Source organism: Hibiscus syriacus, unplaced genomic scaffold (assembly GCF_006381635.1).
Source record: "Hibiscus syriacus cultivar Baekdansim isolate YM2019G1 unplaced genomic scaffold, ASM638163v2 tig00110831_pilon, whole genome shotgun sequence".
In the NCBI taxonomy this organism is placed as follows: Eukaryota; Viridiplantae; Streptophyta; class Magnoliopsida; order Malvales; family Malvaceae; genus Hibiscus; species Hibiscus syriacus.
In genome coordinates, this window is record NW_024062882.1 from 2,628,484 (window position 1) to 2,700,572 (window position 72,089).

Below are 72,089 nucleotides of genomic sequence, written 5' to 3' on the forward strand. Positions count from 1 at the left end.
TCCAAAAAGGGAAGAATATTTTTCATTCAGGATCCTAGAAGAGGCATGACGAAGTACAAATGGATCCAACACCATCTCCCTATGATGTGCCACCACCTTTTTCATCGAGGTTAGTAAAAATGATAAACAAACTGAGGAAAAGAAAATGCCAGATGTATTTCAGAAGGTGGAAATCAATATACCTCTTCTTGAGGTTATCCGAAAGGTTCCAAGATATGCTCGATTTTTTAAGGATCTTTGTACAACAAAGAGAAATCTTACCGGGAATGAGAAGGTAAATCTAGAATAACATGTCTAAGTTGTATTCCAATAAAAGTTGCCACCGAAACTGAAAGGCCAAGGTATGTTCGCAATACCCAGTAAAATTGGTAAAGTTCAGATAAAGCAAGCCATGTGTGATCTTGATTATGCCATGTAGTTTGATGGTGAGATCGTTAAATTTGATGTGTATAAGAAAATGAAACACCCATACAAAGTGACAAGCATAAATTATGCCAGTATTATTGATCCTTCGGAAAATGAGTTTGAAGAAACTAATTTTTCTATTGATCTATGCAGGGAGTTAGAAGATCATGATGAGGAAATCAAGAAGTTGATAAAAATATTTTCAAATTGTGCCGATTTAAAATTGATTCTTTCTAAGTCTAAAGTTTTCTCTTCTGTTTTGTAGGCACTTGAGATAGAACTGAAACAAACGTCAAAAAACTTAAAGAGTGACTTTTTAGGAGAAAATGCTACTTCACTGGTTATTTCAGATAAGCTTTCAAAGTTAAAAAAGATCCGAATAATACCTTATGAGAATGTCAAATTCTACAAGGATAAAATAAAAGAATTATACAATTGTAGAATTTCTTATAAGGAAATTCTTAGTTGGAAAAAGTGTATGAAGTGGACAAAGTATTTCTCTTAGAACCTGTAGTCTAAACCAGGACGTCTAGCTAACGAAGTTAAACAAAAGCTCTTTATGGGAGGCAACCCATTTTTAATTTTGTTGCATTTATTTAATTTAATTTTATTTTGATTGAACAAGTTTCATTTAATTTTTATTTTTATTTTTAGGAACCAAATGCTTTTAATGAAGCTTAAACGATAAAGGTTCGCGTAAATTATATTTGAACAGTGCAAAAATCGGACCCCAAGAGCAGTAAAAATCACGCAAACAATTGGAAAAATCCATCCCAGCGTCGTATGCACCATTTCATTAAAAAAGGCGCACGTTATCATTCCCATATGAAGGACGGCGCATTTTACCCAATCCCAAATCACTTTTTCCCCTTTTGTGAGACATTTTCTCGCCACTTTTTTCACCTTATCTCTTCCCTTTCTTTTTCTTTGACCGCGAGACCCACTTCTATCCCTATCACTTCCCCTTTTTCAATTTTTAAACTCTCAATTTCCCTTATTTTATTAAAACCAAATTATAACCAAATTAAAACACCCCCACGTATGAAACTAAACACAAAACTAAATTAAAACCCCAACACCCTTTCCTCCTCCCAAAATGAAACCCCCTCGAAAAACCATCAAACCTTGCCTCTTCACACAGTGCTAATCGTCATTGGTTTCATTGCACCACCCCGTTCATGCTTCTATATGCCCGCTGCTATTCAAGATGGTGCGCATAATGAACCAACAGAACAACAACGTGGCTCCTCCGGTAACTGTCTTTGGGGGACGTCGTCGTCTCAATGCGCCAGCTTTTGTCTCCACACTAAACGACTTTGACTCCAATCTACCGCTACCTACTACTCGTCCAATGTAAGACCGAGGCCACGCACCAAACACTCATCCCTCATTGTATCACTCGACATTTACACCCACCGCTTCTCTACGCCCAGAGCCGAGCACTGCTTGACGTTCCTCTCTATCGTACTCCCTGTCTTCGTCATTCCAGTCCATGTTGACTGTAGGAACTTCTTCCTCTCGTCCGTGACCGTCAGCCTTCCCGACGTGTTCCATGACTTCAGTGGCATCCAATAGTACATCGGAGGTAAATTTCGCTCCTATTTTGATTCAACCATTGCTAATGTACCATATGGTTTATGGTTTTACAGAGGATTTCAATGCTGGTTTTCCACCCCTGGATCCATCTCTTGTAACCTCTAGCTCTTGGCATTAATCCAGGCAGTCCGCTTCACCGGCCCATTCCTCTAGCCCGAGTGATTTCCCTACTCTTTGAAGTCCACTGTCTGCCTATGAGAATCCTAAATGCAATCAAAGAAGTCGATCGTATGTGTTCCTTATCGAAGAGACTTAGGAATGTTACTTGCAATTCACTAATGAGGAGTTTGTATGTTTTGAGTCGGTAAGACATCATCTGTTTCATGTAGGTAAATATATTCCAACTCAAACCTTAGAAACCTTGCACTTACGTGAATTTGTCCATGCTTATTTTGCTGCTATTGGTTGGACGTTATATCTGATGATTAATTATGGCACGTTTTATGAACTTGTCTTTGAATTTTAGGCCACTTTTACTTTTTCTCAGAATCGTCTTATTAATGTTAACTCTCCTGATGTCGTTATATTTTGATTATTAGGAAACTATTTTTCAATATCTATTTTTTAGTTTAATCTTGCTATGGGGTTCGTTACGGATTTCACGAATCATGCGTATCTGACTGTTCTGCTTGAGATTATGTAGGATTTTGATGTCGATATGGCTTATGAGACACTTATCGACTTGGCTGGCCATACGTTCAACGCTCGCTCGACTCGATCTCATCTTATGTACGACCCGACCTTACATTACATACATCGTTTCCTCGCCTACAATTACTCCGATCGAAATGACTCTCTTCTTCCTTGAGCCGGGTTGAGCTTTTTTTATGGTGTGTGTCAGCCGACCAGCGGGTGAACTTAGGATTTTGGTTTGCACGGGTTTTTGAGAACGTTATACGCTCCAATTGCTCTTTTATCCTTAGCTTTTATATTACTCATTAATCTTATCGCATTGCTGATTTTGATGTTACCAGGTTTAATCATGTTTTTTCTACATATGCCTTAGATGAGCAATGTTTGGACTCGATGGGCTTACTTGCTAGAACCCCGAGCGACTATACTTTGTTCCACCTGTTGTCCTCACTCCTTACAATGAGCAAGTTTTATTTGTCGTAATGCGCCACAACCGCCACTTGCAACACCTCACCCGGACATGCAAACACAAATGGATGAAGTCCACTACCATCTCCACACCATTGAGACAAACATTACTGAAATTCTTTCACATCTTCATCCCAACGCCTCCCACCATGGTCGTGGTCGACAGTAAATCTGGGGAGTTCTCTATTCCTTCTCTCGTAGTTTAATTTTACGTTTTGGGACAAAACGCCTTAAGTAAGGGGGAGTAGAGTCTATGTCAAATTTTCCTTTGATTATCTCTATCTTTTTATGCTATTATGAGTTGGTTGGATATTCTATAAATTCCATTGAATATCTTTGTCTTGTTGAATGTTTCTTGAATGACATGCTTGTTTGGGAACACATAATTGTTTAAGTTAAGATATTCTTGATAGCGGATTGCATGAATTGTGATCAAGTTGGTATTCTTGTGATATTCCATGATTTTGTTGATTGAAATGTACTTAGCTCAATGCATGAAAACAATTTGGTGAGATTTAAGCATTTACAAGCATATTATTTTTCTCTCATTTTTTGGATTCAGTATGTCGAATTTGACATTGGTATTCTAGAACCTGCATTTTAAATACTATAAAGATTACACATGAACATGATGCTTAAAAATGATTTGGGCACCTTAGGATTAACCACTCCATTTTCCCCACTAAATTGCCTACCCGTATATTTTCCCATATTAACCACTCTTGAGCATACTCTTATTCTTTGTTTTCACCACATTTATAAACCCTGAGCCTTTTTATTTTATCACTCTTTTCTACCCTTTTCAGGGCAAGTTAATAGTTAATCTAATGTATGCTCCATGAACAAAAGAATTTTTGTGGTGTTAGAAAAGAAATCATGTGCAAAAGACAAAGTTCTTCTTTATTTTGAGAAAAAGGAAAAAATACATGAGAAAAAGTGGAAAAACAAAACAACAACAGAAATGCGGAAAAAAAATTCAGTTCGAAAATAAAGTTGTTTAATGGTTTGCCTTTTTATTTTGTTGTGCTTAATGTTTTGATGGAGTTTAACTTGTTATTTTGTTAGTCCATTGCCTTGAATTTTAGCCATATTATTAGCATTTTCCCCACCTTTTCCTAAGCCTTGTTACAACCAATGAAAGACCCTTTGATTTATGTATCTTGTTCTTATTAGTAGTGGATATTTGATTTACTTACAGGCCTATGGTAATATCGTTTCGGTTTTGACGTTGAACGTTTTTATACCCCAAACACATTAAGTTATTTGAGTGAATCCCGGTAAGGTGTTGAGTTATATGGCATTGAGATTGATGAATGAATGGGTATTGCAATTGTATTTACCTTGTTCCAATTTGTGTTGTTCAATGGATTGGTGTCTTGATTTGAATTATTATTGTGGTCTATACCTTGCTTCCTCAAACGTGAGACTTGACAAAGAAAGATAAATGGAGTTTTTGGTTGATTCAATTGAAACATGCTTGAGGACAAACATGAGATAAGTGAGAGGTAATTTGATGAGTGTTCTGAATCGATAATATCTTCTCGTTAATTCTTCGATCTTATGAATTTATTGTTGTTGATTTTGTTGTGTTATGCTTATTTTCATGCAGGGTCTTACTTTCCAGGTTTAGTAGAAAAACGGGTGCATTCTGCATTTTTTTATTATTTGGTCACCGCTAGAGACATGGGCACGACTCTGGGCATGATAGGGTTTGACGTGGCAGTTTCTAGAAGGTCCAGTCAGCAGAAGTTTTCTAGAAGATCTAGTCAGTGCCTTCTGGAAGGTGGACGGGCAGAGATGTCTTGGGATACTTATTTTTAAAGTTTAAAGTTTGAATTTAGAAAACATTTTGAATTATCTTTAGGATTATTTTTATTTTATTTTCTATGCTTATCTCTAGGTTTTTAGAGGATATAAATACCCTCTTAGGGTAAGCCTAAAAAGACAACTCAGAATTTACTCTTCTTTTTCATTCTAATTTTATAAAGTTATTTCTTTTATTTTCTTTTCAAGTTTTTGTTTTCATTTTTATTTTAAGTTTTATTTTTAAACATGCTAAGTATGACTTTTGTCATGCTTAAATAATTTTCTCATAAGCCGAGAGCTGAACCGGTGACTCAATTCCAACGTGAGAATTGAAAAGCACCTTAATAACTTTGGAATATATCTCACAATCTCTGCGCTTATTTTCAAAATCAAAATATTTTTCAAAATCAAAGATTGACTTTAGTCAAGATGTTGTTGCGATTAAATGTGTGGGAAGAATGATAGACTTATTGAAAACATATTTGACTTCCTGGGAACACACTTGGCAAGATTACCTTGCCAAGAGGGAATTGAGATTGGAATTGATAGTTATTCAAACAACAATTCGAGTCGGTCTTCACGAACTTAAACAGTTATTGATCTACGACAATTGATGTTGATCAGATCAATTTCCGAAGCCGGAATCAAAGATTGCCTTGGGTATTTGTCATACAAATAGAGTCTCGATGATTGCCCTTGTGGACAAAGTAACCGACGTGAATCCCGAAGGGAAAATCTAATTCGATGAGCAAAGAAAATTGAGTCAAAACGAGGCTTGAGGTTGTTTTCACCATATTCATTTTCAACCTTCAATTTTTTTTTCTTTATTTTTATTTAAAACTCTTTTTATTATTTAATCCTTTTACCAAACCCCTATTTTTACTACTCATTGCCTAGTTTAAGCAATTCAAATAGAAATTTGGAATTTTCTAAGTCCTTGAGGATCGACCGTTACTTCTCTTTACTACATATTTCCTTTATTTATTAATTGAGAAGATGAAATTTATTTGACATCGAAACGACAGTTATCGGCGTTTCGATAAAGGTTTAGCTTTCCGACCGAGATAGATGAGAGGAGGGGAGAGCAAAGGTCGCTCTTTTCGGCTCAAGGGAGTGGCCTCTTCAGTTACTCGCATCTTGGCCACCGTTCGGAGGAGGAAATGGTCGGCGGTGTGATTGTTGTTTTGGATTTCAGCCGCCAGTGTGAATGAGAGAGTTGAGGGGAGGCTAGAGTATATAGAAAAAGATAAAGGGAGAGAGTGTTTAGTTTTTTTTTAGGTTTACTAAATTTTTTACTTGAAATAGCAAATATTAGCCTAAATATAAGAGTTTTGGCTTAATTTGTGTTTTGATCCTCCAAACTTAGCCGTTTTTTTTCATTTTAGTCACCGTAACCTTAAGGGTAAATTGGCTTTATGCCCCCGTAATTTGGGCACATTTTTACGAGACAGTCCCTCGTTTGCTTTGATTTTTTGATTTATTTCAAATGTGTAAGCATTGTTTATGTTATTTTCCATCTTATTTTAGCCTAAACAAAATAGGAGAAATTACCTATATGACCCTAAAACTTATGTGCATTTTTATAATTAGGTCATTGTCATAATTTCGATCTTGCGTACTTAATTTCCTTTCACTTTCAACATAATCACTATGCTATAATTTGTTGAATTGTTTCATTGTATTAAAATTAGACCCCTGAATTATTTTGTTAGTTTCAATTTAGTCACCTGTTTAAATGTTTTTGTATTAATCTTGATCCCGATATGTTGTTTTTGTTATATTTTATTCTTTAGATTAATTATATTCATGATTAACCTTTTAGCTAATTAGTTTGTTAAAATTTTATTCATGATTATTAGTTTTAATTAAAATTGTATCTTTGATTTTAGCATACTTAGTGTTAAGTATATTTTGTTAGATTCGATCGTAAATATCTTTGGATGTTATTTTGCTAAGAGAGTTCATGTAAACGCACCTTGACTGACAAAGAGTGTGCTTTCAAGAATTATTCATACGAAATAGTATTCTTTTTGTACTTGAATGATTATCTTTTGTTTTGTTTTATTTTATTATTTTTTATATATTAAATATAATTTAAAAAAATAATAATGATTTTTTATATGGTGAATCCATAAAAACGCGCCTTGACTAACAAGGAGTGCCTTTTTGAGGATTGCCAGTACGAAATAATTCCCTTTTTGAATTTTTTTCTAATAGGATCATAATTTAAATGTATATTTGAATTTGCACATTTCAATATTTAGATGACGTATAATCGCTTAGGTACCGATTTTGGGTATTCTAGGGGTGTTCGTCCTTCCCCACGCGTAATCGACCTCCGAACCCTTTTCAAAATGAGTTTCTGGTTAAATGCATATCACTTTTTATCTTTTAAAATCATTTTTTCTTAAAATTATTTTAAATGATATTTTTTAAGTATTCGACCTACCTAAACCAAAGGTCGATAGCGATTCCAAATTTATTTATTTAATGAATCAATCTTTTCTAAAATTTAGTTGGATCGCTCCCCGCCATACCTTTAAAAGACTTAAGGACCGTTCTGACATATCTCATATCCAATTCTATTACATTCCGAGAGCTCAAAATGGTATGGCGGACAACTTGGCGAAAAAAGGTATGTCGAGGGCTGATTTATTCAAATCATGGTGGTGAGGGTTTCTTTGTAAGATTGTTTCGTTGTGGTCTTGGATTTGGGAGTTTGCTGGTTGTGTTTTGGCTTTGGCAGGTAGAGATATTATGAGCGTTGTAATTAGTAGTTTTTATGCATTTCGTGTCTGTTATGTTTCGTTGTTGTTATTTCCATGTTGCCGAGTACTCTTTTCTCCAATTAGGTGTATGGAATTTTCAACGAGGCTCACAACTTTGATTTCTTTTAATAAAAAAAGAATTGCTGAGAAAAAAAATACATAGTCCACACTCGACCTCAAAAATAGAAAGGAAACATTTAAGAGTCTCAAACTATTACTCCTAATTTTCTACAAATTTATATTCAACTTGAATCCTCAAACGTTATAATCAACTTTATTATAATATTCTTAACTAACGAAAAATGCTAAGAATTCGTTTTTCTCAAAGAGCTACATCCATGATATTAGATTGGATAATTTTTCTTCAAGGTAAACCCTAGCCCCCTCCCTTTTTTCTCAACCTAGTTTTTTTTTAATATTTTGTGTCGTCTTCTTCTTTCTCTTTGATCTTTGTTTAGTCGGCAGCGGCACCAATTTTAATGGTTGTTACCGATCGCCGAGGAATATTAGTTCTCTTATTTTTATATTATGTCTTTTTTTTCTTGAGTCTTTTTTAATTTTGAATAAGCATCTCTATCCTTGTGACATGATTTTCTCTGCTCTTGTGGCATGCGATTCCTCTACTCTTGTGACACGATCCTCATATTTTTTTTGTACGTTTTTTCGCATACCTTTGTGGTCAATTTGGTTCTCGCACAAAAACCATCACGATATTTATTTCTGATTGGTTGGTTGGAGGTCACGTATAGTCAGATCCCCTCTTTTGGTAAAATGGTGTTTGTCGATGTAATCAGAATTGTGTAACGAAGCAGCCTGCCAGATTATTTGGTTCTCTCTCCACTCCTTTATCATTTCTTCAAGCATCTCATTCGATAGAGACAAAGAGTTTGTACGAAGGTTATTAGGTTTTGATATTGTCGTCATTCTCAATGGAAGGTTTTAATTTTCCTCGTATTCTTAGGTTTATTATTTACTTTTGTTTGAGTATTTTGGTGACTGTTGTCCCCAAATTTATCTCTTTATTATGATGCGTTGTACTTTTGATTTCTTCGTTGGTCTAGTGGGATGAGACACTAGATTCCTTTAAGCAAGGTTAGGGGTTCGAAACCTGACAATTACGAAGGGAGCAAACTGCGTTGGGAGGGTCGCCCTTGCTTCTACAATACTCGATCCGGAATAGTTAATCAATAGATTGAATATCGAGGTAATAACAAAAAAATTTAATTATTCTTATAATTTTATCTAACTCGACAAGGACTCCTTGTTCATAAAAAAATCTATAACAATAGGGGTCCGCCCATACTTTAATTATTAAAATTGGACAAAGTAAATGCGACAAAATTAACTGTTACTTACGAATTCCTTGTTCATAAAAGAATCCTTTTATTATTCTTTCTTTAAGAGTATCTTCATCGAGTCCTTCATATCTATTCTTATTTTAGGAGGTCTAAATCAATTCCACAAGCATCTTCTTCATGTCTATTCTTACTTTAGGAGTCCCTTAATCAGATCTGCCTATGCCTTTAATTGTTAATAACGGACAAAGTAAATACTAAAAATAGCATCTCTACAAATTATGATGTGACTGAAATTTTTCTTTTTTTAATAAATCATGAAAACCTTCCTTCCTTTCTTTGAATAAATCTAAAACAATAGAGGTCCGCCCATACTTTAATTATTAAAATTAGACAAAGTAAATGCGACAAAATTAACTGTTACTTACGAATTCCTTGTTCATAAAAGAATCATTTTATTATTCTTGCTTTAAGAGTATTGTCTTTGTCGTAACCGTCATTCGAGTGGTTTCGGAATCGGGTTTCGACTTAAATTTATGTGTGATGGAGCTATCACTGATCATTTTAAATTAGGTTGATCGGACACCCTAACTTACCATTAATCTGATCTACGTTTTACCAGAAATTAATTAGATTCGGGAGTTGATTACAGTTAAGGAATGATTAGCACCCTTGTACTGCCCTTTCGGTACCAATTTGACTTCTCGGTTGTCTTAATTGCGAAAATTACAATTGAAATTAAAACTTAAAAATTCGATTCAAATTACTTACCTTTGACCAATTTAAAATTGCCCTAAAAATCAAATTAATGTTAAACAATAAAATAAAATAATAATAAAATAAATTACACGAAAACAAAAATTAAAGAAGGATTAAATTAGAAAGAATTTGAAATTAGGGGTCATATTGATGCTAAATGAAAGCTACAAGGAAAATTAAAAAATTTAGGGTGTCAATTTGAAAAATATAAGAAATATAATCATGGATTAAATTGAATTAATTCAAAATTCAAGTGAAAATTACAACAAGTGACCAAAATGAATTACACATCAAAAATGCAGGGACTGTAGAAATAATTAAACTATTTCATAATTGCACAATGACCCTCCTTATAATAACCATTAAAATCAAAAAAAACTATATATATATTTTCAGAAATTATATATTTTAAAAATAATATATTATATACATTTTTATAAACTATTTTTTATATATATTATATACTATGTAAATACTGTAATAAAAAACTCTTGATGTCCTGTATAAAAATGAGTGTCGACCGTCTTCATTAACTCCCTATTCATGTCTATTCTTATTTTAGGTGGTTTTAATCAGTTCCACAAGCATCTTCTTCATGTGTATTCTTACTTTAGGAGTCTCTTAAGCAGATCTGCCTATGCCTTTAATTATTAATAATGGACAAAATGAATACCAAAAATAATATCTCTACAAATTATGATGTGACTGAAATTTTTTTTTAAATAAATTATTACTTCTTCTATATATATAGAAAGGAAAATTGTTTATCGACTCCATAAGAGTTGTAGAAGTTGATATCCATATATCAATCTTTAGGTTCATTCCATTAATAAGCCATGAAAACCTTCCTTCCCTTCTTTACATTTCTGTCCCTTCTCCTGGTAAGTTGACTTTGCAAACTTGATTAAACAAATGACAGTTTGGTATTAATAATATAATTTCTTTAGTATTTATACATATATATATATTGTTAATTTGTATGGTTAATCATACATGTTTTATATGAACGCAGTTTGCAGACACCATTGTAACAGATAGGAAAGACGGTGGAGAGTATTGGAGAGCTATTTTGAACCGAGACCGAGCACCACTTCTTATGGCCAGAAATCATTCACTAGTGATTTTAAACCGAGATCGAGTACCACATCTTATGGCGGCGATGATGTTGATCTTAAAGGAGTGAAGAAATCAATTACTAGTAAATTTGAACCGAGACCGAGCATCACTTTTATGGTCAAAAATCATTCACTATTGATTTTGAGCCGAGACCAAGCACCACTTCTTATGGTGGCAATGATGTTGATCTTAAAAGGAGTGAAGAAAACATTAACTAGTGAATTTGAACTGAGACCGAGCATCACATCTTATGGTAAGAAATCATTCACTAGTGATTTCAAACCGAGACCAAGCACCACTTCTTATGGAGGCGATGATGTTGATCTTAAAGGAGTGAAGAAAACTTTTCCTAGCAATTTTGAACCGAGACTGAGCACTTCTTATGGCCAAAAATCATTCACCGGTGATTTTGAACCCATACCGAGCATCACTTCTTATGGTAAGAAATCATTCACTAGTGATTTTGAACCGATACCGAGTATCACATCTTATGGTGGCAATGATGTTGTAAGAATACTCTCATATGTGCTTTATAGAAAGCACATGAATGAGATGGTAATATAATTACAATATGATGCTTATGTGTGCTTAGAATGTCTATGCTATTGTAAAAGGTGTGTTTTCCTATGAAATGTTCTATGAATCCTATTATTAGCAGAAATTAAAATGGATTCTCAAATAATTTGGAAAAAAAATATCAAATTTGCTTTATGTAAATGTAAACATCGAACATCTGCCTTCTTCTTAATAGGATACATCCAACATCTCCTGGAGTAGTCATCAATAAATGAGACAAAGTATTTTGCTCCACCTAGGATTGTAATTGGTGCTTGCCATACGTTAGAATGAACCAATTCTAGAACACTTTTGCCTTTAGAATTTGACGTGTTGAATTTCAATTGGTGCTGCTTACTTGTTATGCAATGCTCACACAAAGTAAGTGATACCTTTCTTAAGCCTGGAAGTAGCTTTTGTTCCACAAGGACTTTCATTCCTTGTTCTGACATGTGTCCAACTTTCTGATGCCATAACATTGCAGAATCTAAATTAAATGAGGTAACATAGGCTTCTACTTGTAGCAAAGTCTCTCCCTTTAGCATGTACAAGTTTGCAACTATCTTCTCGCCTTTTAGCACCACAAGCGCTCCACGAAACACCTTCATGATTCATTTCTGTGTTTCAATCTTGCTTGCATTATTATCCAACAATCCGTGGGATAATAAATTTTTCTTTAGGCCTTTCACGTGCCGCACATCTCGAACAACTTTACTTGTTCCATCATACATCTTCAATTTTATGGTCCTACGCCAACGATCTCTAAGGCATGATCATTGCATCTATACGCAGATCCTCCTGAGACAAGTTTATAATGATGAAACCTTCTCTTCTTTAGGTCATGTGATATGTTTCTCCCGAATCAATGAGCCATATATCTGCATATCTCTTTCCACCTTCCATGGTTGTTGATGTTTTTTAGCATATAACATCTCCATCATTTGAAGTGTTTGCGGTATTGCCTTGTGGATTAGAGTTTTATTTAGACTCCAACAATCCTTCTTCAAGTGACCCTTCTTTCCACGGTTGTAACACTTTAAATTCTTCTTGCTCCTCGACTTCGATCTACCATGTTTGTGACTGCTGCTTTCGTCACGTTCTGTTGATCTCCCTCTTATCGTTGTTAACACTTCTGCTTGTTGCAGATTTACTTGTATGTCTTCCTTATTCTTGAGCCAATTTTCTTCTTGTAGAACAGCAGCTGCAATGTCATCAAAGACTAGACTGGTGATATTACTGTTTGTCAAGTTGATGATGAGTTGATCATACGAATCAGGTAGACTTTGAAGTAGAAGTTCAGCATATTCTTGTTCTCCTATTGTACATCTTAGGGATATAAGCTGAGAAAATAAAGTGTTCAGCGTGTTTAAGTGTTGCGTCACTGAAATAGATTCTGGCATCTAGAGAGTGTACAATTTTCTCTTAAGGAAAATTTTATTGTGCAACGATGTGGCCTCGTACAATTTGGTGAAATGATCTCATATCTCCTCAATTGTCTTCTTCTCCTCAATGCTTGACAATACTTCATCTGCTAATGTTAGATGAAAGTTTGCCATAGCATTCTCGTCCATTTCGATCCATTTGTTGTCATCTGTGAAATCTACCGACCTTTCACTTATAGCTGCTAGACAACCGTCTTTCCTCAGGATATCCTTCATCTTCAATTTCCACAATGAGAAATTTCTCCCATTGAATTTTTTAATATCAAATTTCGTTGCCATAATTTCTATTACGGATAGCTCCAACTATTTCACTATCGTGAATAGTTCTCTGGAACCTTCAAAGAATGGGTAATACCTTCTTACTTTCTTATGTTGGAGGATCCACCTTTTGGTGGCAACCACAAAGACAATAGGCAGATATTACACACTCAAATCTGGCTCTGATACCAATTGTTGCGGAAGACGGCTATCGGATAGAGTAAAATCGCAACTGATAATTTGAGAAAATAAAATGAAGATAAAATAGACACAAAATTTACGTGAAAACCCCCTAAATAATATAGGATAAAAACCACGGGCAACGGTAGAAGAATTTTACTATGAGAAAATATGAATTACAACTTCTCTCAATCTACCATGGAGAAAACAATGATAATTCTCTCTTGATAAAAAATGAGAAAACAACTCTCAAGAAACTCTCTAAATTCTCTAGTATTGGAAGAAAGCTAGAATGCTTTGGGATAGTTTTGAAGCTAAATGAGCTAGGGTATTTATAGTTGAAGTTTAAGGACTAATTTGTAAATACCCTAAATTACAATGACTAAAAATGATTTTACCATTTTCCAAAAAATTCAACAAATGCTAGCTAATTTTTGGTGCCATTAATTGTGGCCATGTGCACCGTTCTTGACTTTCAACAGAAAAAGTATTTATTAATGGTTGATTATGGTGTAACAAAACCAACTGAAGGTGTTATGTTGTTGGAGATTCAAAGAATTGAGTCGGAAAGAATGAAAAATAAAATATTTGATGATAAAAATAACATTTTTTCGAGGCATTAATCGTTTCATTTTAAAAATTTATTCTTAACGAGAAGAAACTTCCAAGATATTTAAAATTTCATGAAGGAATGTCACAATCATTGTCAAAATAATACATGTTCATAGAGAGAGAGATAAAAGGTGTGGATAGAAACCTCTATTGAAGATAAAGGTTGCATTATTGAAGATGAAAAGGTTGGCTTAATTGCTAAAGTTAAAATAACAAATCAAATGTTTCCTTTGTAAGATTGTTTCGTTGTGGTCTTGGATTTGGGAGTTTGCTGGTTGTGTTTTGGCTTTGGCAGGTAGAGATATTATGAGCGTTGTAATTAGTAGTTTTTATGCATTTCGTGTCTGTTATGTTTCGTTGTTGTTATTTCCATGTTGTCGAGTACTCTTTTCTCCAATTAGGTGTATGGAATTTTCAACGAGGCTCACAACTTTGATTTCTTTTAATAAAAAAAGAATTGCTGAGAAAAAAAATACATAGTCCACACTCGACTTCAAAAATAGAAAGGAAACATTTAAGGGTCTCAAACTATTACTCCTAATTTTCTACAAATTTATATTCAACTTGAATCCTCAAACGTTATAATCATCTTTATTATAATACTCCTTAACTAACGAAAAATGCTAAGAATTCGTTTTTCTCAAAGAGCTACATCCATGATATTAGATTGGATAATTTTTCTTCTAGGTAAACCCTAGCCCCCTCTCTTTTTTCTCAACCTAATTTTCTTTCAATATTTTTGTGATGTATTCTTCTTTCTCTTTGATCTTTGTTTAGTTGGCAGCGACACCAATTTTAATGGTTGTTGCTGACCGTCGAGGAATATTAATTCTCTTATTTTTATATTATGTCTTTATTTTTTTCTTTAATCTTTTTAATTTTGAATAAGCATCTCTATCCTTGTGACATGATTTTTTTCTGCTCTTGTGGCACGCGATTCCTCTGCTCTTGTGGCACAATCCTCATATATTTTTGTACGTTTTTTCGCATACCTTAGTGGTCATTTTAGTTCTCGCACAAAAACCATCACGATATTTATTTCTGATTGGTTAGTTGGAGGTCACGTACAGTTAGATCCCTCTTTTGGTAAAAGGTTGTTTGCCGATGTAATCAGAATTCTTTAACGAAATAGCCAACCAGATTATTTGGTTTGCTCTCCACTCCTTTATCATTTCTTCAAGCATCTCTTTCGATAGAGACAAGGAGTTTGTACAAAGGTTATTAGGTTTTGATATTGTTGTCATCCTCAATGGAATGTTTTAATTTTTTTCGTATTCTTAGGTTTATTATTTACTTTTGTTTGAGTATTTTGGTGATTATTGTCTCCAAATTTATCTTTTTATTCTAATGCGTTGTACTTTTGATTTCTTCCATTATTAATAAGATCTAGTTGCCATTATTTAAAAAAAAGAGCTACATCCATATATACTCGACATACAAAAAATTAATTATTCTACCAACAATCAGTTGTTCTAGTGGGATGAGACACTAGATCCCTTAAGCAAGGTTAGGGGTTCGAAACTTGGTAATTGCGAATGGAGCAAACTGCGTTGGGAGGATCGCCCTTGCTTCTACAGTACTCGATCTGGATTAATCGATCAATAGATCGAATATCGAGGTTATAACAAAAAAAAATTAATTATTCTTATAATTTTATCTAACTCGACAAGGACTCCTTGTTCATAAAAAAAATCTATAACAATAGGGGTCCGCCCATACTTTAATTATTAAAATTGGACAAAGTAAATGCGACAAAATTAACTGTTATTTACGAGTTCCTTGTTCATAAAAGAATCATTTTATTATTCTTGCTTTAATAGTGTCTTCATCAAGTCCTTCATATCTATTCCTATTTTAGGAGGTCTAAATCAATTCCACAAGCATCTTCTTCATGTCTATTCTTACTTTAGGAGTCTCTTAATCAGATCTGCATATGCCTTTAATTATTAATAATGGACAAAGTAAATACCAAAAATAGCATCTCTACAAATTATGATGTGACTGAAATTTTGTTTTTTTTTTAATAATCATGAAATCCTTCCTTCCTTTGAATAAATCTAAAACAATAGGGGTCCGCCCATACTTTAATTATTAAAATTGGACAAAGTAAATGCGACAAAATTAATTGTTACCTACGAATTCCTTGTTCATAAGAGAATCATTTTATTATTCTTGCTTTAAGAGTATTGTCTTTGTCGTAATCGTCTTTTGGTGGTCTCGGAATCGGGTTTTGACTTAAATTTATATATGATGGAGCTATCACTGATCATTTTAAATTAGGTTGATCGGAAACTCTAACTTACCATTTATCTGATCTACGTTTTACTAGAAATTAATCGGATTCAGGAGTCAATTATAGTCAATGAAGGATTAGCACCCTTGTACTACCGTTTTGGTACCAATTTGACTTCTCAGTTGTCTTAATTGCAAAAATTACAATTGAAATTAAAACATAAAAATTCGATTCAAATTACTAACCTTTGACCAATTTAAAATTACCTTAAAAAAGTCGAATTAATGTTAAACAATAAAATAAAGTTATAAAAATTATTAAATTACACGAAAAAAAATTAAAGAATGATTAAATTGGAAAGAATTTGAAATTAGGGGTCACATTGATGCTAAATGAAAGCTACAAGGAAAAATAAAAAGTTAGGGGTCAATTTGCAAAATATAAGAAATATAATCATGGATTAAATTGAATTAATTCAAAATTCAAGGGTAAAATTACAACAGGTGACCAAAATAAATTACACATAAAAAATGCAGGGAATGCGTAAATAATTAAACAATTTCATAATTGCACAATGACTCTCCCTATAAATAACCCTTAAAACAAAAAAACGAAATTATATAATATATTTTCAAAAATTAAATATTTTCAATAAACCATATATTATATACATTTTTTTTGAAATTATTTTATATATATTATATACTATGTAAATACTGTAATAAAAAACCCTTGATGTCTTGGACAAAAATGAATGTCTAAAATCTTCATCAAGTCCTTCTTCATGTCTATTCTTATTTTAGGTGGTTTTAATCAGTTCCACAAGCATCTTCTTCATGTCTATTCTTACTTTAAGAGTCTCTTAATCAGATATGCCTATGCCTTTAATTATTAATAATGGACAAAGTAAATACCAAAAATAGCATCTCTACAAATTATTATGTGGCTGAATGTTTTTTAAAGAAAAAATATTACTTCTTCTATATATAGAAAGGACAATTGTTTATCGACTCCATAAGAGTTGTAGAAGTTGATGTCTATACATCAATCTTTAGGTTCATTGCATTAATAAATCATGAAAACCTTCCTTCCTTTCTTTGCATTTCTCTCACTTCTCCTGGTAAGCTGACTTTGCAAACTTGATTAAACAAATGACAATTTGGTATTAATAATATAATTTCTTTACTATTTATGCATATATTTGTTAATTTGTATGGTTAATTATACATGTTTTATATGGACGCAGTTTGCAGACACCATTGTAACAGCTAGGAAAGATGGTGGAGAGTATTGGAGAGCTATTTTGAACCGAGACCGAGCACCACTTCTTATGGCTATAAATCATTCACTAGTGATTTTGAACAGAAATCGAGTACCACAGCTTATGGCGACAATGATGTTGATCTTAAAGGAGTGAAGAAATCAATTACTAGTGAATTTGAACCGAGACCGAACATCACGTCTTATGGTTAGAAATCATTCACTATTGATTTTGAGCAGAGACCAAGCACCACTTCTTATGGTGGCAATGATGTTGATCTTAAAGGAGTGAAGAAAACATTAACTAGTGAATTTGAACCTAGACCGAGCATCACATCTTATTGTAAGAAATCATTCACTAGTGATTTGAACCGAGACCAAGCACCACTTCTTATGGAGGCAATGATGTTGATCTTAAAGGAGTGAAGAAAACTTTTCCTAGCGATTTTGAACTGAGACTGAGCACCACTTCTTATGGCCAGAAATCATTCACCGGTGATTTTGAACCCATACCGAACATCACTTCTTATGGTAAGAAATAATTTACTAGTGATTTCAAGCCGATAACTAGTATCACATCTTATGGTGGCAATGATGTTGTAAGAATACTCTCATATGTGCTTTATAGAAAGCAAATGAATGAGATGGTAATATAATTACAATATGATGCTTATGTGTGCTTAGAATGTCTATGCTATTGTAAAAGGTGTGTTTCCCTGTGAAATGTTCTATGAATCCTATTATTAGCAGAAATTAAACTGGATTCTCAAATAATTTGGATAAAAATATCAAATTTGCTTTATGTAAATGTAAGCTTCGAATTTAACATATAATATTTTTATTGAATGTTACAATGCAATATATACTGCATAGTAACATTTATTGTGCAAGTCTTGGGACTCGAGTATCATCTAGTACAACCAAAGTATCATGACAAAGACACTTATTACAAATTCAATAATGCGGGACCAGAATAAAATTGTCTGCCGGGAAGAAATGGCAAACACCGGGCGTTCCGGGCTCGATCCCCAGCACACGGAACGACGCATGGTCGTGTTTCCATTGCGAAGTATCCATATGACAAACGGCCACTGCACCCGATCTCCGTTATCACCACCCAATGATACCTTGAACACTGTGTTTTCAGTCCCTTGGGTATGGCAATACAGTACAACAAAAGGGTAGGCATCGTGTGACAAGCCACCATCCTCGAAGCCAGTATCTCATCCGGTTCTTTTAGTATCGTATAGTTTTGGAAAAGGGTGCTCGACTTCGTATGATGTTCGGTTGCGATGATTTTGATATCGGAGTTCAATCTGATGATACTGTGCGGAATACAGCTATTGGATAGAGAAAAATCACAACTGATAATTTGAGAAAATAAAAACAAATATAAAGAAGACACATATTTTATGTGGAAAACCCCTAAATAATATAGGGTAAAAACCACGGGCAACGGTAGAAGAATTTCACAACTGCTACATATTCTGCCTCTGTTGTAGATGTAGCCACAACTAACTGCAATTTTGAAACTCAACTTACAGCTCCACGAGTAACTTTGAACACATATCCTGTAGTAGATTTGTTTTTATCCAAATCCCACGCATAGTCAGAATCAACATACCCATTGATAAGTAAATTTGATCCTCCGTAACATAATGCAACATTTTAGGTCCCTTTGATGTATCTCATGATCCATTTTATTGTATTCCAATGCTCTTTGTTTTGATTCGCCATGTACCGACTAACCACTCCCACTGCTTGTGCAATGTCTGGTCTTGTGCATATCATAGCGAACATCAAACTTCTCACTGCCAATGCATACGGTACTCGAGACATCTCTATCCTCTCTTCTTCACTGCTAGGACTCATACTGGAGGATAATTTGAAGTTAATAGGAAGAGAGGTATAAATTGGCTTACAATCTTGCATGTTGAATCGTGACAAGATTTTCTTCAAGTAATTCTTTTGTGAAAGCCAAATCTTCCTATTACTTCTGTCTCGGTGAATTTGCATCCCTAGAATATTGTTTGTTGATCTCAAGTCCTTCATTTCAAATTCCCTAGCCAATTGTGCCTTCAATTCTTCAATATGATCATTGTTGGGTCCTACAACTAACATATCATCCACATACAACAGCAATATAGAAAAATCATTATCATCAAACCTCTTCAAATAAGCACAAGGGTCTGCATTAAGTCTGTTGTATCCAAGGAACATAACGAAGGAATCAAATCTCTTATACCAATACCTAGGCTCCTGCTTTAGACTGTACAAAGATTTGTTCAACCTGGAAACCAAGTTCTTCTTTTCTTTTTCTTCAAAACCTTCAGGCTGGAGCATGTAAATCTCTTCTTCAAGATTTCCATGAAGAAAAACTGTTTTAACATCTAGCTGCTCTAGATGTAAGTTCAATGTAGCACACATTGCCAAAACTACTCGAACTGTTGTTACTCGAACCGCAGGAGAAAATATTTTATTGAGATCAATACATTCTTTTTGATCATATCCTTTGACCACCAGTCTTGCACGATACCTTTCAACTTGATCGTCACCATTTCGCTTGATTTTGAAGACACATTTGCTACCAATTGGCTTTCTTCCTTGTGGTAGTGGCACAAGGTCCCATGCATTATTTTTATGAATGGCTTCGATTTCTTCTTGCATCTCCATCATCCACAGTGAAGCATCTGAGTTGTTTATTGCCTTCTGGTATGTTAATGGCTCACCGTCCTCTGTTAAAATACAATATGCAATATTTCCTTCTATAACATAATCTAAGTGCCAATTGGGACGTCTTCTCACACGATCTGATTGACGAGTTGTTGGAGTTTCAGAACTCTCTGGTTCTTGTTCATCATGTACTGGTTCTGCTTTAGAAGAATCTCCTTTTTCAAACTCCTTTTCAACATGTATCTATGTAGTCTCTGACTTTTCAGCACTATCATCGTCTTCTTTTCTTCGTAGTTTATCCTCTACAAAGATAACAACCCTGGTGATGATCACTTTGCGGGCAGTGGGATCCCACAAGCGTAACCCTTTACTCCATTAGCATACCCCAAGAATTTGCATTTCCTGTATTTTGGATCCAACTTTGAAATTTCTTGGGAGTTATACATCACGTACACTATACTTTCAAATACATGGATGTTTGAATAATCAGCAGGTCTACCAGTCCACATCTCCATTGGTGCCTTTAGCTCTATTGCAGTTGATAGAGCTCGATTCACCAAATAACAGGTGGTATTGACTGCTTTTGCCCAAAATGATTTTCTAGGCATGCAGCCCTCAACATTGCTCTTGTTCTTTCTAACAAGGTTATGTTCATCCGCTCTACCACTCCATTTTGTTGAGGATTGTTAGCCACTGTGAACTGTCTTTTGATGCCTTCTTTCCTGAAAAAGTCATCAAATTCTTCACTTGAGTGTTCTCCTCTATTATTTGTTCTGAAACACTTGATCTTATTTTCAGAATCAAGTTCCACCCGCGCTTTAAAGTTTTTGAAATTTGAAAACACGTCTGACTTCTTCTTAATAGGGTACACCCAACATCTCCTAGAGTAGTCATCAATAAATAAGACAAAGTATTTTGCTCCACCTAGGGATGTAACTGGTGCTTGCCATACGTCAGAATAAACCAATTCTAGAACACTTTTGCCTCTAGAATTTGATGTGTTGAATTTTAACCAGTGTTGCTTACTTGTTATACAATGATCGCACAAAGTAAGTGATACATTTGTTAAGCCTGGAAGTAGCTTTTGCTCCACAAGGACTTTCATTCCTTGTTCTGACATGTGTCCAAGTTTCTGATGCCATAGCATTGCAGAATCTGAACTACATGAGGCAATAGAGGCTTCTACTTCTAGAAAAGTCTCTCCCTTCAGCATGTACAAGTTTGCAGCTATCTTTTCCCCTTTCATCACCAGAAGCACTCCATGGAACACCTTCATGATTCATTTCTGTGTTTCAATTTTTTTTGCATTATTATCCAACAATTCATAGGATAATAAATTTTTCTCCAGGCCTTTCACGTGCTACACATCTCGAACAAATTTAATTATTCCATCATACAACTTTAATTTGATGGTTTCCACGCCAACGATCTTTAAGGCATGATCATTGCAACTATACACAGATCCTCCTGAGACAGGTTCATAATGATGGAACCATTCTCTTCTTGAGGTCATGAGATATGTTGCTCCCAAATCAATGAGTCATATATATGCAAATCTTTTTCTTTCTTCCATGTTTATTGACGCTTCACAGCATAGAGCATCTCCATCATCTGAAGTGTTTGTTGTATTGCCTTGTGGATTGGAGATTTTATTTAAACTCCAACAATCTTTCTTCAAGTGACCCTTCTTTCCACAGTTGTAGCACTTTAAATTCTTCTTGCTTCTCGACTTTGATCTACCATGTTTGTGACTGCTACTTTGGTCACGTTCTGATGATCTCCCTCTCATCGTTGTCATTGCTTCTGTTTATTGCAGATTTACTTGTCTGTCTTCCTTGTTCTTGCGTTGATTTTCTTCTTGTAGAACAGCAGCTGTAACGTCATCGAAGACTAGACTGGTGACATTACTATTTGTCAAGTTGATGATGAGCTGATCATACGAATTAGGTAGACTTTGAAGTAGAAGTTCAGCACGTTCTTATTCTTTTATTGTACATCTTAAGGTTGTAAGATAAGAAAATAAAGTGTTCAGTGTGTTTAAGTGCTCCGTCACTGAATTAGATTCTGGCATACGGAGAGTGTACAATTTCCTCTGAAGGAAAATTTTATTGTGTAACGATGTGGCCTCGTACAGTTTGGTGAGATGATCTCATATCTCCTTAGCTATATTTTTCTCCTCGATGCTTGACAATACTTCATCTGCTAATGCTAGATGAAAGTTTGGCATAGTATTCCCGTCCATTTCGATCCATTTGTTGTTATCTGTGAAATCTACCGGCCTTTCACTGATAGCTGCTAGACAACCATCTTTCCTCAGGATGGCATTCATCTTTAATTTCCACAATGAGAAATTTCTCTCATTAAACTTTTCGATATCAAATTTCGTTGCCATAGCTTCTTTTACAGATAGCTCCCAGTATTTCACTATCGTGAATAGTTCTCTAGAACCTTCAAAGAATGGGTAATACATTCTTACTTTCTTATGTTAGAGGATTCACCTCTTAGTGACAACCAAAAAGACAATAAGTAGATATTACACACTCAAATTTGGCTCTTGATACTAATTGTTGCGGAATACAGCTATCGAATAGAGCAAAATCACAATTGATAATTTGAAAAAATAAAAAATGAAGATAAAGAAGACATATTTTATGTGGAAAAACTCTAAATAATATAGAGTAAAAACCACATGAAACGATAGAAGAATTTCACTATGAGAAAATAGGAATTACAACTTCTCTCGATCTAATAAAGAGAAAACAATGACAATTCTCTCTTGATAAAAAGGAGAAAACAATTCTCAAGAAAACTCTCTAAATTCTCTAGTATTGGGAGAAAGCTAGAATGATTTGGGTTGGTTTTAAAGTTAAATGAGTTATGGTATTTATAGTTGAAGCTTAAGGACTAATCTTGTAAATACCCTAAAATACAGAGACTAAATGTGTAATTTTACCATTGCAAAAAAAATCAACAAAATCGGTGTGCATCGAAAGCCATAGAATTTCAGCTTAAATTTGTCAAATTTAGTTCCACCGATTTTGACTTTGAAAGATACTTATCGTGAAATCAAGCATCGATGCTATCGACGTAGCACAGAATTTGATCTCCCCTTTGATTGCCGGAGTTTCACATTCTCGAAGGGTAGCTTCCATTGCTTTGGCTTGGGGAGAGTCTTGTGAGAAAGAGAAGAACCGAAGAAAATTAGGGAGTTCTGTTAATGAGAAAGGAATGGCTTTGGCTTCGTCCCGAGGCAAAAATAGAGGCGATGTCGATGAGTCTTTCTTACGAAAATATATGGACATTGAGTTCCCGACTTCAAGATCTTTCAAGGTGAAAAACACCATCACTAATGGATCCATGTGAGATAATGAATCTACCCTTCCATCCGTATACTGCAATAAGGTTTAATCCTGTAATTAAGTTCTAAACATCAAAAGATCTTATAGCCTACAAATTTTCATGTATCGATTAAGCTCTGATTAGAAAATTAAAATTTGAATTTGGAGAATTTGGTGATATTACCATGACCAGTAGGAGGAGGAGGAAAAGAAAGTTGAAAGATGTATAATTCATGCCCATTTTTGTATAAAAATTTCTTCCACTTTAAGCTATATATAATATATCTTCTCAATTTATAAAGAGGAAATAGTTATAAATATGAGTAAAGTACACAAATGGTCCCTTGCTATAAGATGTTGCTTTGTTGAGTCCTCGACTACAAAAGCTACATAATGGACCGACTATTGACCGTTGTTTTGTTGAGTACCTCCACTATTAAAAGTTATAAAATGTTCACCTAACTATTCATATATTCTAAACTCGTCATTTTCTATTAAAAAATCGATCGTCGTCTGAGTTGGACTTTAACATGCTAATATGATAATCATTAATATTTTGGGATAAGATTTTATCATATCTCAGTCGGTAGGTTAATGTCCAACTCAAATTGTTGTTAATTTTTTAACGAAAAAGAACGAGTTTGAAACATATGAATCTCAGTCGGTAGGTTAATGTCCAACTCAAATTGTTGTTAATTTTTTAACGAAAAAGAACGAGTTTGAAACATATGAAAAGTCGGGTGATTATTTTATAATTTTTAATAATCAGAGACTCAACAAAGCAACGTCTTATACTCGAAAGATTATTTCATAACTTTTAATAGTCGATGGAACCAATAAAATAGTATTATCACTACAGCAAAACAGTTATTTTGCGGCATTTTTTTACCTATAGCGGTGTTTTTAAGCACCGCTAAAAACACATGTGGCGTTATGACAAATGCCGTAAAAAGTTCCGCTGAAAATAGCGCCACTAAAGTTAGTGGCGTTTTTTTTAAAACATCGCAATAGGTGTTGTTATTTAGCGGCGTTTGTCAGAAAAACGCCACAATAGGTGTTGATGTTTAGCAGCGTTTTTCTTACAAACGCTGCAGTAGGTGTTGAGATTTAGCGGTGTTTTACTTACGAATACCGTATTAGGTATTGATATTTTACGGCATTTTCCCCACAAACGTCGTAGTAGGTTTTCAGATTTAGCGACGTTTGTATCGAAAATGACATAATAAGAGTTGAGAATTAGCGGCGTTTCTAGTATAAAAATGCCGCTAAATGTATGGTATATTGCGGCGTTTCTAGTATACAAACGCCACTAAATGTATGGTATATTGCAGCGTTTTTTTTTACAAACACCGCTAAATAACATAGAATTTAACAGTTCTAAAAATAATGCTTGATTACCCCAAATCTATTTTTTCAACCTGTTCCATTATCCAACAAACAAAACAACAATAACATCAAACTCTATATCCATAACAAACAACATCAAATCCAATCTAATAAATAAAAGTTTTCATTAACGTAATATAAGTTCAGTTAAACAAGATTCAGTAACATTAACAGAATGCTCATAACATAAATGAGACTACGATGGTGGATTCTGAGGTTGCGTTTTCTGTATCATTAGCATCATATCATTGAGTCGTTTTTCAAATTCTTCACATCTCTGCTGATATGTTGCTTCTCTCTATGTTGCCGTTGCTTCTCTCTGTGTTATCGTTGCTTTTCTCTGTGCTGCCGTTGCTTATTTCTCTGCTTCTGCTACTGCTCTAGCTGCTTCTGCTGTTGCTCTCTCTGCTTCCCTTACTTCAGTTTCCGCTTTCAAGTTAGCCATTTGTTGATCCATCTCTGCCAACTTTTCTTTTCAATGACTAACTTCGTGGTGGGAAGATCGAGACTATGATGACATGTACTGTGATGAGCTGGATCCAAAATATTTGGTGGGAGTAACGAATGATCCTTGACAGCGCACCCGAACATATCTTTCAGGACCCAAAACGTCATTAATAGCTTGGTTTTCAATGTTATCATCATTGACAAGACCTTGACTAGAAGCAGTAGCATGATGCTCCGCCTTTTTCTCCCTCAATTTTTCCTAATAATAAAGTGAATAATTAATTAAAATAAAAAATGTCATGGTACAAATATAAATAAAGTAAGGTAAATTTAAAACATCTACCCAATAAACGTATCATAATTTCTACAGCGTCAGCAGTCATAGGAGTGTCATCCTTCTTCGTATGTGTCATGTCGAAGAGTTGGATTCGACCATCTTTAGAACCGGATGTATTTTCCTACAATGTACCATAATATAATTATTATGAGTTAGTATGTACATGAAATACAAAAAGCTATTTCAATAATTTATAATACCTCCTCATGAGCTATACAAGCAAAGCTCTTTGATCCAGTCGTGTGCGTAAACTTTTGTTGTTGCCTGCTAGCAAAACCAATATGCTCTCGGTCCTACAATGTCAAACAATCACTTTTAATGATGATTTAAAATTCGTTACAACTATTTTTGAAAAATACATCATACCTGTCCTTTTTTGAACTCCAAAATCTGATTACATCTTCCCATTGGTACCTGAGCATTCCTGGTGGGACTGTTTGCAACTTCTCTTCAAGGCTGAGATCATTCTTGAAGTATTTCTTCTGTAAGGAGCTCTTGTGATCCCTCCATCTCTTCCCTAACGCTTGCTTCACATAATCTTCAGAGACCTCTAAAGAAAATTTCTCCTATATAGCAAATAAGTGTGCACCGTAAGTATAAATTAATATTGAATTTCTATAGAGTATCTATTATAATGACATTATTACCTTAACAAAATCCAACGCTTGATTTTTGTTACTATTAGGCATTTTGCGCCATGACTCGTAATTGATCGGTAACAGATTCGCATTACGTCCAACTATGCCAAAGTAACCTGCTAGAAGACTTGAATCTGGGCCAATAGGTTGACCGACATCATTTCTTGAAACTTTGACACGATGCCCATGAGGAAGTTGGTATAATTCCTTCAAAGTTGTACGTCCTCGAGTCTTTCTCGTTACAACATTTTCAACTATATAATAAATTATTAAATGCCAGATTTGAAAATGAACAAAGTAGTAAATAATGTTTCGAATATTACTTTGAATTTCTACTTCTTCAACAGTTTCAGGAACTTCGGAAGACTCAGGTGCATTTGATTCCTCGTTATTTCTTTCTTCATGATTTTCAGAAGTTCGAACAACCCGCAAATCAATTATTTTTCTCATCGGCATGATATATATAATAAAAAAACACAAAAAATAAAAAAACAAATTAATTAATGAATATATTGAAAGACAACATGTTAAAGGTTATAACATTATAAATAAATAAATAAAGATATAAAATCGTACAAAAGTCTTATGTAATGTCAGTTGTCATAAATATCTTCATCAACGTCCTCCCGAACCCATTGAAATTGTGTTGTATTAGTGATAGTTTCATCTAAGTTTTGTGGTAGTAGAGGTAAACATTATGATCTTGTTTCAATGTCATCTCTACTTCCATCCCCGATGTCTATCAAGTCTCTGGGAGTATTTCGAAGCACAACATACCAACCGTCATCCATTGGATCGTGACAATAAAATACTTGTTTCACTTGAGAAGAAAATACATATGGTTCATCCATCAAACGTTGACCCCTGTGAATTAATCGAGAGAAATTCACCATTGTAAACCCAAATTTATCTCTTTCTATACATCTGTTTACATCAACCCAGTCACACCAAAACAAAACAACCTTTCATTTTCCATAATAATCTAACTCAATAATGTCCGTAAGATTTCCATAATAATCGACCTCTCCCTCATGCGGATTATTGTCCCTTACAGTAGCATAACTTTTAGTTGACGAAGTAACTACGACTCCACAATTTTGTGTCCTCCTTAATCTTTCACGAGATTTCGTGTGGAACCTGAATCCATTAATGAGGAAGGCATTATATCTTTTAACTATTCTATTCGGACCTTGAGAAAGCCATATAACTTCATCACTAACTTCTCTCCCACTCGAAACTTATTACACATGAATGGTGAATTAATTTGCATTGATATCGATATAAAAAGCAAGACATATATAGTTTATAAGTGTTCCATAAGATTTAGTTGCTTACCGTCTGGCCTAACCATTTATGAAAAGTTCCTGTGAATAACTTATGTAGCTCTCGCTGATTTAATCTTCGGGAGCGTGCTCGAGATCTCAATACTTCTTTAAACTCACTATAAAGAATATTATGTCGTTAAAAATTGACAAATATAAAAGATAAAGATATTTCATTAGGATTGGGTCCGAAAGACTTACATGTGAAAGGGATCTATTGAATCGTGATGGAAAAGAACATATCGGTGTGCTTGTACCCAAGACGTGTCATCTAAGTGTGCAATTTCAACTTTCCCTAATGGTTGACCATAACTTCCAAACAAATAATGTTGAGGTAAGTCATCAGTACTTAACACATCATTTCGATTTGGTCTATTCCATCTTGTTTCAACATCTTCCAAATATCTAGAGTAAAATGTCATGCATTCCTCTGCCAAATACCCTTCAGTAATTGATCCTTCCGGATAACGCTTATTACGACAATAAGACTTCAACTTGCCCAAGAACCTATAGGGTACATTCATCGATAGAAAATTGGACCACCAACTCTTACTTCGTAAGGAAGATGAATTAGCAAATGCACCATAATTGTGAAGAATGAAGGCGGAAATATCTTCTCCAAATTGTGTAAAGGCAAGACGATTCGATCTTGTAGTTTATCAAGTTCATCAACCATTAGAACTTTTTCACAGATGGCTTTCATTATATTAGAAAGTTCAATGATACAAGACGTCACCTTACTCGACATGCAACCGCAAACAACTACTGACAGTAAATCGTGCATTAATATGTGATGATCATGTGACTTTAAACCATAAAGTCTTCGATCTTTAACACTGACACATCGAGAAATGTTTGATGCATACCATCTGGGACCTTTATATCCTTCAACACCGTGCAAACAACTTCTTTTTCTTTCTTCGAAAGAGAAAAAATAGAAGGCGGCAAGAAATTTCTTCCATTTGGACTTAATTGCGGATGAAGATCATATCGAATTCCCATGTCCACTAAGTCAAGTCGACTCTTAAGATTATCCTTAGATTTTCTTCCATCATTCAGAATGGTCTCATTAATATTCTCACAAACATTCTTCTAAATATGTATTACATCAAGATTATGTCTTAAAATCTACTTTTTCCAATAAGGCAACTCGAAGAATATACTCCTCTTTTTCCATAAGTCAACCTCATTTGGATCATCCTCTTCATCAGACTCCTCATCAGTTTGTTCGTCAACTTCAACCTCTTCATTGACCTGCTTTGCCTTTTTATTTGATCGTGTACTACTTGGTTGATTCATCTTTCCATAAGTAAAATTGATATTTTTCAACATTCTGAATATTTGAGAACCGGTTGTTTGGTCAGGAGCATTTCAAAACTCTTCATCACCATCAAACAAATTCTTTTGACTTCTAAATCTATGATTATCAGGTAACCACCGACGATGTCCCATATAAGAGAACTTCTTTTCATTAACCAACCACTTCGAACATGTTTATAGAGCACAACAAGGACAAGCGTAACGACCTTTGGTACTCCAACCAGATAAATTTGCATACGCAGGAAAATTATTAATTGTCCATAATAAAGTCGTGTGTAAATTAAAGTTCTCCTTCATCAACACATCGTACGTTTCGACCCCTTCCCATAACTATTTCAACTCTGCAATTAACGGCTGCATGTAAATATCAATATCATTTCCAGGGCCTTCTCGCCGGGGATTATCATGGATAAGATGAAAGATGATTGTTTCAAGCAAATCCAGAGAGGCAAATTGTATGGAACAAGTACAACAGGCCAAGTACTATACGAAGTACTCATGATTTTGAATGGATTAAACCCATCAGTTGCAAGACCGAGCCTGACATTTCGAGGATCTCTCGTCAAACTTGGATTCTTGTTGTCAAATGACTTCCAAACTAAAGAATCCGCAGGATGTCGTAATAATCCATCATCGGCTCTGCCATCATGATGCCACCTCATAGACTCAGCAGTCTTTGACGACATAAACAATCTTTGTAGCCTAGGTATGAGAGGAAAATATCGCAGAATCTTGACCGGTTTCTTTCTTGACCGTGCTTGAGCGTCATCCTCAATAATATTTTCTGCCTCCGTAGTCATCCATCGAGATTTTCCGCATACATGACAAGACTCTTGATTTTTTCGATCACCCCAATACAACATGCAATCATTCGGACAACTATGAATTTTGTCATATCCGATACCCAAATCTTTTATCATTTTCTTCACATCTTTGCATGATTGAGGGATTTTTGCAAAAGAAAACACTTCTCCTAGTAACTTCAACAATTGTGTAAAGGAGTTACCAGTCCACCCTCCCAGACATTTTAAGTGAAAAAGACGAATGCATAAAGAAAGCTTTGAAAACTTTGATCCCTCATAAAGTTGTTCATTCATTTCATTCAGCAACTTGTAAAACTTTGCCGCTTCAACATTTGGCTCTTCATCACATCCAATTCTTCCCATCTCAATGAAATCATTAACATCATTCTGAAAATAATTTTCTGTAACATACGGCTGATGATTGTGCATATTAAATGCATCTCGTAACATCCCTTCCATGTCATCTTCTCTGAAAGTTGGATGGTGAGAAGGAGCAGGATAAGTCGAATAACTCGTGGAAGCAGATCTATCTGATACAAACTATCCATGAAAGATCCATTTTCTATACCCCCGAACAAATCCAAAAACAACTAGATGCTCATACACAACTTCACGAATGTGCCAATTAATGTTCACACAATTCTTACAAGGGCAAGAATCATATTCTCTTGGCTTGCATTCACAAAAGCTATATTTAGAAAGTTTGCGACTCCATTTCTATATTCGACGCTTACCCTTGAGAAATCCATCCAACTCTTATCCATTTCGTTATTTCTAGAGTTTCAATATCAAATGTTAAATGCTAATATGGTACAAAAGTTCGAACCTAAACATAAGCATTAAACTATCAGATTTACTATAGAACTAATCACTTTCACATATGTTAAACCTCCATAAATTTTATGGGTGCAAGTTTATCTATGTTATTTTATAAAAAAAATATAATGGTGCATATATACAACTGCATAGTATAGAACTAATCACTTTCACAGATGTTTCATCGAAATCAAGCATTTAAATCTAAACAAACTCATGTTTCACAATTTGTTCGTGACCAAGTTCATTACCGTTGTTCCATTTAATAAAGGTTCAAAAAATAATAAAAATAAAAAACACAAAAGTAAAACGGAAACAATTCACAATTCTCAAAATTTCCTTTGCAGAATATGATGATAACTACAATTTCAATCAATTAAAGAATTCATAGAAAATGAAACTATTTTTAATAAGCTGAGGAACCTGATCTTGTTGGAGGAAATGAGCAGGTAGTTTAAACTGGTTCTGAATGTCCACGTCGAACAAATGCAACCAAAGCTGAAAATGAAACTATTTTTATTAAGCTAAATGGGGTTGGCGATGGCAAAATAGATGACAAAGACGTACAAAAGTGAGAATGAAAATGACATATGACCGGAAAAATGGAACTCGACTAGTTTCATATAGGATATATTTGCTTGTCATCATCCTTTTTAGGAAGTTTTTACAATGTCCATGACTATTTCCAAACTTTGGTTATGAATTATTATGTATGGTTTAACATTACAATCAACTCTGCTACAATACACCTTGAATTATCATTAATGAAAAACATGAAAGATTAGTTCCTACTTAAAGGGTAACATGCTTAAAAATACCCGACCTACAATAGAAAATATGTTGTATTGTGGTGCTTCTGAAGAATAATTGCATAACTAAAAGTACATCACATAACTCGTGTTCATTCAAGATGAGTTTCAAGTCATCTGCAGAGCAAAAATGCACATCCCTATGTCTAGGCTTAATGCTCTGTCATCTTAGGCCTGCTTAAACCATACGACTGACTCAAGCCTGCATTAGTCCAAATCCAAGTAACTATTGAGGCACAAAGATTTTAGACGCTAAACTTGAATATGTTAAATCCCAAAACTCCTAGCTAGAAGCCAACCGCTCTAGCCTAGTGAACCAAAATCGTACCTGATTTAAACCATCACGACCCATTAATTGACCTATTAACTGGTCAGTTAATCGACCTGTTAACTGACTTATTTGATCAATTCGTCTAAACTAACTCAATTTATTAATCTTATAGATTCAACTGTACTTTATAGAAGTACATAACACCTCAGTACAACTACTTGTATAAGATTACCTTGGTAAAGCATGCATGTATTTATGTCTTTATCCACATGCCATTCATCTTGAAAGGCTTGATAAATACATTCTGTAGCTGGAATGCTAACTGTATGTCGCATTACATTCTGTATGGAGTTGGTTATTAAAGAGGAAGCACTGTTACTAAGCTTTGGCTCATACTGTCAAGCTGTTGAAAGGAGAAAAGGAAGAGCAGGGGGAATGTTAGAATGATGTAGATTCATCACGTGTATGTAAGTGACGCCAGACAGAATAATGATTATCCTGCAGGCTAGCTCCAACAGATGATTCACAAGAGAAAATTCGCCCAAAAAAAACCAGAGAAAAAAGTCTCTAGGGTTTAATAAAATATTATAAAAGTCAACCGTCCTCAAATCAGTCCACAAGCCGGACTGTTATAGCCAAAAATTGTCTTTATTCGAATTTTGCCAAAAATAGCAAAATCCCGAAAATCACTCTAAATTGACATTCAAAATAAAATAAGCAATCTCCAAAAAATCCGGCCTAAATCGAATTTAAATTGACTTCCTAATTGACAATCGAAATATTACCATAAATAGTAAAAAAAATATAAATCTAGTGATTCGGAGGGGAAAATGGCAGAATTTGATGTTGAAAAAAGGCCACATGGAGTGTAGCTCAATGTGGAGAGTGTGCGCGTCGAAAAGAGCTTTCCGGATTGGGGTCTTATGCACGATTCTGACACCTGTAGCCAAGGTTATGGCCAAAAGACTGAAACACACTCAAAACGACCCCAATGAGGAACATGTCACAATCAATTCCCGCCTTTGCGCTGATCTGCCAACTCATGGTATCTCAGCGCCATCAAGGTACAATCTGACAGCTCAACATCATCTGTCTCGGATCCCCCTGCATCAGTCACCCCGGGTTGGAAAGAACTCGCCTCGAGTTCAGAGTAGTGTCATCGGAATCCACAAAACAATGACTCAGGTGCTTCACATTAAAGACATCAGAAGTCTTCAAGTGACTGGGAAGGCGCAACCTGTAAGCATTATCATTGATCTTCTGCACGACCTCACAAGGTCCAATCTTCCGATCCTTAAGCTTATTATACTCACCAACAGGAAAACGATCACGAGTTAATACAGCCCAAACAAAATCACCAACATCAAAAAGTACCTGACGACGATGATTGTCGACCCGAGCCTTGTACTTGGTATTGCTCTCAAGAATGGTCTGTTTCACCTGCTCATGGATACTCCGAAGATACTTTGTCATCTCATCTGCTTTAGGACTGAAACGTCCTATACGCGGAATAGGGGCTAAGTCCAGCACCCCGGATGGGTTCTGACCATAGACAATCTCAAATGGGCTTAAACCTGTGGTTCTGTTTTTTGATCTGTTGTAGGCAAATTCTGCCTGAGGAAATGCCAAATCCCACTGCTTCGGCTTCGTTCCTGCCAAACACCTCAAAAGGTTTCCCAAACTTCGGTTCACCACCTCGGTCTGGCCATCCGTCTGGGGGTGGTAGGCGCTACTGAAATTCAACTGCGTTCCTAGTTTTCCCCACAGGCTCTTCCAGAAATGACTGATGAACTTAGTATCACGATCTGAAGTGATGGATCGAGGAACACCATGTAAACGCACAATCTCCTTGAAATAGAGATGGGCAATCCGGTCAGCATCCATAGTCTTTCTGCAAGCTACAAAATGAGCCATCTTGGAAAACCTGTCAACCACGACAAAGATAGAATCTAAGGCCCTTTGGGTGCAGGGTAAGCCTAATACAAAATCCATGCTGACATCGAACCAAGGAGCTTCGGGAACAGGTAAGGGAGTGTACAAGCCCGCATTGGTGAGAACTCCCTTAGACCGCTGGCACACATAACAACGGTCCACATCATGGGCCACATCACTAGTCAACTTGGGCCAATAAAAGTCAGAAGATATAAGGGCCAAGGTCTTATCTCGGCCAAAATGTCCTTCATTATGGAGTTCACTTATAATTTGCTGCCTCAATGAATAATCTGGAATGTACAACTGTAATCCACGAAACAGATACCCATTATGTAAAACAAAATCATGACGGTGACCCTCAGTTACCTCCTGAAATATCCTTCCAAAGGAAGGATCAGCTGCATACATATTTGTGAATGTCTCAAAGCCTGCAACTTTAGTACTCATGGTGGTGAGAAGTAAGGTACGACGGCTCATGGCATCTGCGACGCGGTTCAAACTCCCTCCTTGGTGCCTCAGCGTAAAAGTGAATTCTTGCAAGTGTAAAGCCCACTTGGCATGACGTCTACTCAGCTTGTGTTGGCCATTGATGTACTTCAAGGCCTCATGATAGGTAAACTGAATAAACTCCTTCTGTACTAGGTAGTGACGCCAATGCTTCAGGGACTGAACTATGGCATAGAACTCCAGATCATAAGTGGAATAATTTTTCTTTGATCCCGATACCTTCTCACTGAAAAAAGCAACCGGACGACCTGCCTGACTCAGAACACCACCAATGCCAACGCCAGATGCATCACAATTTACCTCGAACACTTTGTCAAAATCTGGTAGTGCCAAAACTGGAGCCTCGGTCATCTTCTGCTTGACCAGTTGAAAACTGGTCTCTGCCTCCTCAGACCACTGGAAATCACGCCCCTTGAGGCACTCTGTGATAGGGGCGATCAGAGTACTGAAATTTCTAATGAATCGGCGGTAAAAAGACGCCAAGCCATGGAAACTTCTGATATCATGTAAGGTCTTCGGTCTGGGCCACTCCAAGACTGCATCTATCTTTGACTGATCTGCATGAACACCATCAGTATACACAACAAAACCAAGAAAAGTCACAGAAGTAGTGAAGAAAGAACACTTCTTTTGATTGACAAACAAGTAATCCGTTTTCAGCATCTCAAAAACAGCACGGAGGTTATCGAAGTGTGAAGCCCATGTCGGACTATAAACGAGGATATCATCGAAGTAAACTACAACAAATTTCCCCATAAAAGTCCGTAAGACCTAATGCATAAATCTCATGAATGTACTGGAGCATTGGATAGCCCAAAAGGCATGACCATCCACTCATACAATCCTTGTGGCGTTTTAAACGCCGTCTTCCACTCATCTCCAGGTCTTATTCTGATTTGGTGGTAACCGCTCTTAAGGTCAATTTTTTAGAAGACCTTAGAACCAGATAGTTGATCCAACATATCATCTAAGCGGGGAATTGGAAACCGGTACTTCACTGTAATTCTGTTGATCGCTCGGCTGTCAACACACATACGCCAAGAACCATCTTTCTTTGGTACTAGTAGAGCAGGGACTGCACATGGGCTCATACTCTCTCGGATATAGCCCCTCTTCAACAACTCTTCCACCTGTCGCTGCAACTCTTCAGCCTCCTTGGGACTGAGGCGATATGTTGGTCGATTTGGCAAACTTGACCCATGAACAAGGTCAATTTGATGTTGAATATCCCTCATAGGTGGTAGCCTAGGAGGAAGATCCTCTGGCATCAAGTTAGAGAATTCTGCTAGCAGCCGCTGCACCTCTACTGGTAAATCTACATCCACATCTACTGCATTGTTCTCGCAAGGTAGTAAGGCATAGACCACGTCACCATGCTCAATCTCATCTAAAAACCTGGACGTAGAAAGCAGATTAGTATTATGGGTTACTAGGGTAGGAGTGAGTCCTTCCCGCCGGGGTGCCAACACAATCTTTTTTCCCTTGATGCTAAGGGAATATGTATTCTTCCGTCCATCATGAATGACACTGCAATCATACTGCCAAGGTCGACCCAACAATATATGACACGCATCCATAGACACAACATCACACCAGGCATTATCAAAATATTTTCTACCAATTGAAAAAGACACGAGGCATCGCCTATCAACTGTTACCTCACTGCCTTTATTTAGCCATGACAACTTGTATGGCTTAGGATGACAGTCCATCTTCAACTGCAATTTCTGGACAACCTCCTCGGATACTACATTCTCACAACTGCCGCTGTCAATGATCATTTTGCAGACTTTATCTGCAACTGTGTAGGTTGTGTGGAAAATATTGGTTCTCAACCAATCGTCCCCTGAATCGCCCTTGGGGGTAAGTAGACTCTTGCGAACGATCAGAGTCTCATGACCATCTCCATACAGCACATCATCAGTCTCATCATCGTCATACACGGGTTCGCCAATCTCCTCAGTCTCGTCTTCCGCGTTTTCCTCAATCAACAAATTTTTGCCCTTTTGACTAGCAGGCTTCCTGCAATCAGTCGCCCTATGCCCTTGTTCACCACAACGAAAACATCTAATAGTAGGGTTAGAATTACCCTGCGGTGGTTGCTGAACAGGACGTGAATCCTGAGGGCGAACTGGTCGACTGTTGTGATCGCTCCTGATCACTGGTCTCCTATTTTGCTGTTTTTCAACAGCAAGTGCACGCTGGTATGCTTCCGAAACACTCCACAGTGAATGAAGGCTGAGGACATCTTGCAAGGGCTGGCGTAAACCCCCTAAATACCGTGCCACCATCTGCTCCTCCGTCTCAGATAAATCGTTCCGGGCGACCAATTGGTAAAACTCCTCCGTGTAATCATCGACTGATCGCGCGCCCTGCCTCAACGCATGAAGTCGCTGAAATAAGGTTTACGTGTAGCCAAAGGGAAGGAAGTGACCCTTCATCTTCTTTTTCATCTTCTTTTTCATCTTCTCCCAATCAGTGATCTTTGCCTTGCCCTGTCTTTCTCGTGAACGTCGTAACTGTTCCTACCACGCAGATGCTCTGCCCTTGAGTTTGATGGCGATCAGTTTCACTTTCACACGATCGGGGACTTCCTTATATTCAAAAATACGCTCCACTTCATTAATCCAATCCACGAATCCCTCAGCCTGTAACGTACCAGAAAACTCAGGGAGATCGACCCAAAAAACTGAGATCTCCATGACGCTCCTCCCGACCACGGTGCTCCCGGAATCTTGCGCGATTATGATATGGGTTTTCGAAAGTGGAATTGGTATCTTGATCAGAGGCCTCACAATCTTCGAAATCCTGCGCCGCTAGGCGCTGGGTTAATTCTGCGACTTGCCTCTGCAAATCCGCAATCATCACATCCTGAACGCAACGATCACGGCGTTGGGCTTCCTCATTCGGAACCTCCTCACGACGACCACGACCACGACCTCCAGCCATTGAAACTGGTGAAATTTCCCAGGAAGATATTGAAGCTCTGATACCAACTGACGCCAGACAGAATAATGATTATCCTGCAGGCTAGCTCCAACAGATGATTCACAAGAGAAAATTCCCCCAAAAAAAACCAGAGAAAAAAGTCTCTAGGGTTTAATAAAATATTATAAAAGTTAACCGTCCTCAAATCAGTCCACAAGCCGGACTGTTATAGCCAAAAATTGTCTTTATTCGAATTTTGCCAAAAATAGCAAAATCCCGAAAATCACTCTAAATTGACATTCAAAATAAAATAAGCAATCTCCAAAAAAATCCGGCCTAAATCGGATTTAAATTGACTTCCTAATTGACAATCGAAATATTACCATAAATAGTAAAAAATATAAATCTAGTGATTCGGAGGGGAAAATGGCAGAATTTGAGGTTGAAAAAAAGGCCACATGGAGTGTAGCTCAATGTGGAGAGTGTGCGCGTCGAAAAGAGCTTTCCGGATTGGGGTCTTATGTGCGATTCTGACACCTGTAGCCAAGGTTATGGCCAAAAGACTGAAACACACTCAAAATGACCCCAATAAGGAACATGTCACAATCAATTCCCGCCTTTGCGCTGATCTGCCAACTCATGGTATCTCAGCGCCATCAAGGTACAATCTGACAGCTCAGCATCATCTGTCTCGGATCCCCCTGCATCAGTAACGGTGGTTAGGTTGTTAGGATGGTTAGCCAAATTAGTTATATTGTTAAGCGGTTAATGATTAGCTAAATCTCTGTATAAAAGCAGTGTACCCAGCTGATATGAATCAAGCAATTCTTTACTGAGAATATCTCTTTGTTGTTTCACTCTTCTTAACACATACTATTTTTGAGCTAAGACTTTCGTTGTTATTGAACTTCATCTCATTTAGTTTTTAAGCTTCATCTCATTCAGTTTTTAAGCTTCATTTCCTCTCAAAATAAAATCAGAATTAGATTCCAAAAAGGCTAATTGATGAAAAATTAAAAGTCTAATAGATTGATACCCAACCTTTTTTCTCCTCTGCAGAGCAATATTGACAATGATGAAACAACAATAAATCAAATTAATGCATTTTCATCCAAAGCTTAGACTTCGAAGAAACTTCAAAAGCATCAATTTATCTAGAAAATTCGAGACAAAAGTTTAAAAAATTTGCATTAAATACTGAATTTCAAATAATGAGTGAACTTTTGGGGAGGAAATTGAGGAGGAAAAATGGAGTACCTGAACGGAGAAACGCACGGAGCATCGGAGACGGCGTCAATGGTGGCCACTGAAAGCCCGGTTTGCTGAAACGTCTACTCAAAGGGGAACCAGAACTGTGGGAGGGTCGAAGCTGATAAACAAATTAGGGCTCGGGCAAATGACAAATTTTGGGGGTTATATAATACTTTACGGCGTTTGTAAACCAAACGCCACTACATGCCAAATCTATTACGGTGTTTACACCAAAACGCCACTACTAGTGAACCCTATCGCGGCGTTTTTATGAAAAACGCCACATAAGTGCTATTGTATTGGGGCGTTTATATAAAAACGTCACAAAATTTCTAATTATTTTACGGCGTTTTTTTAAAAACGCCACTAAAATTTTACTATTTTGCGGCGTTTTTATATAAACGCCGCTAAAGTAGTACTATTTTGTGGCGTTTATATAAAAACCCCGGTATATCCCCAAATATTACGTCGTTTGGTGCAAAAAACACCACTAAATATTATACCTATTGCGGCGTTTGGTGCGAAAATGCCACTAAATATTGTACCTATTGCGGCGTTTGTAAAAAAAAGCAGCTAATTACCTTTATGTAGATAAGATTAGTTGATTTTACATATTTCATTTCTGCTCAACATCAACTAAATGGACTGATATATGTAGCTCTATCTATTTAACAACAAAATACATTAAACAAACGTCGTAAAGTATGACAGAGTTATGCATAAAAATACTTAACAACAAAATACATTAACATTTATAAACATTAAACATAAGCATTAAACAATCTTCACCATATTGTTCATTACAATTTAGTCTTCATTGCTCCTTCGTGGGGAAATGACGTAAGAAAGTTGTTTTCTTTGTTTCACAACGCATCATTAAGTTTTTCCCCCGTGAAAACTCTATATGGAGAAACTCTTCATCCATTTCACCAAATAAATCTCCTACCTCCGGTTCACCAAGAAGATTGCTTGCTCGCTTAAGTGCTTCACTTGAAACAGATAACGACCTTCCACCTACAATATGCAACTTGATTGGAGGTGGCTTTGGAACTGAATAAAAATTAAAATAAATTTAAATAGATGATATAAATGTTTACTTGGAGTAACAGTAGAGGCAACTTCTTCTTCATTGAGGATAGATACTGCTTTTGCAATTGAAGATTCTTTCAACGCCACAGAGCTACCAAATTCAGTTATAAACATCGGGTATTTATCCACTCCTCTATCATTGTTCTCAATAAGCTTCGAAGATCCTACATGCGTACAATCTATGAAATTTGACTGAGCGTAGAAAAACAAATTATAGCGGCTGAAAGATTCATAGATTATTACCTTCAAGAAGGAGATCGACCATGGAAGGGTATGGAGCAATAGGAGTTCCTTTCGGGTCATCATCGAGTTTCGACGGCGAGACAAGACCGATATCCTCCCAACGATAATTTGATCCATCGTTAGAGCAAATACGCCACGTAGACATTCTGACGATAATTTCTCTTAGTCAAGGCAACACCTGCTCTTTTTTTCTCAAATACGTTAGCTTTCTGGGTTTTCCCCATTTTCAGAAGACCAAAAAAAATGAAAAAGATAATTAATGATAAGAGGGATCAAACCGTGCAATTGTGTTATATTTCGTCGGTGAGAGGCCCGATTTGGTCGTCGGAACATACAAACGACGATGTCGCTTGGAATCGTTTGAGAGCTGTTGTTATACCAGAGAAGAAGCTTTGAGGGAATAAGAGTTTAAATGATTTTAGAGTTCGGATAGGAGAAAAAGGAGGACCATATATTTAACATTTTGCGGCATTTATACAAAAAACGCCACTATTGATTACACTATTGTGGAGTTTGTTAAAAAACGCCACTATTGATTAACACTATTGTGGCGTTTGTCTAAAAACGCCAGTATTGATTAACTCTATTGTGGTGTTTTGTCTAAAAATGCCACTATTGAGTAATACTATTGCGGCGTTTGTCTAAAAACGCAACTATTGATTATCACTATTACGGCATTTGAGGGAAAAAACGCCACTATATGTGTAATCTATTGCGGCGTTTGTGGTATAAACGCCACTAATTTACCACTCTATTACGGCGTTTTAGCCAAAACGCCGCAAATATTATACTCTATTGCTGCGTTTTTACAATAAACGCTGCCATTAATTAACTATTCTGTGGCGTTTGTCTATAAACGACGCTAAACTATTTTTCATTGCATCGTTTGTTGGAAAAACGCCGTTATAAACCACCCTATTGTGGTGTTTTTACAAAAAAAGCGGCTATATGTTAACTCTATTGCAGTATTTTTACAACAAACGCCGCTAAAATATCAATTTGTGGCGCTACGATTGTAAACGATACTATATGTTTAACTTTTGTGACGTTTTCTCTTCAAACGCCTCTAAAAACGCCGCTACATAACAGTTTTGCTGTAGTGTATATAATCAGGGGACCATTTGTATTCTTTACCCTATTAATTTATACAAAGATCGTATATAATTTTTTTTGATTATACAAAGCCAACTACAAGATCGTATATAAAATTTATACACTATCGATACATCAATTATAAATCATTCGAAAATATCAATAATGAAAGCCGAAATACATATCCTGATTGAGCCCGGGACCTTATCTTTCCACAGACCATCTCCCTCACAGACAGTGGGATGATTATACCTTCTGTCATTGAAGAGTAGGGTGTGAGTGATGATGGTTTATAAATTATATATATTTTCTTTTGGACGAAGTATATAAACCATGTCTCGATTATATGGTATTATTTTATTCTTTTAATTAGTAAAAGTTATAAAATGATCTTTTGATTATAAGACATTATTTTGTTGAGTTTTTCAACTATTACAATTTATAAAATGGTCACCCCATTATTCATATGTGATATGTTTCAAACTCGTCATTTTCATAAAAATTAGTGGACGTTTGAGCTGTACATTAACTTATTAATTGAGATTTGATAAAATCTGATCTCAGAATCGTTTGAGTTGTATTTTGTGTATCAACTCTCGATTTGCATTATGTCATTGAGTCCGTGCTTGAAACATTATATCACCGAGTCAATGCTTGCAAACAACGACAATGCCAGTAGTCATAATTAAAATATGATCTTATTATATCTCAGCCAATAGGTTGATGTCTAGCTCAGATGTCCCTCAATTTTTTTAACAAAAAATAATGAGTTTATAACTTTTAATAGTCGATGAACTCAACAAAACATTGTTCTATAATCGATGAACATTTGTCTACTTTACCTTTTTTTTTTAAATATTGGTGAATATGATATTCTTACTCGCCAATGATATCGTCAGTTAATATGTGTTACGTGATAATTATGTATCTCCAACATGTACAATAAGAATATAATGTTTTTAGAGAAAATTAGGAAAGTTTTAAATTTTAGAAGATATTAAAGAAAAAGTATTAATTTCGAAGATTAAACGATATTATTTTTAAAACACTGATTACTGTGCGATACAATTAAACTTTTATTTTATTTCTATTAATTAATTTCGAATCAGTCCTAATCTTTGATAGAGAAATAGTTTGATGTTTGATGTTATGCTTGAACTGATGTATTGTTGAAACGTTTTTGAATGTGTGAAAACGCCAAAATGCATATCTTGATTGAGCCTGGGCGTTATCTTTCCACCTATACATGGTCTCATATTTATATTTAAATTCAACAATAATTCTAGATGGGCATAAAAAAAGTAATACAAAACAAAGAATAATTGAGGCCAAGGGTTTCGAGGAAAACGGATATTTTCAAGATATTTTTCGAGGAAACAAATATTATATTCGGGTTTATAGGTCAAAAAGAGTGAATTAGAAATTTTGGATCTAATGGTCGTAGACAATAACGATAGGCAGGTTACTGTGGTGAGCAGCGATCGATGTCAACTTTGATTAGATTCTTAGCTTAAATTGATATTTTATCTATATTTTAAGAGTTAAATTGTTAATTTATCTTAAATTTAAGGGTTAAATTAGTATTTTATCTAGTGTGGGTCAAATTAAAAATTAACCCCTTTTTATTAACAAGTCACACTTTCAAACTAACCACGTTTAACATCTCAGGGACCAAATTGTTATATATCGATAACGTAAGTGACCAAAAAGTTATAAACTGATAATGTAAGTGACAAAAATATTACTTTTCTAAATTCAATAAGCAAAAGTGAAAACCTATGAAATTAAAGTGACCATTTCTATAGTTTATTCAAAAATAATTCCTATACAAATCATGATGTGAGTAAAATATTTAAAAATTCATAATTTTTTCTATATATAGAAAGGAAAATTGTTTATCGGCTCCATAAGAGTTGTAGAAGTTGATATCCATATATCAATCTTTAGGTTCATTCCATTAATAAATCATGAAAACCTTCCTTCCTTTCTTTGCATTTCTGTCACTTCTCCTGGTAAGCTGACTTTGCAAACTTGATTAAACAAATGACAGTTTGGTATTAATAATATAATTTTTTACTATTTATAGATTTATATTGTTAATTTGTATGGTTAATTATACATGTTTTATATGGACGCAGTTTGCAGACACCATTGTAGCAGCTAGGAAAGATGGTGGAGAGTATTGGAGAGCTGTAATGAAAGACCAACCTATGCCTCATGCACTCCAAGGCCTTGTTCAGATCGAGGTCGCCTCCGCCGGTTCCGGTGAGCTGAACGAAGAGATGATTATTACTGAGGATTTTAAACGACCAGTGAGGCCTAAGGGAAATGAGAAGACAACATTTTGTGAAGATCTCGAGCCGAGGCCAAATGCTTCGGCTTACGGGGACGACGAGAATCTAAAAGTGAAGAAATCGTCATCTTTTGCCGAAGATTTCGAGCCGAGGCCAACCCATTCTGCTTACGGTGGTGTTTCTAATCTGAAACGAAAGAGATCATCATCATTTACCGAAGATTTCGAACCGAGACCAAATGCTTCAGCTTACGGAGACGATGATAATCTTAAAGGAGAAAGAAAATCATTCACTGATGATTTTGAACAGGTACCGGACGCCACCATTTATCATGGGTGAAAGTGAACAAGAACATGCTACGTTGTATTGTGTGTTAAAATAAACTCGGAATAATCATCCGAACGGGTGGTGTGCTTTTGTGTGAGAAGATCGCTGTTATATTCCTGTAATAAAGGGAAAAAATGCATGTTATTATTAAATAATAAAAATAAATTATTATTTGATACGCAGAAATACTATAAGCCTTGAACCTCGTTTTTGAGCTGCTCGGCTCCACTTTCATCGGCATGCTGTAAAAAGTTCAAGCAGAAATACCATTGACGCTGTGCTGCTTAAGCAAGCTATTACCATATGAAAAACATAAAGGGTAAACTAAATAAATAGTCACTAATGATGGAGTAAATTTTCGTTTTTCCTATTAAAATTTCGAAAGTGACAAATTGACGGGTGAACGAAACCTCAGGCATACCATAACGCCAAATCTCATCAATTTGTGACGGCCTAAACACACAACTGTTCAACGCAACCATTACAGAACACACAAAAAAGGAAATACAAATACACATACCCTGTTCAAAAGACAACACAATTTCATGACTGAAAATAAAAGAAAAGCTGTTAATCATGCGATCTTTATGTCGATAACAAAATGCATGATGAAGCTAAAACAGGATGAGAGGAGTTGAACAAAAAAATGGTTTAATATATAAATAAGTGTATAAAGTATATACAAATTTAACTTTTAGTGTCTAAAGAATTTTTCGCTAAAAATATATATCTAAAATTTTCTTCGTTACACTTTAAGTGCATACCGTATACATGTCACATCCATTTTTTTAAAAAAATATTTTTAAATATTATTTTATTTTAAAAAAATATAAACGTAATACGAGTCACTTAACGATTTTTTAACGGTACGCATCTAAAAATATAACAGAAAAAAATACTTTAGACACTAAAATATTTTTCAAGACATTTTTTAGGCACTTATTTTTTCATTAAGCCAAAAAAAAATTACTACAACCTATAGAACAGGCAGGCTCCTCTCCGGAGTGCCTGCAAAAACAAAAGAGATGGTTAGTCCATCGGTAACATGAGGGGAAAAATATATCTTTAATGAGCAGGTCCATTTATGAGAATTTAATGGTCCTAGGTAAATTAAAAAAATTAGGTCCATTGTTAGAGATATAAATTACAGTTTACATTTGTGTAATTGGTCACGTTATGTTTATCTCTTTTGAGGATATAACAAATGATATTGCAGCTACTGTAAATATCGTGGTTGTAAATTTTCATAACATTTACTATTGTAGATATCGCAGTTTTAGATGATGTTGTTATCACTGCATAACGGTCATTGTTGTGATTACATACCGTTATTTAAGTAATTGTTCATAATAACAAGTGTTGAAAAAAATAAATTTTAAGGGTAGCTCATAACAACAAGTATTGAAAAATTAGTCCCTAATAATAAAAATTAAAAAAATAAATTTTAAGAGTATATTCATAATAACAAATATTAAAAAATTGAATCTCTAATAAAAAGTAATAAAATATTGAACACATAACAACAACAAAATATTAGAAAAGAAATTGAATTTTAAAAGTATGTCCAAATAAAAAATATGGAAAAAATTAGACCATCATAATAAGTGTTAAAAAAATTAGACTTTTAATAACAAATATTAAGAAAAAAAATATTAAAAAAAAATTGACACTTACACAAATACTAAAACAAAATAAATTATAAGGGTATGTCCCTAATAATATATATTAGCAGAAAAAAATTAAGCCCATAGGGAAAAATTAAACCCTTAATAACAAATATTAAAAATAACGATAAATTATGTGAGTGATCACTCAATTATAATCATTTTCATTTTGACAACTATTTTTGAATTCTTGTCAATCAGAGTCATCCAAATATTTAAATCAATTTAATCAAGTCACTAGTCGTTAACAGTTAACGAAAGTTATGACATCACAGTTAGTAAAATTGGTATAATTCACATTTGGTCACGGTTACTTACATATTCTATCATTTTAGTCCTAATTTTAATAAAATAAAATAAATTTAATCTTCAGATCAGATCGTGTTACATATCACCATTCGATTGAAAAATTAATTTATTTTAATTTAATAATTTTATTTTACACCACCGGTGCAACAATTTAACCACTAAACCAAACAAACCCTTTGGTTTAAAATGTGTCATATATTGAATGCTAGTTTAACCTTAAAGTTTTATTCTTTTATATATTTTAACTTAAATTCACACATTAAATTAAATTAACATCTTAACATTAAAAATATATAGTTTATTCTTATCTTAACTTAGAAATATATTTTATTCTTATTTTAACTTAAAAATATATTTTAATTTTTTTATTAACTTAAAAAATAATTTTTTCTTACCTTAACTTAAATATTTATATTCTTATAATATTTTTAAATTAAGATAAAAACAAAATATATTTTTAAATCAAAACAAAATTAGCATAAATATTTTTAAATTAAAATAGAAATAAAATATACATATTAAGTTAAAAATAAGAATAAAATATATACTTTATGTTAAAATAAGGGATAAATTATATTTAATAATTTAAGGTAGACTAGAATATATTTAATAACTTAAGTTAATAATGTAATATATGTAATAAGTTAAAATAAAAATAAGATATATTTTTAAAAGTTAAGATAAAAATAAAATATATTTTTAAGTTATGATAAGATTAAAATATATTTTAAGTTAAAATAAAAATAAAATATATTTTTAGATTAAAACAATAATAAAATAGATTTAATAATTTAAAATAAAAATAAAAAATATATTTAATGTTAATATGTGAATTTAAGTTAAAATATAGAGTACTATATAAAATACTAAGAATTTAAGTTTACACTAATATACAATATATATATCATATGTAGTATTTCCTATACCAAATAACTTTCTTGGTTTAATGGTTTGAAGGAAACTTAGTTAACCCCATGACCCAAGTTTGATTCCCTTCTCCTTTGTTTCAACAACTTTACTTTTCTTTCCACCAGCAAATTTGTGGGAAATAAATCTATTAAATTAAAATAAATTATAAATCTTGTAATCAAGAGACAACACATGTCATGATATTTGGGACTAGTGGCACGTAGCATGATGTGATTTGAAGATTAAATTTATTTTAATTTATTAAAATTAGGACTAAATCGATAGAATATATAAGTAGCAGTGATAAAATGTATAATTATACTAATTTTATTAGATGTCACGTCAGCACTTCGTTAAATGTTAATGTCAAGTGGCTTGATTGAATGTATTTAAATAGTTGAGTGACCTAATTGACAAAAATTCAAAAAAGATGACAAAATGAAAAATAAGTCAATGATATAGTTTTAGATCTTATAACATACATAAATTCATTTTTTAAAGTACTATAATACATTATAAAAAATATTATGGGGTAAGGTCGTATCTAGGTTCTAAGTTTACTACATGCTGAGTTTGGTTCTAAAGTAAGGGGCCCTCGAATTATCCTTTGTCGGTGCCCCCTTAAGCTACTGAACCCTTAATCCTGGCCTAGCACAGGCTTTTGGATCGAGTTCAATTCGAGTAGACACACTTCCTTATGTCATTACGGAGGTGACAACCTCACGAGGATCATAAGGCATGAGCTCAAGGAGTGTTTCACTATCCCGCACGGAGGTGAAAACCACACGAGGGAGTAGTTACTTACTCCTACTAAAATAGGACGGAGCGGGATTTTAGCTCATGTTATGCAAATGCAGTTGTGCAGTGTGTGAGGAAAAGCGAAAACAAACCAAACAACACTGAACAAAAAACTCAAGACCCTAAACAATTATTAATCTAAAAACATTAACAAACAGATCATAACAATTATTTAGTGGTTAAGTAAATTAAGAGTCAAAATGCAAACAAAACTTATTTAAAACTAAACAAGGGATTAAAAACTAAATTAGAATGAACTTATAATTTTATTTGCAAAGACAATTTATTAATCGACTAATGGGTTGACTCTCTAAAAGTCCCCAGCGGAGTCGCCAAGTTGTCGAAACGGTCTTTTCCCGGAAAGAAGCAAAAGGCGAGAAATTGAAAACCAACATCATTTTTAATTTACCTCTTAATTGATTAATTTTTAATTAAAATTGAATGTGATAAAAAACCTCTCGTTTCGAAAATTTTGAGATTTCTTTTTAAAATAAAAGGTACGGTTCGAGGATTCACCACCAATCTTTGATTAGGGTGTGATTGGGCACCCAAAAATGTTTTTGTTATTTTAAATAAAAATTAATTTTAATTAAAACAATAGATGGAGGTATGCGTTACCAGAAAACGAGTTCAGGAGTCGGTTTCGCGTGGGGATGATTAGCACCCCACAGCGCCCTAAATCGGTACCTAGTCGATTAATTAATGTCTTTGCAATAAAATTTACAAATTCGATTTTAATTTGATTTATGATCTCCAACAAAACAACATATAAATTTTACACTATTCAAAAGCACCAAAATAGATTAAATTAAAATTACCCCAGCCATTTAGAGAGATGAAGAATATTCGATTATTTAAAAAATATCGAGACCAGATCTTAGATGATGTATAACAATCTTTTCTCGACAAATTTAAATAACCGAACATTTATTTTTCTTACATTCCTAAATTTTAACGTGATAAATCAATTTTTAGGTGTCAGTAATGGGATACACTTTTAATTCAAAATCGTTAAAAGTGGACCTCTAATGAGATATGACAACCCACTTAAAACAATTTCAAATTAAAAGGGTATTACCCTTAATCTAATTATGTAATAATGTCGAGATATGCACGTGAGGCTATCATGCAAATTATACAAAAATGATGTCATGTAAAAATTAATTAAGCAAACATTATGATTAAAAATATCATGCAATGTGACTTTAATACCAACAATTATATACATATTTTATACCACACATTATATCATATATATATATATATATATATATATATGTAATACATCAATGTGACTAAAATAAATAAAAAGAAACATAACACTTTAAAAATGCAAAGTTAAGAAACTAAGTAAACTATTTAAACTAAGTACTAAATGTTAAAGAATAGAAATTTACCATCTTAACTTAAAAAATAATAACAATTGAAGTGAAAAACAAACATTACACCATTTCAATTACTAAAACTAAAATAAAATTATGACTAATATAAGGAACTAAAAATATAATATACCCAACATACCCACAACCAAAATGCACCGAAACAGAAAAGTAACAAATAATTCAAAATAAATAAAATGATGAAATGACCTAATTATAATTAGCAACCTAATATAGGGATTAATTTAAACTAAAAATACTAACTTTAAAATAATGACTAAATTCAAATAAAGGTAAAATTATATTTATAAAATTAGAAATAAACTAATGACCTAAATACAAAATGCGTATAAGTTACAAGGTCTTATATACAATTTATCCTATTCAAATTAAGCTAAAACGATATGTAAAATAACTTAAATGGTGCCTGGACATTTGAAACAAAACTGAAAATTTAAACAAATAAGGAACCGTTTTGTAAAAATGCGCATACATATTGAGGGCTTTAAGGATAATTTACCCCTAAAGTTGTAATATATATGTACTACTTAAAACTCTAAACATAACCCAATTTTAAACTACTCTTATCAGCCGCACCTTCATTTCTTCTTCACTCTTTCATTCTTTTCTCTCTTGACCGAGAGTTTAATAGCTCTATTTTCTCGTCGTTTGAAGAACCACAAAGGCCAAACCAACCGGCCACAGGCCACCGGTGGCCAAACTCTCATCCACCGCTCGGTGAAGACCAAAAGATGGCCTAAAAGACCAAGAAAAGAGTCCCTTCAACCTTCTAACACCTTATCTACCTCGGCCGAAAACCTCCAACCTTTCCATTACTGTAAATTAGTGCCTCCGATCTCCGACCATCATGTTCTCTAAAAGCCGGTGAGAACACCAATTAAACCCGATGATGGTCCCCTATGGTAAACGTTCTACTCTTTAATTCTTTCCAATTCCTATTTTATTATTTTGCTGATGGATTATTTTCAAAACATTAACCTCGATGAAGTCTATAAAACTCCAAAGAGGAAAGCTAATTTTCTGGTAGCTGCGACCCCTCCCTTTTTATATCAGTTTCAAAATATTACAAGCACACACAAATAAACATGAAAGAAAAATGAAAGTAGAAATTTCAAATAAACCTTTCTTGTATTATCTTCTGTAAAAGGGATGGACAAGATTACATTGCTATTTGTTCGAATTGGAAACAGAACCTCCCTGTTTAAACTACTTTTTTCTTTTTATTTCTTTTGTTCGAAGAAGTCCTCTTACAAAATGTTTTCCCCTTATTTTTGCTGATGTTTGAATGACCCAGCTCCCCTCTGTATTACTCTTTTTCGTTAATTGCTACTTTTTTTAATCGTTGCCTACTCCTCTTGCTGATGATGATTATAATGAAATATTAAAAGAATGGATGACGACACTTATTTTGGTCCCTATTGACTATATCTAGAGTGACTATTCTAAGACTCATTATATGCATTGTTTCGACTTTAACAGAAAAAAAGTACTCGAAGACATAAGGTATAAGAATCCCGAAGATTACTTACTATGCCTGAACAAAGAATAAATTCTCTCGAAGGCGTAGCTTTCACCTCGACTTAGAAATGGTTTAGAGCTCGAGTATGAAGCTTATGTTATGCAAATGCCTGTTGTAGACACTCATTTTCTTAAAAGATAGAACTAGCAAGAGTTCATCTCCTAAGAGGACTCTTCCACCACCATATCTTTTAAAGCAACAACTACACCAACAAACGTGCAACAACCGAGCAAGGAGTCTAGTTGCATTAGGATTCTATTGTTAATAGGATTCTAAAAATAGTTAGTTTTTTTCACTATAAATACATGTAATCCTCCCCATTTGTAAGACACGATTTACATATAAGATACAGAGGAAAGCAGGAAAAAATAAAAAACCAAAGCTATTGTAAACGATTCGAAAAGGAAATAAAAGATAGCATCCTTTTTTACATTGATTCGTTCATTTCTCGCATGTGCATGTTATTTTTCTTGAGATTTGGTTTGAATAAGCTAAAGCGTGGGTTGCGCCGATGACCAAAAAAGGGTGGGGTTTCGAAGTTTCGAACCTAGATATACTCCCGAGGCATGTTAATTTTTTTAAAGTATTTAATATTCCCCCTAAGTCAATTTTAATCTTTAATTTACCTTGAAATTTACCCTTTAATTTTACTTTTATATTAATTTCGTCCCCTATATATATATATTATATATTTATATATATTTATATTATATTATTTATATATATCTTATTATATATATATATATATATATACGGATGTATTAATTTTTCTCCATTTACTATATATATATTTTTTCTTAATATATTTTATATTATATATTATATTATTTTTATTTATTTATTATATTTATATTTTACTTTATTTATTTTTTTCTATTATTTTTTTCTTAATATCATGTATATCTTTATTTTTTATTTGTTTTACTTAGTATTATATATTTATTATTTTTATTTGTTTTAGTAAATACTACTTTATATGTACACTTTATTTTTATTCCTTTTTAATTTATTTTACCTTTTTTTATTTTTTACTCCATTAATATTTTCCCTTTATTTGTGCCTTTGTTTTTTAACATTTTATTCATTTTGTTTATTTTTATTTTTATTTTTTACGTGTTTTGTTATTTTCCATTTTTTTCTTGTTTTATTTATTATTCTCACGTTTGCACACTTGCTATCCTAATTCGATTTTATACTCCGCTACGAGTCAAACGTTTTTATCTTTTAAGGGTATTCAAATCAATTAATTGTAAGTAATTTGAATCGGGTATGTTAAATTTTAATTTAAATTTCGAATTTTCGCAACTAAGACAACTGGCAAATTAATTGGTACCGAAAGGGAGGTTCAAGGGTGCTAATCCTTCCTTAAAATGGTCGGTGGCGACTCCAATCCATATTTATCAAGTCGAAGCCCAATTCTGGGGCCCAACCGAAAGACGGTTACGACAGCTTGGCGACTCCGCTGGGGACAGGTAAGTGAGTCAGGCCGAAATTAATTTCGGTTGTCTTTTTTTAGCAAAAATTACAAGTTTAAATTTTAATTTGTTTATTCGAATCCAATTATTTATCTTTGATTATTTTTATTTTTTTTCAAGTAAATAGTTGTACTGACGTTTTTTTCAATGATTTCAAATTTTTGAAAAAGTTTCCATCTCTAGGTCTATACCCGAGCTCTGAACCCTTTTAAGTGGGGGTGAAAGCGACGCCTTCGTGTGAATTTATTCACCATGCGGGCCTAGCAAGTAGCCTTCGGGATTCATATACCTTATGTCTTCTTGTGAATTTATTCACCGTGCGGGCATAAGGGAATGTTCCTCTCGAGTTTAACTTAGTCCACATAAGCTTGTAATGGGCTTAGAACTAAGGGTCTGGTAAGCCCAAGAGGGCACCGGCAAGGAGAACTCAGGTCCCGTTTTTTTTAGAACCTAAACTGGGAGACTTTAAAGGAGTTAAAGCCCACCCCAAAACCTCATTTCAAACCCTAGGATGCCAGAATTATTTCCTTCTTTACTTTCTGTTCAAAGCATATGAACTAGAAATTTATGCAGTTAGGACTTGATCAAAATCAACTTGCAGGGTAGAGATCATGTCCGGGTAGGAATAATAAGCATGTAGGGTAGATATCATGTGGGGTCGGACTTTTATTTTCATGATTGTCTTTTTTACCTCACTAACCTTTTTCATTTTTGTTCTCTTTTATTTTGTTTTCATCATTTGCATCATTTAAAAGAGGTATTGATCCACCAAAAACGTGTTTGTTAAAACATAAATAATTTTCATTAATGGACAAAGTGGTTGTAATATAAGAGATAAAAAACGCAGGGGTCCGGCTATGGTCAGAAAAGACTCAGAAAGAAAAGGAGGACAATCTGCAAGGCAACTATATGTCACATTCGATCAAGAAGACGTGGTATCCACAATCAAGTACATCAAAAGTTAACTTTTCAAAAATGGGTTGACAAAGGTGGTAGGGGCAAGATGAGAAAAATGTTGCTAACCTCGAGAGTCCATTCAAAGACAACAAGAACAAGATGGCAAGTCACTGTCGACAAATTCAAGAAACAAGCAAATGAACTTTGGATAATCCCTTTGATAGAGGATTTCAATGGAGTTTCCGATTCAGCAAAGGATGAAAGCCAGAAATACAGTTATTCGATACTTTTGGGAACCAGTACAAAAAATAACTCAACATTTTCACGGTTCATCCAGAGAGGCCGAAACGGTTCGACAGTTTATTCAACCGGTGAAAGGCGAAGGCAAATGACTAGTCAACCTGTTTCGGGGTCTAGAGGATTTAGTCCGGATGTACCTTTAAATATGTTTATTGTCTCTTAAAAGATAAAACACTTTTGTCTCAATAAAAATTATTTATAATAACAGACATGTTTTTGCATCAATGCCTCAAACATTTCCTGCATTTTGCATCTACATTTCATTTTTAAGCATTTTTATAAACATGAAATTTCTTTATGGAGAATTTGATGAAGTGGTTTTAACCACATGGAAGCAAGATTGTAACATCAAAAGAAAAAATCAGTACAGTGGGAGCCCGATCAGTTGGTTATATGACTAAGCTTGCCATGATGATCTGAGAAAAGAGTCCACATATCCTGAGGGCTACGATGTTGAAGCTGTTTGCAGTTGCCACATAGGATGCTCCAAATATTCCTCTGAGAACTATAAGGCGCTGAAGTGCAAGATCCAAAACCTGATGGATTCAGGGGCATGGACAGCCGAAGAAAGGGGAATTGTATATACCATTTACACCTATAGGATTGTTTTGTTTGAACACGTCTTTGATCTTTTGCTTAATCTTTTAAACGATTGAATTTATGCTACTTTCTAAGGTGGAGCAATTGAAAAAATTTTAATCTTTAGTTCTTCGAATATTAAATGAATTAAGGATTCTTTTAATTCTTCAAGAATTATGGATTTTTGACACATGACAAGGTTAGACCTTTCTTATCCTATCTTAAACCCCAAAATAAAATACCTTGATTCTTTACCCAAAATAACTCATGGTCATTACCAAAAAGACCAAGTTTTGACGTTACCACCCCTTTGAAACTTTTCTTTGAGTCGATAAAGTCACACCATTGTCTTTTTAGACTCAAAATTGAAATTTTTATACCATCAAAACCCAAGGCATTGTGTTGTTCATTTGAACATGAGCATTCTTCTAAGACATAACTTGGGGCATCTCGTAGGGAGCCTGAACATTGAGACATATTGGGGGCAAGAAGCAGAAAGAAGAATTCATTCGAAATAATTGTATCATGCATTAATTACACTGTTTTCATGTGAATAAAATTAATTCTAAAAATCTATCTCCTTGGGGATACCTCTTATGTGAAAGCTTCTATGTATGAAACAATGAACGACTTTCTTTCTTTACCCCTTAACAACAGGAGAAAATATATATCCCTTGTGTCCCCTTTTGAGCCTATAATATTTTTCTTCTGATTCAACCCTAACCAAGGATCACCCTCCACATTGGGGGGCAAGGTAGAGAAAATATGCTCGCATGAGTGAAGACATTGATTCAGATGAGATACCGAAAGGTGAACTAAATGCCAAGTGCGAAGATTTAATCAGAACAAAAAGAGAAAAAAAAAAGAAAAAAACAAAGGAAAATTGAAGAAAAAAGAAAACAAGATGCATATGCAAAGGTTCTCTCGATTCAAACGATACATCGGGATTCAAACTATGAGATTGATCAAGCACAATCATTTCCGAATCACTGAACCAGTTCACTCGAAGATCATAAAGCATCAAATTAGATTGATCAAGCACAATCATTTCTGAATCACTGAATCACTCCACTCGAAGATCATAGAGCATCAAGAGAGAGACACATACGAGCAGATTCAAATTGAGCAAGATATGATTGAAGACATCATAATGAATTGATCATTGGTTCAATCACCCTTAAACACTTGTTTGGGCCTTTTATCCCTTTCTTTCATAACCATGAACCATGACCTACGTTACGTGCCTTAAAAGTCCCTTCTAATCATACATGAAGTTCTGAACAGAAGAGACTATCTTTAGATTTCATCCCGCCCATCAGGATTAATATTTATTTGCAAAAAACAGTGTAATTAATGCATGATAGAGAAAAATAACAAAGGGGGGTTCAAGACGTAAATTACGAATGAGGTCTTAAAACCAAATGAGGATTCAAGATGAAAACCTGAAAAGGCAGCTCGAATACGAAAATTGGGCAGTTGAGGCGATCGCACAAATTCCTTCATAAGGCATCGCACAATCCGAGCATGACCATGAAAGTAGGGAGTCAGAGAACACTTCCAATAGAGGAGCATACAAGGTACCCCATCAAACCTTTGAGCATCAAATAAACAAAAAATGCCAAACCTTTTACCAAACACAATAACCTGAGACTTTTTATCCTTTCCTTACTTAACCATTTCCCAAAAATAGCTTTGATCTTGGCACGTGTCAAATAGCTATAATTTATTGAAGGATTAATATTGTAATTAATTCTTTGATATCCAATGAACTCTAGTTTTATGATTCGTCTCAATTGTAAAACCGTGAAAGGGGTAATATTTTCAAAACTTCTGATTAAACATTTTTCGAAACTCTTTTAATTGATATTTTCAGAGCATTGAAAATAAAAGAGAAACATTTTTTCAAACAAGACAATCTCTCTAGAGTGGATCTTGGTAAATGACATGTGGCTCTCAGACAATAATCTCATGCTTAGAATTAATATTGAAGCAAGAAATGAGGAATAATAAGGGCACTTTTAATGTTGGGGCATTTTTGGAGATTCAACATTGAATATTGGGGCATCTCCGAGGATTTAAAATCCTGATGCGAACGATCAGATCTTCCGAAGGCTTTTCCTCCACACGTAGGAACCAGCATGCAAAAAATGAGATTATGTCCAAGGAATAAAACAAGAACTCATTCATTATGCATACATTTTAGAGCATCATATTTATCATTTTTTTATATACATAAGTTTTGCAGCTTTAGAGTCAAGTTTCAACTTCAAGGCGAAATATACTTGATTCAAAAGAGTTTGTAAAAATCGATGGTGGTTGCTTAACTCAGTAGCATGAAGTCACACTTCAACCAACTTGACAGATTGAAAGATCGACATTCGTCTTTAGATTCAACATTTCCAATATAAATTTTGTCTTCGCTTGAGACATTCTCATTTAATGCAGATGATTATCTCACTTGAGATTGTTTTTCTTAAAACATACTTTGTTTTACTTGAGACTTTGTTTCACTTGAGACTGTTTCACTCGAAAGAAGGCATTTTATTTCACTCAAGACTGTTTTTAAAAAGAAGATTTTATCTCGCTTGAGATAGTTTCCCTTGAAACAAAATATTGTCTCCCTTGAGACAGTTTCTCTTGAAATATAAACATTGAAAACATTTCCCTTGAAACGAATTTTGTCTCTCTTGAGATAGTTTCCCTTGAAACAAAATTTTGTCTCCCTTTAGACAGTTTCTCTTGAAACATAAACATTGAAAACATTTCCCTTGAAATAAATTTCGTCTCTCTTGAGACAGTTTCCCTTGAAACAAATTTTGTCTCTCTTGAGACAGTTTCCCTTGAAACAAATTATTTGAATATGTTTTATTTGAAACAAATTTCGTCTTCCTTGAGACAATTTCTTTTGGAACTAAGTTTTGTCTCTCTTGAGACAGTTTCTCTTGAAACAAATTTTGTCTCTCTTGAGACAGTTTCCCTTGAAACAAAATCTTTGAATTTATTTCCCCTAAAACAAATTTTGTCTCCCTTGAGAGTGTTTCTCTTGAAACACAAAATCTTCAAATTTATTTCCCTTAAAACAAAATTTTGTTTCCCTTGAGACCGTTTTCATGAAACAACAGATATCTTTGAGATCGTTTCCCTTGAAACAAATTCTATCTCTTTCGAGACAACTTCTCTTGAAGCATCATCTGAACCGTTACACTCAGCTCAGACACGTACTTGAGATGGTCGAGAAGAATTTCTCAAATCAAAAATAGAATGTGCACATCAGATTTGAACATTTGAAGAATTCAAGATCAGGGATCAGAACTTGAAGATTCAAGAATCAAGATTCCAGACAGGCAACTGGAATCTTAATATTATACTCCCGAGGCATGTTAATTTTTTTAAAGTATTTAATATTCCCCCTAAGTCAATTTTAATCTTTAATTTACCTTGAAATTTACCCTTTAATTTTACTTTTATATTAATTTCGTCCCCTATATATATATATTTTTAATTATATTTTTTTATTTACTATATTCCTTTTTTATTTATATTATATTATTTTTATTATATATATCTTATATCATTATATATATATATATGTACGGATGTATTAATTTTTCTCCATTTACTATATATATATTTTTTTCTTAATATTATATTTTATACGTTTATATATATATATATATTCTTAATATTCTATTTTATTTATTTATTTATTTATATATATTATATTTTTACTTTATTTTATTTTTTTCTATTATTTTTTTCTTAATATCATGTATATCTTTATTTTTTATTTGTTTTACTTAGTATTATATATTTATTATTTTTATTTGTTTTAGTAAATACTACTTTATATGTACACTTTATTTTTATTCCTTTTTAATTTATTTTACCTTTTTTTATTTTTTACTCCATTAATATTTTCCCTTTATTTGTGCCTTTGTTTTTTAACATTTTATTCATTTTGTTTATTTTTATTTTTATTTTTTACGTGTTTTGTTATTTTCCATTTTTTTCTTGTTTTATTTATTATTCTCACGTTTGCACACTTGCTATCCTAATTCGATTTTATACTCCGCTACGAGTCAAACGTTTTTATCTTTTAAGGGTATTCAAATCAATTAATTGTAAGTAATTTGAATCGGGTATGTTAAATTTTAATTTAAATTTCGAATTTTCGCAACTAAGACAACTGGCAAATTAATTGGTACCGAAAGGGAGGTTCAAGGGTGCTAATCCTTCCTTAAATGGTCGGTGGCGACTCCAATCCATATTTATCAAGTCGAAGCCCAATTCTGGGGCCCAACCGAAAGACGGTTACGACAGCTTGGCGACTCCGCTGGGGACAGGTAAGTGAGTCAGGCCGAAATTAATTTTCGGTTGTCTTTTTTTTAGCAAAAATTACAAGTTTAAATTTTAATTTGTTTATTCGAATCCAATTATTTATCTTTGATTATTTTATTTTTTTTCAAGTAAATAGTTGTACTGACGTTTTTTTCAATGATTTCAAATTTTTGAAAAAGTTTCCATCTCTAGGTCTATACCCGAGCTCTGAACCCTTTTAAGTGGGGGTGAAAGCGACGCCTTCGTGTGAATTTATTCACCATGCGGGCCTAGCAAGTAGCCTTCGGGATTCATATACCTTATGTCTTCTTGTGAATTTATTCACCGTGCGGGCATAAGGGAATGTTCCTCTCGAGTTTAACTTAGTCCACATAAGCTTGTAATGGGCTTAGAACTAAGGGTCTGGTAAGCCCAAGAGGGCACCGGCAAGGAGAACTCAGGTCCCGTTTTTTTTAGAACCTAAACTGGGAGACTTTAAAGGAGTTAAAGCCCACCCCAAAACCTCATTTCAAACCCTAGGATGCCAGAATTATTTCCTGCTTTACTTTCTGTTCAAAGCATATGAACTAGAAATTTATGCGGTTAGGACTTGTTCAAAATCAACTTGCAGGGTAGAGATCATGTCCGGGTAGGAATAATAAGCATGTAGGGTAGATATCATGTGGGGTCGGACTTTTATTTTCATGATTGTCTTTTTTACCTCACTAACCTTTTTCATTTTTGTTCTCTTTTATTTTGTTTTCATCATTTGCATCATTTAAAAGAGGTATTGATCCACCAAAAACGTGTTTGTTAAAACATAAATAATTTGCATTAATGGACAAAGTGGTTGTAATATAAGAGATAAAAAACGCAGGGGTCCGGCTATGGTCAGAAAAGACTCAGAAAGAAAAGGAGGACAATCTGCAAGGCAACTATATGTCACATTCGATCAAGAAGACGTGGTATCCACAATCAAGTACATCAAAAGTTAACTTTTCAAAAATGGGTTGACAAAGGTGGTAGGGGCAAGATGAGAAAAATGTTGCTAACCTCGAGAGTCCATTCAAAGACAACAAGAACAAGATGGCAAGTCACTGTCGACAAATTCAAGAAACAAGCAAATGAACTTTGGATAATCCCTTTGATAGAGGATTTCAATGGAGTTTCCGATTCAGCAAAGGATGAAAGCCAGAAATACAGTTATTCGATACTTTTGGGAACCAGTACAAAAAACAACTCAACATTTTCACGGTTCATCCAGAGAGGCCGGAACGGTTCGACAGTTTATTCAACCGGTGAAAGGCGAAGGCAAATGACTAGTCAACCTGTTTCGGGGTCTAGAGGATTTAGTCCGGATGTACCTTTAAATATGTTTATTGTCTCTTAAAAGATAAAACACTTTTGTCTCAATAAAAATTATTTATAATAACAGACATGTTTTTGCATCAATGCCTCAAACATTTCCTGCATTTTGCATCTACATTTCATTTTTAAGCATTTTTATAAACATGAAATTTCTTTATGGAGAATTTGATGAAGTGGTTTTAACCACATGGAAGCAAGATTGTAACATCAAAAGAAAAAATTGAAATCAGTACAGTGGGAGCCCGATCAGTTGGTTATATGACTAAGCTTGCCATGATGATCTGAGAAAAGAGTCCACATATCCTGAGGGCTACGATGTTGAAGCTGTTTGCAGTTGCCACATAGGATGCTCCAAATATTCCTCTGAGAACTATAAGGCGCTGAAGTGCAAGATCCAAAACCTGATGGATTCAGGGGCATGGACAGCCGAAGAAAGGGGAATTGTATATACCATTTACACCTATAGGATTGTTTTGTTTGAACACGTCTTTGATCTTTTGCTTAATCTTTTAAACGATTGAATTTATGCTACTTTCTAAGGTGGAGCAATTGAAAAAATTTTAATCTTTAGTTCTTCGAATATTAAATGAATTAAGGATTCTTTTAATTCTTCAAGAATTATGGATTTTTGACACATGACAAGGTTAGACCTTTCTTATCCTATCTTAAACCCCAAAATAAAATACCTTGATTCTTTACCCAAAATAACTCATGGTCATTACCAAAAAGACCAAGTTTTGACGTTACCACCCCTTTGAAACTTTTCTTTGAGTCGATAAAGTCACACCATTGTCTTTTTAGACTCAAAATTGAAATTTTTATACCATCAAAACCCAAGGCATTGAGTTGTTCATTTGAACATGAGCATTCTTCTAAGACATAACTTGGGGCATCTCGTAGGGAGCCTGAACATTGAGACGTGTTGGGGGCAAGAAGCAGAAAGAAGAATTCATTCGAAATAATTGTATCATGCATTAATTACACTGTTTTCATGTGAATAAAATTAATTCTAAAAATCTATCTCCTTGGGGATACCTCTTATGTGAAAGCTTCTATGTATGAAACGATGAACGACTTTCTTTCTTTACCCCTTAACAACAGGAGAAAATATATATCCCTTGTGTCCCCTTTTGAGCCTATAATATTTTTCTTCTGATTCAACCCTAACCAAGGATCACCCTCCACATTGGGGGGCAAGGTAGAGAAAATATGCTCGCATGAGTGAAGACATTGATTCAGATGAGATACCGAAAGGTGAACCAAATGCCAAGTGCGAAGATTTAATCAGAACAAAAAGAGAAAAAAAAGAGAAAAAAACAAAGGAAAATTGAAGAAAAAAGAAAACAAGATGCATATGCAAAGGTTTTCTCGATTCAAACGATGCATCGGGATTCAAACTATGAGATTGATCAAGCACAATCATTTCCGAATCACTGAACCAGTTCACTCGAAGATCATAGAGCATCAAATTATATTAATCAAGCACAATCATTTCTGAATCACTGAATCACTCCACTCGAAGATCATAGAGCATCAAGAGAGAGACACATACGAGCAGATTCAAATTGAGCAAGATATGATTGAAGACATCATAATGAATTGATCATTGGTTCAATCACCCTTAAACACTTGTTTGGGCCTTTTATCCCTTTCTTTCATAACCATGAACCATGACCTACGTTACGTGCCTTAAAAGTCCCTTCTAATCATACATGAAGTTCTGAACAGAAGAGACTATCTTTAGATTTCATCCCGCCCATCAGGATTAATATTTATTTGCAAAAAACAGTGTAATTAATGCATGATAGAGAAAAATAACAAAGGGGGGTTCAAGACGTAAATTACGAATGAGGTCTTAAAACCAAATGAGGATTCAAGATGAAAACCTGAAAAGGCAGCTCGAATACGAAAATTGGGCAGTTGAGGCGATCGCACAAATTCCTTCATAAGGCATCGCACAATCCGAGCATGACCATGAAAGTTGGGAGTCAGAGAACACTTCCAATAGAGGAGCATACAAGGTACCCCATCAAACCTTTGAGCATCAAATAAACAAAAAATGCCAAACCTTTTACCAAACACAATAACCTGAGACTTTTTATCCTTTCCTTACTTAACCATTTCCCAAAAATAGCTTTGATCTTGGCACGTGTCAAATAGCTATAATTTATTGAAGGATTAATATTGTAATTAATTCTTTGATATCCAATGAACTCTAGTTTTATGATTCGTCTCAATTGTAAAACCGTGAAAGGGGTAATATTTTCAAAACTTCTGATTAAACATTTTTCGAAACTCTTTTAATTGATATTTTCAGAGCATTGAAAATAAAAGAGAAACATTTTTTCAAACAAGACAATCTCTCTAGAGTGGATCTTGGTAAATGACATGTGGCTCTCAGACAATAATCTCATGCTTAGAATTAATATTGAAGCAAGAAATGAGGAATAATAAGGGCACTTTTAATGTTGGGGCATTTTTGGAGATTCAACATTGAATATTGGGGCATCTCCGAGGATTCAAAATCCTGATGCGAACGATCAGATCTTCCGAAGGCTTTTCCTCCACATGTAGGAACCAGCATGCAAAAAATGAGATTATGTCCAAGGAATAAAACAAGAACTCATTCATTATGCATACATTTTAGAGCATCATATTTATCATTTTTTTATATACATAAGTTTTGCAGCTTTAGAGTCAAGTTTCAACTTCAAGGCGAAATATACTTGATTCAAAAGAGTTTGTAAAAATCGATGGTGGTTGCTTAACTCAGTAGCATGAAGTCACACTTCAACCAACTTGACAGATTGAAAGATCGACATTCGTCTTTAGATTCAACATTTCCAATATAAATTTTGTCTTCGCTTGAGACATTCTCATTTAATGCAGATGATTATCTCACTTGAGATTGTTTTCTTAAAACATACTTTGTTTTACTTGAGACTTTGTTTCACTTGAGACTGTTTCACTCGAAAGAAGGCATTTTATTTCACTCAAGACTGTTTTTAAAAAGAAGATTTTATCTCGCTTGAGATAGTTTCCCTTGAAACAAAATATTGTCTCCCTTGAGACAGTTTCTCTTGAAATATAAACATTGAAAACATTTCCCTTGAAACGAATTTTGTCTCTCTTGAGATAGTTTCCCTTGAAACAAAATTTTGTCTCCCTTTAGACAGTTTCTCTTGAAACATAAACATTGAAAACATTTCCCTTGAAATAAATTTCGTCTCTCTTGAGACAGTTTCCCTTGAAACAAATTTTGTCTCTCTTGAGACAGTTTCCCTTGAAACAAATTATTTGAATATGTTTTATTTGAAACAAATTTCGTCTTCCTTGAGACAATTTCTTTTGGAACTAAGTTTTGTCTCTCTTGAGACAGTTTCTCTTGAAACAAATTTTGTCTCTCTTGAGACAGTTTCCCTTGAAACAAAATCTTTGAATTTATTTCCCCTAAAACAAATTTTGTCTCCCTTGAGAGTGTTTCTTGAAACACAAAATCTTCAAATTTATTTCCCTTAAAACAAAATTTTGTTTCCCTTGAGACCGTTTTCATGAAACAACAGATATCTTTGAGATCGTTTCCCTTGAAACAAATTCTATCTCTTTCGAGACAACTTCTCTTGAAGCATCATCTGAACCGTTACACTCAGCTCAGACACATACTTGAGATGGTCGAGAAGAATTTCTCAAATCAAAAATAGAATGTGCACATCAGATTTGAACATTTGAAGAATTCAAGATCAGGGATCAGAACTTGAAGATTCAAGAATCAAGATTCCAGACAGGCAACTGGAATCTTAATATTATACTCCCGAGGCATGTTAATTTTTTTAAAGTATTTAATATTCCCCCTAAGTCAATTTTAATCTTTAATTTACCTTGAAATTTACCCTTTAATTTTACTTTTATATTAATTTCGTCCCCTATATATATATATTTTTAATTATATTTTTTTATTTACTATATTCCTTTTTATTTATATATATTTTTTATTATATATCTTATATCATTATATATATATATATATGTACGGATGTATTAATTTTTCTCCATTTACTATATATATATTTTTTTCTTAATATTATATTTTATACGTTTATATATATATATATATTCTTAATATTCTATTTTATTATTTATTTATATATATTATATTTTACTTATTTTTTTTCTATTATTTTTTTCTTAATATCATGTATATCTTTATTTTTATTTGTTTTACTTAGTATATATATTTATTATTTTTATTTGTTTTAGTAAATACTACTTTATATGTACACTTTATTTTTATTCCTTTTTAATTTATTTTACCTTTTTTTATTTTTTACTCCATTAATATTTTCCCTTTATTTGTGCCTTTGTTTTTTAACATTTTATTCATTTTGTTTATTTTTATTTTTATTTTTTACGTGTTTTGTTATTTTCCATTTTTTTCTTGTTTTATTTATTATTCTCACGTTTGCACACTTGCTATCCTAATTCGATTTTATACTCCGCTACGAGTCAAACGTTTTTATCTTTTAAGGGTATTCAAATCAATTAATTGTAAGTAATTTGAATCGGGTATGTTAAATTTTAATTTAAATTTCGAATTTTCGCAACTAAGACAACTGGCAAATTAATTGGTACCGAAAGGGAGGTTCAAGGGTGCTAATCCTTCCTTAAAATGGTTGGTGGCGACTCCAATCCATATTTATCAAGTCGAAGCCCAATTCTGGGGCCCAACCGAAAGACGGTTACGACAGCTTGGCGACTCCGCTGGGGACAGGTAAGTGAGTCAGGCCGAAATTAATTTTCGGTTGTCTTTTTTTTAGCAAAAATTACAAGTTTAAATTTTAATTTGTTTATTCGAATCCAATTATTTATCTTTGATTATTTTTATTTTTTTTCAAGTAAATAGTTGTACTGACGTTTTTTTCAATGATTTCAAATTTTTGAAAAAGTTTCCATCTCTAGGTCTATACCCGAGCTCTGAACCCTTTTAAGTGGGGGTGAAAGCGACGCCTTCGTGTGAATTTATTCACCATGCGGGCCTAGCAAGTAGCCTTCGGGATTCATATACCTTATGTCTTCTTGTGAATTTATTCACCGTGCGGGCATAAGGGAATGTTCCTCTCGAGTTTAACTTAGTCCACATAAGCTTGTAATGGGCTTAGAACTAAGGGTCTGGTAAGCCCAAGAGGGCACCGGCAAGGAGAACTCAGGTCCCGTTTTTTTTAGAACCTAAACTGGGAGACTTTAAAGGAGTTAAAGCCCACCCCAAAACCTCATTTCAAACCCTAGGATGCCAGAATTATTTCCTGCTTTACTTTCTGTTCAAAGCATATGAACTAGAAATTTATGCGGTTAGGACTTGTTCAAAATCAACTTGCAGGGTAGAGATCATGTCCGGGTAGGAATAATAAGCATGTAGGGTAGATATCATGTGGGGTCGGACTTTTATTTTCATGATTGTCTTTTTTACCTCACTAACCTTTTTCATTTTTGTTCTCTTTTATTTTGTTTTCATCATTTGCATCATTTAAAAGAGGTATTGATCCACCAAAAACGTGTTTGTTAAAACATAAATAATTTGCATTAATGGACAAAGTGGTTGTAATATAGAGATAAAAAACGCAGGGGTCCGGCTATGGTCAGAAAAGACTCAGAAAGAAAAGGAGGACAATCTGCAAGGCAACTATATGTCACATTCGATCAAGAAGACGTGGTATCCACAATCAAGTACATCAAAAGTTAACTTTTCAAAAATGGGTTGACAAAGGTGGTAGGGGCAAGATGAGAAAAATGTTGCTAACCTCGAGAGTCCATTCAAAGACAACAAGAACAAGATGGCAAGTCACTGTCGACAAATTCAAGAAACAAGCAAATGAACTTTGGATAATCCCTTTGATAGAGGATTTCAATGGAGTTTCCGATTCAGCAAAGGATGAAAGCCAGAAATACAGTTATTCGATACTTTTGGGAACCAGTACAAAAAACAACTCAACATTTTCACGGTTCATCCAGAGAGGCCGGAACGGTTCGACAGTTTATTCAACCGGTGAAAGGCGAAGGCAAATGACTAGTCAACCTGTTTCGGGGTCTAGAGGATTTAGTCCGGATGTACCTTTAAATATGTTTATTGTCTCTTAAAAGATAAAACACTTTTGTCTCAATAAAAATTATTTATAATAACAGACATGTTTTTGCATCAATGCCTCAAACATTTCCTGCATTTTGCATCTACATTTCATTTTTAAGCATTTTTATAAACATGAAATTTCTTTATGGAGAATTTGATGAAGTGGTTTTAACCACATGGAAGCAAGATTGTAACATCAAAAGAAAAAATTGAAATCAGTACAGTGGGAGCCCGATCAGTTGGTTATATGACTAAGCTTGCCATGATGATCTGAGAAAAGAGTCCACATATCCTGAGGGCTACGATGTTGAAGCTGTTTGCAGTTGCCACATAGGATGCTCCAAATATTCCTCTGAGAACTATAAGGCGCTGAAGTGCAAGATCCAAAACCTGATGGATTCAGGGGCATGGACAGCCGAAGAAAGGGGAATTGTATATACCATTTACACCTATAGGATTGTTTTGTTTGAACACGTCTTTGATCTTTTGCTTAATCTTTTAAACGATTGAATTTATGCTACTTTCTAAGGTGGAGCAATTGAAAAAATTTTAATCTTTAGTTCTTCGAATATTAAATGAATTAAGGATTCTTTTAATTCTTCAAGAATTATGGATTTTTGACACATGACAAGGTTAGACCTTTCTTATCCTATCTTAAACCCCAAAATAAAATACCTTGATTCTTTACCCAAAATAACTCATGGTCATTACCAAAAAGACCAAGTTTTGACGTTATCACCCTTTGAAACTTTTCTTTGAGTCGATAAAGTCACACCATTGTCTTTTAGACTCAAAATTGAAATTTTTATACCATCAAAACCCAAGGCATTGAGTTGTTCATTTGAACATGAGCATTCTTCTAAGACATAACTTGGGGCATCTCGTAGGGAGCCTGAACATTGAGACGTGTTGGGGGCAAGAAGCAGAAAGAAGAATTCATTCGAAATAATTGTATCATGCATTAATTACACTGTTTTCATGTGAATAAAATTAATTCTAAAAATCTATCTCCTTGGGGATACCTCTTATGTGAAAGCTTCTATGTATGAAACGATGAACGACTTTCTTTCTTTACCCCTTAACAACAGGAGAAAATATATATCCCTTGTGTCCCCTTTTGAGCCTATAATATTTTTCTTCTGATTCAACCCTAACCAAGGATCACCCTCCACATTGGGGGGCAAGGTAGAGAAAATATGCTCGCATGAGTGAAGACATTGATTCAGATGAGATACCGAAAGGTGAACCAAATGCCAAGTGCGAAGATTTAATCAGAACAAAAAGAGAAAAAAAGAGAAAAAAACAAAGGAAAATTGAAGAAAAAAGAAAACAAGATGCATATGCAAAGGTTTTCTCGATTCAAACGATGCATCGGGATTCAAACTATGAGATTGATCAAGCACAATCATTTCCGAATCACTGAACCAGTTCACTCGAAGATCATAGAGCATCAAATTAGATTAATCAAGCACAATCATTTCTGAATCACTGAATCACTCCACTCGAAGATCATAGAGCATCAAGAGAGAGACACATACGAGCAGATTCAAATTGAGCAAGATATGATTGAAGACATCATAATGAATTGATCATTGGTTCAATCACCCTTAAACACTTGTTTGGGCCTTTTATCCCTTTCTTTCATAACCATGAACCATGACCTACGTTACGTGCCTTAAAAGTCCCTTCTAATCATACATGAAGTTCTGAACAGAAGAGACTATCTTTAGATTTCATCCCGCCCATCAGGATTAATATTTATTTGCAAAAAACAGTGTAATTAATGCATGATAGAGAAAAATAACAAAGGGGGGTTCAAGACGTAAATTACGAATGAGGTCTTAAAACCAAATGAGGATTCAAGATGAAAACCTGAAAAGGCAGCTCGAATACGAAAATTGGGCAGTTGAGGCGATCGCACAAATTCCTTCATAAGGCATCGCACAATCCGAGCATGACCATGAAAGTTGGGAGTCAGAGAACACTTCCAATAGAGGAGCATACAAGGTACCCCATCAAACCTTTGAGCATCAAATAAACAAAAAATGCCAAACCTTTTACCAAACACAATAACCTGAGACTTTTTATCCTTTCCTTACTTAACCATTTCCCAAAAATAGCTTTGATCTTGGCACGTGTCAAATAGCTATAATTTATTGAAGGATTAATATTGTAATTAATTCTTTGATATCCAATGAACTCTAGTTTTATGATTCGTCTCAATTGTAAAACCGTGAAAGGGGTAATATTTTCAAAACTTGATTAAACATTTTTCGAAACTCTTTTAATTGATATTTTCAGAGCATTGAAAATAAAAGAGAAACATTTTTTCAAACAAGACAATCTCTCTAGAGTGGATCTTGGTAAATGACATGTGGCTCTCAGACAATAATCTCATGCTTAGAATTAATATTGAAGCAAGAAATGAGGAATAATAAGGGCACTTTTAATGTTGGGGCATTTTTGGAGATTCAACATTGAATATTGGGGCATCTCCGAGGATTCAAAATCCTGATGCGAACGATCAGATCTTCCGAAGGCTTTTCCTCCACATGTAGGAACCAGCATGCAAAAAATGAGATTATGTCCAAGGAATAAAACAAGAACTCATCATTATGCATACATTTTAGAGCATCATATTATCATTTTTTATATACATAAGTTTTGCAGCTTTAGAGTCAAGTTTCAACTTCAAGGCGAAATATACTTGATTCAAAAGAGTTTGTAAAAATCGATGGTGGTTGCTTAACTCAGTAGCATGAAGTCACACTTCAACCAACTTGACAGATTGAAAGATCGACATTCGTCTTTAGATTCAACATTTCCAATATAAATTTTGTCTTCGCTTGAGACATTCTCATTTAATGCAGATGATTATCTCACTTGAGATTGTTTTTCTTAAAACATACTTTGTTTTACTTGAGACTTTGTTTCACTTGAGACTGTTTCACTCGAAAGAAGGCATTTTATTTCACTCAAGACTGTTTTTAAAAAGAAGATTTTATCTCGCTTGAGATAGTTTCCCTTGAAACAAAATATTGTCTCCCTTGAGACAGTTTCTCTTGAAATATAAACATTGAAAACATTTCCCTTGAAACGAATTTTGTCTCTCTTGAGATAGTTTCCCTTGAAACAAATTTGTCTCCCTTTAGACAGTTTCTCTTGAAACATAAACATTGAAAACATTTCCCTTGAAATAAATTTCGTCTCTCTTGAGACAGTTTCCCTTGAAACAAATTTTGTCTCTCTTGAGACAGTTTCCCTTGAAACAAATTATTTGAATATGTTTTATTTGAAACAAATTTCGTCTTCCTTGAGACAATTTCTTTTGGAACTAAGTTTTGTCTCTCTTGAGACAGTTTCTCTTGAAACAAATTTTGTCTCTCTTGAGACAGTTTCCCTTGAAACAAAATCTTTGAATTTATTTCCCCTAAAACAAATTTTGTCTCCCTTGAGAGTGTTTCTCTTGAAACACAAAATCTTCAAATTTATTTCCCTTAAAACAAAATTTTGTTTCCCTTGAGACCGTTTTCATGAAACAACAGATATCTTTGAGATCGTTCCCTTGAAACAAATTCTATCTCTTTCGAGACAACTTCTCTTGAAGCATCATCTGAACCGTTACACTCAGCTCAGACACATACTTGAGATGGTCGAGAAGAATTTCTCAAATCAAAAATAGAATGTGCACATCAGATTTGAACATTTGAAGAATTCAAGATCAGGGATCAGAACTTGAAGATTCAAGAATCAAGATTCCAGACAGGCAACTGGAATCTTAATATTATACTCCCGAGGCATGTTAATTTTTTTAAAGTATTTAATATTCCCCCTAAGTCAATTTTAATCTTTAATTTACCTTGAAATTTACCCTTTAATTTTACTTTATATTAATTTCGTCCCCTATATATATATTTTTTAATTATATTTTTTATTACTATATTCCTTTTTTATTTATTATATTATTTTTTATATATATATATCATTATATATATATATGTACGGATGTATTAATTTTTCTCCATTTACTATATATATATTTTTTTCTTAATATTATATTTTATACGTTTATATATATATATATATTCTTAATATTCTATTTTATTTATTTATTTATTTATATATATTATATTTTTACCTTATTTTATTTTTTTCTATTATTTTTTTCTTAATATCATGTATATCTTTATTTTTTATTTGTTTTACTTAGTATTATATATTTATTATTTTTATTTGTTTTAGTAAATACTACTTTATATGTACACTTTATTTTTATTCCTTTTTAATTTATTTTACCTTTTTTTATTTTTTACTCCATTAATATTTTCCCTTTATTTGTGCCTTTGTTTTTAACATTTTATTCATTTTGTTTATTTTATTTTTATTTTTACGTGTTTTGTTATTTTCCATTTTTTTCTTGTTTTATTTATTATTCTCACGTTTGCACACTTGCTATCCAATTCGATTTTATACTCCGCTACGAGTCAAACGTTTTATCTTTTAAGGGTATTCAAATCAATTAATTGTAAGTAATTTGAATCGGGTATGTTAAATTTAATTTAAATTTCGAATTTTCGCAACTAAGACAACTGGCAAATTAATTGGTACCGAAAGGGAGGTTCAAGGGTGCTAATCCTTCCTTAAAATGGTTGGTGGCGACTCCAATCCATATTTATCAAGTCGAAGCCCAATTCTGGGGCCCAACCGAAAGACGGTTACGACAGCTTGGCGACTCCGCTGGGGACAGGTAAGTGAGTCAGGCCGAAATTAATTTTCGGTTGTCTTTTTTTTAGCAAAAATTACAAGTTTAAATTTTAATTTGTTTATTCGAATCCAATTATTTATCTTTGATTATTTTTATTTTTTTTCAAGTAAATAGTTGTACTGACGTTTTTTTCAATGATTTCAAATTTTTGAAAAAGTTTCCATCTCTAGGTCTATACCCGAGCTGAACCCTTTTAAGTGGGGGTGAAAGCGACGCCTTCGTGTGAATTTATTCACCATGCGGGCCTAGCAAGTAGCCTTCGGGATTCATATACCTTATGTCTTCTTGTGAATTTATTCACCGTGCGGGCATAAGGGAATGTTCCTCTCGAGTTTAACTTAGTCCACATAAGCTTGTAATGGGCTTAGAACTAAGGGTCTGGTAAGCCCAAGAGGGCACCGGCAAGGAGAACTCAGGTCCCGTTTTTTTTAGAACCTAAACTGGGAGACTTTAAAGGAGTTAAAGCCCACCCCAAAACCTCATTTCAAACCCTAGGATGCCAGAATTATTTCCTGCTTTACTTTCTGTTCAAAGCATATGAACTAGAAATTTATGCGGTTAGGACTTGTTCAAAATCAACTTGCAGGGTAGAGATCATGTCCGGGTAGGAATAATAAGCATGTAGGGTAGATATCATGTGGGGTCGGACTTTTATTTTCATGATTGTCTTTTTTACCTCACTAACCTTTTTCATTTTTGTTCTCTTTTATTTTGTTTTCATCATTTGCATCATTTAAAAGAGGTATTGATCCACCAAAAACGTGTTGTTAAAACATAAATAATTTGCATTAATGGACAAAGTGGTTGTAATATAAGAGATAAAAAACGCAGGGGTCCGGCTATGGTCAGAAAAGACTCAGAAAGAAAAGGAGGACAATCTGCAAGGCAACTATATGTCACATTCGATCAAGAAGACGTGGTATCCACAATCAAGTACATCAAAAGTTAACTTTTCAAAAAATGGGTTGACAAAGGTGGTAGGGGCAAGATGAGAAAAATGTTGCTAACCTCGAGAGTCCATTCAAAGACAACAAGAACAAGATGGCAAGTCACTGTCGACAAATTCAAGAAACAAGCAAATGAACTTTGGATAATCCCTTTGATAGAGGATTTCAATGGAGTTTCCGATTCAGCAAAGGATGAAAGCCAGAAATACAGTTATTCGATACTTTTGGGAACCAGTACAAAAAACAACTCAACATTTTCACGGTTCATCCAGAGAGGCCGGAACGGTTCGACAGTTTATTCAACCGGTGAAAGGCGAAGGAAAATGACTAGTCAACCTGTTTCGGGGTCTAGAGGATTTAGTCCGGATGTACCTTTAAATATGTTTATTGTCTCTTAAAAGATAAAACACTTTTGTCTCAATAAAAATTATTTATAATAACAGACATGTTTTTGCATCAATGCCTCAAACATTTCCTGCATTTTGCATCTACATTTCATTTTTAAGCATTTTTATAAACATGAAATTTCTTTATGGAGAATTTGATGAAGTGGTTTAACCACTGGAAGCAAGATTGTAACATCAAAAGAAAAAAATTGAAATCAGTACAGTGGGAGCCCGATCAGTTGGTTATATGACTAAGCTTGCCATGATGATCTGAGAAAAGAGTCCACATATCCTGAGGGCTACGATGTTGAAGCTGTTTGCAGTTGCCACATAGGATGCTCCAAATATTCCTCTGAGAACTATAAGGCGCTGAAGTGCAAGATCCAAAACCTGATGGATCAGGGGCATGGACAGCCGAAGAAAGGGGAATTGTATATACCATTTACACCTATAGGATTGTTTGTTTGAACAAGTCTTTGATCTTTTGCTTAATCTTTTAAACGATTGAATTTATGCTACTTTCTAAGGTGGAGCAATTGAAAAAATTTTAATCTTTAGTTCTTCGAATATTAAATGAATTAAGGATTCTTTTAATTCTTCAAGAATTATGGATTTTTGACACATGACAAGGTTAGACCTTTCTTATCCTATCTTAAACCCCAAAATAAAATACCTTGATTCTTTACCCAAAATAACTCATGGTCATTACCAAAAAGACCAAGTTTTGACGTTATCACCCCTTTGAAACTTTTCTTTGAGTCGATAAAGTCACACCATTGTCTTTTTAGACTCAAAATTGAAATTTTTATACCATCAAAACCCAAGGCATTGAGTTGTTCATTTGAACATGAGCATCTTCTAAGACATAACTTGGGGCATCTCGTAGGAGCCTGAACATTGAGACGTGTTGGGGGCAAGAAGCAGAAAGAAGAATTCATTCGAAATAATTGTATCATGCATTAATTACACTGTTTTCATGTGAATAAAATTAATTCTAAAAATCTATCTCCTTGGGGATACCTCTTATGTGAAAGCTTCTATGTATGAAACGATGAACGACTTTCTTTCTTTACCCCTTAACAACAGGAGAAAATATATATCCCTTGTGTCCCCTTTTGAGCCTATA

At 34.1% G+C, this 72,089-nt stretch overlaps 1 protein-coding gene across 2 annotated transcripts; it reads left to right on the forward strand.

Moving 5' to 3' along the window:
- Positions 1–17,176: 17,176 nt before the first annotated feature.
- Positions 17,177–43,349, forward strand: LOC120142767 (organ-specific protein P4-like). Of its 2 annotated transcripts, none has more exons than XM_039157274.1 (2): positions 17,177–17,246; positions 42,727–43,349. In XM_039157274.1, exons 1-2 carry the CDS (start codon positions 17,202–17,204, stop codon positions 43,219–43,221), a joined length of 540 nt encoding a protein of 179 aa, XP_039013205.1. In that variant the 5' UTR covers positions 17,177–17,201; the 3' UTR covers positions 43,222–43,349. The 2 variants fall into 2 exon arrangements, with proteins under 2 accessions (XP_039013205.1, XP_039013204.1); XM_039157273.1 differs by lacking the exon at positions 17,177–17,246 and adding an exon at positions 42,497–42,600 and having other exon boundaries at positions 42,727–43,340.
- The last annotated feature ends 28,740 nt before the right edge of the window (positions 43,350–72,089 follow it).

Bases quoted from the DNA above. Each gene is read 5' to 3' on its own strand.
- LOC120142767 (XM_039157274.1), top strand. From the start codon at position 17,202: ATGAAAACCTTCCTTCCTTTCTTTGCATTTCTCTCACTTCTCCTG. The intron at 17,247-42,726 runs GTAAGCTGACTT...ATATGGACGCAG, and splicing joins CATTTCTCTCACTTCTCCTG to TTTGCAGACACCATTGTAGC.